General features: G+C 43.1%; 2 protein-coding genes across 3 annotated transcripts in view; both read left to right on the top strand.

Annotated features, from left to right (window-relative positions):
- The first annotated feature begins 41419 nt into the window (after positions 1-41419).
- On the top strand, positions 41420-48544 carry atp5mc1 (ATP synthase membrane subunit c locus 1). Of its 2 annotated transcripts, none has more exons than XM_034218262.1 (5): positions 41420-41624; positions 43185-43232; positions 44063-44143; positions 46418-46596; positions 48133-48544. In XM_034218262.1, exons 2-5 carry the CDS (start codon positions 43194-43196, stop codon positions 48245-48247), a joined length of 414 nt encoding a protein of 137 aa, XP_034074153.1. In that variant the 5' UTR covers positions 41420-41624; positions 43185-43193; the 3' UTR covers positions 48248-48544. The 2 variants fall into 2 exon arrangements, with proteins under 2 accessions (XP_034074153.1, XP_034074154.1); XM_034218263.1 differs by having other exon boundaries at positions 41431-41624; positions 43192-43232.
- Positions 48545-66210: 17666 nt separating this feature from the next.
- ube2z (ubiquitin-conjugating enzyme E2Z) overlaps positions 66211-72089 on the top strand; it is a 7656-nt gene continuing 1777 nt past the window's right edge. Inside the window, exons 1-7 of the mRNA XM_034218257.1 lie at positions 66211-67084; positions 67956-68028; positions 68161-68348; positions 68978-69089; positions 69726-69838; positions 69952-70042; positions 71528-72089. The exon at positions 71528-72089 is cut by the window's right edge and continues 1777 nt beyond it. Coding sequence (XP_034074148.1) covers positions 66654-67084; positions 67956-68028; positions 68161-68348; positions 68978-69089; positions 69726-69838; positions 69952-70042; positions 71528-71710 — 1191 coding nt within the window. The 5' untranslated portion in view covers positions 66211-66653 and the 3' untranslated portion in view covers positions 71711-72089. The remainder of the gene's footprint in view (positions 67085-67955; positions 68029-68160; positions 68349-68977; positions 69090-69725; positions 69839-69951; positions 70043-71527) is intronic.

Genomic DNA, 72089 nt, shown 5'->3' with positions numbered 1-72089 from the left:
TTATGAATATTTGACAAATCACTCCCCTTTCAAACTGTATTCTTCTTTATTAATAACAACTTTTTTTTACTGTCATATAGTATTTAATACCTGTTTACTTTATTCTCTTATTTTTGTATAACAATAATGATCATATAAAGATGTGCCTTTACCTCACTGGTTGTAGAAAAAGCTTCTTATATTCATTAGCATAGCTAGCTAACCAGATGCTAATAACAACAAAGTTATTGACTGTATGATCAGTATGACAGATGAACAGATCGCCACTGGGCTTTCAACCAAGCGGCAAACTGTGGGGTAGAGCCGGGAAGCCAATACGGAAGTGCCACACACTGCAGTTCATATATTGGCCGATAGACGATTGCTGCAGAAAGGAGCAATTTCCATAGACCCCCATGTTAAAATGCCCAACTTTACAGCAGAAAAAAACATGTTTCTACCCCTGGCTCCATACATTTTATTATCGATATAGTTATATTCCACCTTCATGATTATGGATCTGTGAGTGAATTGTTTTCTAACGCGACCCTTTTATTTATATTAGGTCTTAAAGTTTGTGCATAAATTAGGGCGTGGTCACATTGAGTGACGGCTCTGTCAAGTGCCTGCCGCTGTTAGCTTCTTGTCTCTCTGCTACCTGCTCCGTGAAGCTAGCTACAGGGACTCTGCCTGCTCAGCTCATCCAGGAAACACAACTTGTAGCCTGCCGTGGTTGTTTGTTCTTCATGCTTATATATCGGACTATTGTGACTCGCTCTGCGGTTAAAACAGACGGGGCATGAATGCGGTTTTGCGGTAAGTGAAATTCTAGTGCTTTATTTATGTGTTAATGATTTTAATCAGCTACGTAATGAATGGTAAGGCTTGGGTTAGCATGTAAGCTAGTGGTAGCTACATCGGTGCTAACGATTGTAATCGTAGCCTCCAAGTTAAAATCATAGAGACATAGACTGTATATATAAAGGTTAAAACGAAATAGACAAGTGTTAAGTGGGATAATACTGTTGAACAAACGGCTTCTGTTTGAGGTTGATAAAATAAGGTTACATCCTTGTAACTTAGAGATATTTTATTATGTAGGTAGAACTGTATGCATCTAAGTTTAATTTAAATTGGCTATGCTCAAGTATGTAGACAAGCTAATGTCGAAGTAGTGTATGTGAAATCAACCTCACAATAAAATGTGTGTATATTACAATTATTAATGTCATATTTCAAGAGGATTACTTAGATATTACAATATGGTTGGTTGAGCTGGAGTTCATTATTGAGCTTACACGTTAACGTCACAGTCATCTGAAGAACGAACCCAAACCTTGTTGTTTTTATTAATTGCATTACCAAATGGGTATCAAATAAACAGTAAGCATTGGTAACACAACTTCCAAAGTTACAGTAAAATAAAAAGGACCCTGACTCGGACAATACACAATCCAACATGTTCAACAGAAGAGAATCAGTTATATTGTTTGTACACATGGTACTTTACATATATATCTGTTTGTTTAAGGTGTCCAGGTGATGCAGACAGGCTGGACCAGAGAGTGAGAGACAGAACTGGACTCCTCACAGCAGTGAACTTCAGCACAGGTACAAAGACTATTTTTTCATACTGTACAAAGAATCAAGAAAGATATTGGTTTAAATGAATGAAGTATTGACTTGAATACACTGATATACATTCCATTAAACAATACTAAATACTAGATCACCTACACATCAGTTAAGTTGAGGGTTTTTTCCATGCAAAAAGTTACATTTAGATGATAACAAGCAATATGACTTTGTCAGCTTTCTAATTTAATGTATTGAAGGCAAAGATATTTAACACATAGTGAGAACTGCTACTATTTATCTCTCAATATTGTCTGTAAAAAACGTGGTAAAAGTTATTCTTTCAGTGAGACAACAGAGCAAGCTTCTACAGTTGCACTACGTTTTGTAACAGTTAAATATTATTTTGATAATAACATATATTTCAATGTTGATGAACTTCATACTGTTCATTCATAATCTGATTGTCTTTGTAGCTCACTGTTGAAATAAAAAAAAACATTACAATTACAAACCTTGTTTTGCAACGTCACAAATAAATGGGTCCAATCTTCAGTCAGATGTGAATGTGTAATCTAACATTTTCAGTAAGAATAATGGATAAAAGGAGTGCAAATACAAATACAATTTATTGAAATGTGAACCAAAAGTTAATCAAATGTTTTAAATAAAAAGCACATATGGACAGAAGGTGTAAACCTATTAAATGTATTAAACACATTTAGTCAAATAAAGTGACCGACTAGGCCTGTGCAGTTGGTATCAGCTTTGCCCAGCATGGGCTCCTCCATCAGGCCTGGTCCTCCCCGCTGAGGAAAGACCCTCAGTCCTCTCCAAACCAACAGACAGGACGTCCATCACACGGAGGTTTCTCCCTGAAGTCTCAGCAGCCCTCTGGACACCACGCTGTCTCAATCCGTCCACACTGAATATGAGATTGGGAAAATGAAAATAATAAATGCTTTAGACAATAAGAAACATAAAGTTGACTGTTGAGTTGCTCAGTTTTTTTAGATTGTCAATACTATTACTGTATAACTAATATATCAGGTTAAGAGGCACATTCAAATAAAGATTGGTCTTTAAATACATTTTGTCTTTTGAATTGTTTGTCTAAAGTCAAGGATCTAGAACTGGTACTTAGTTTTAATGATAGTCTGGTTATTATGCTGTTTGGAGGAGGCCTCACAGGTAAGAGCACTAACTAGCTACCATCACATGTACCTTAGCTTGACTTAAATGTATTAAACGTATAGTTAAGTGATATCAAAATATAAATAACTAATGTCATGCAAACATATTAATATCTGCTTGATTCCAGTGTTGAATTTAGCACAATTGCATACAAACGTTAAGGGGTTTTAAGATTCTGAAGTATTATGCTAAAAGCTCAATAACTTAGATTATTATTTATAGTTTTGCTGAATAGTTTCATGTCCGCTTACCTTAGAAACGTAAAATGCGACGGCAGCGTGCAGATGGGGAGCATGTTAGCTTAGCTTGGAAGCTTCAGCTAGCTCTGGAACTTCCAGCTCGGTGGCAGCAGGTCCCGCCTCGGCTCCGCCTCTTTGCCCTTATTTGGAGAAGGCGGGAGTTGAACTCTGGCGTCACTGTCGAGCCGTTAGTGGCCGACTCCGCCTACTAAGGGCTTCACGGCAACTCTGCAGAATCCTATGGGTGACGTCACGGACCCTACGTCCATTTATATATACAGTCTATGCTTTCAACTAAACACAGACACGCAGAAACTGCGGCATGTGTACTGCTCCTTATCGGTACTGCAATTTCTGAAGTGCTGTAGTGCGTTCTGATGCTCTCCGTCAGAACTGCACCCCTGTCAGTCGAGACCATAGGTCAAGACATATACCACGTGATGACACGTTAGGCTTGTGTTGTGTTCAAGGACCCTGACCTTGGCCAGGAAAAACAGGCACTCGCTTGTTTAATTTTTTTGCGGTCTAGATTTCTTTAAAAAAATTCTTTTTTGCGTGTTTTTATAAATTACCTCGACTAACCAAACCTCGTACCAAATTGTCTCGCGGGCCGTATACGGCCCGGAGGCCGGAGGTTCCCCACCCCTGGTTTAGATAGTTAACTTTAGTCTAAGTTATCTCAGTGGGTCTCAAACGGTTTGGTCACAAATTATTCAAAAGATTATTTCCGCGGCACACTTTCATATGATCATTATCGTTATAAAAAAAATAAGAGAATAAGGGAAAAACAGTTATGAAATACTATATGGCAGTAAAACAAGAATACAGTTTGAAAGGGGAGTGATTTGTAAAATATCCATAAAGAAAAAGAACATCTGTTTACAGTTGTGTTTCATCTGGGTGTTGAGAGATGTATCCATAGATCTCTTAATGTTGCTCTCAAAGTGCACCAGATTGATGCTTTCAACTTCAATATTTAAAAAAAATCTTCCCCCCGGACCCCCCTAGAGGAGGTGAGGTCCGCTCCCCACTCGTAAAAAAAAATAGCACTTTACCCCTGCCTATATGCCGTGAGCTGATTATCGAGCCTTCATTGTAACAGTCGCGGGTGTACTTTGTGTTTGCGTGTGGGGAGTGCTTTTTTGCGTGCTCTATAGTGCCCGTAATAGTGTTCACTGGAGTCCAGTACCTCAGCACCCCCACTCAAAATACCTTCCCGCGCCTCTGCAGTAGTCCCTCGTTCTTATTAAACATCCATGTTGTAGTCCGCTGTATAGCAAACTGTAGTTTCCATAGTTTCCCCACAGCAGCAGACGCACAAAATGACGTCCGCTGGTGCATCATAAACACGTTGAATAGTGAAAGTGCAGTCGGATTCTCTAAAGCACCGCCGTCTCTTCTCCTAAATCCTTTTGAATTCTCCTATCCACTATCCCTTAACCCCGTGACGTTTCACTCAGAGGTCAAGGAATAGGAGATAGGGTTAGAACTTAGGAGCTGATTTTTAAACTATCCGAACGCAACCCTGGTGTGTGACAGGGAGTTGGATGGCTCCTCCCAGTAGCAGACGAGGCACACCTGTTTCCACTCACCTCTTCACCTGTAGATATAAAAGCCTGGTCCTCATGCCACTTCCCTGCCAGTTCATTCCTTTGTGGTTCGACTCTCCGGTGTGTCTCGCTGCTCTCCTCGTCTTTTGGATTTATTGTTTGGATTTTTGCCTCCTGTCCCTGACGTCTCAGTGCCAGCCAACTTCCTGACTCCACTGCCGTATTTTTCTGTTCTTCTGCTTGAATAAAGCTTTTTGTTTTTTACCATCTCTCTCCAATCTTTTGCTTTGGGGTCCAATATTCTATAGGTCTTAACAGAATTATCTGGCCAAAGCATGAGACTGAGAGATTGAAGCAAGCTATTTCGACACAGGGAGCTCGTGTGGGGCAGCACGAACAAGCTCTGCAAGGTATCATGGAATCCCTCTACAACCTTACTGCCGGTTTCACTCAACTCAGCGGCCGCTTGGACCAGTCTTTCACCCAGCTCAACACTCTGACGGCTCCAGCTCCTGCGCCACCGCCTCCAGCTCCTGATATTCCAGTCATTCATCCCGGCCAACCCCGTGAACCATTCATCCCCACCCCTGTTAGGTATTCAGGTAATTCAAGGACATGCAGTCAGTTTCTTCACCAGTGCTCCCTAGTTTTTGATCAGCAGCCTTTAACTTACTCCTCTGACAGAACTAGGATAGCTTTCGTTATGAGTTTGTTATCGGGTAAAGCAGCTGCATGGGCGGTGGCCATAGCCAAGAGTAACCCAGCTATCTATAACTCTTTTCCTGTGTTTGAGACCGAGATGCTCAGAGTTTTTGACCACCCGCTTCAGGGTAAGGAGGCCGGTAATCGGCTCCTTTCTTTACGCCAGGGTTCTGAGTCAGTCTCCACTTACTCAATTGATTTCCGCATTCTCGCAGCAGAGAGCGGGTGGGATGAGACAGCTCTACAGATAGTTTTTTCCCGTGGATTAAACGAGGAGTTAAAGGACGAGCTAGCTGCTCGAGATGAGACACCTGCCGAACGTGAACGCCGCTTCCTCCAGAGGCTCTGCATATACTGTGGCCAGGCTGGCCACATTCGAGCCAACTGTTCCGCTCGGCCAAAAGAGCAGGCTCAGCAGCCAGGGGAGGGGCGCTGATGAGCCATACTTCTGTCTCCCCTTCCCACGCTAATCGCCTCCAGTTAAAGGGTACGGTTTCTAATTCTCAAGTTTCCCTTCCTCTCCAAGTCTTAGTTGATTCAGGGGCTGATGAAAATGTTATTGACTCTGACGTTGTTTTCCAGTCTAATCTCCCCTCAGAACCCCTTCCCGAGCCCAAGAAAAAATGTTCTCTTGATGGTAGGCTTCTTGCCCGTGTAACTCACCGTACTGCCCCAGTGTCATTGTTACTCTCAGGTAATCATCACAAGACCATTTCCCTTTATCTCATTCCCTCACCCCTCTCTCCGCTGGTGTTAGGTCTCCCCTGGCTTAAACTCCACAACCCACACATAGACTGGACCACCTTATCCATCGTCAATTGGAGTTTGTTCTGCCACTCTCACTGTTTACACTCTGCCATACCCACCACTGTTACTTCCAAACCTGTTCCCCCCATACATGTTGACCTCACGTCAGTTCCCTCTGAGTATCATGACCTCCAGGAGGTTTTCAGCAAGGATCGTGCCCTGTCTCTACCACCTCACCGACCTTATGACTGTGGCATTGACTTGCTCCCCGGTGCTCCCTTGCCTTCGAGCAGACTTTATAATATCTCCAAGCCTGAGAGGGAGGCCATGGAGACTTATATCACTGACTCTGTTTCTACTGGTCTCATTCGCCCTTCTCGCTCTCCATTGGGGGCGGGGTTTTTTTTTGTTGACAAGAAGGATAAGACTCTACGCCCCTGTATTGATTTCAGGGGCTTGAATGACATCACTGTGAAGAATAAATATCCTCTCCCGCTCATAGACTCAGCTTTTGGTTTCCTCCATCAACCCACCATCTTCTCTAAGTTGGACCTCCGAAATGCCTACCACCTAGTTAGGATAAAGGAGGGAGACGAGTGGAAGACTGCGTTTAAGACGGCCCTGGGACATTTTGAATATTTAGTTATGCCTTTTGGGTTAACTAACGCCCCTGCTGTGTTTCAGGCACTCATTAACGATGTCCTTCGTGATATGCTTAACAGATTTGTCTTTGTGTATCTTGATGATATCCTCATCTTCTCTCGTGACCCCCAAGAACATGTCCAACACATGAGGTTGGTGCTGCAGAGACTTCTGGAGAACAGACTTTATGTTAAGGCTGAGAAGTGTGCATTTCATGTTTCCTCTGTTTCATTCCTGGGTTTTGTGGTGGAGAACGGACAGATCAGAGCCGACCCTGCCAAAGTCATGGCAGTGGCCGAATGGCCCACTCCTACAATGAGAAAGCAACTCCAAAGGTTCCTTGGTTTTGCCAACTTTTACCGCAGGTTTATTCGTGACTATAGTCGAGCAGCCGCCCCACTCACCAAGCTCACCTCAGTTAAAGTTCCCTTTGTGTGGTCATCTGAAGCTGAGGCTGCTTTTGCTATGTTGAAGTGTTTGTTTTCCTCTGCTCCTGTGTTATCTCACCCTGATTGTTCAGCCCCTTTCGTGGTCGAAGTGGATGCCTCCGACACTGGTGTAGGGGCAGTCCTCTCCCAGTGCTCAGCCTCCGACCAGAAGTTGCATCCCTGCGCCTTCATTTCCCGCCGGCTCTCCCCGGCAGAAAGAAACTATGATGTGGGAAATCGGGAGCTTCTGGCAGTAGTCTTAGCCCTGCAGGAATGGAGGCACTGGCTTGAAGGCACGGCTCACCCGTTTGTGGTATGGACGGACTGACCACAGAAACCTATCTTATCTCCGTTCTGCTCGCAGGCTCAACTCTCGCCAGGCTCGGTGGGCACTTTTTCTGGGCCGGTTCAGCTTCACCCTCACCTATCGGCCAGGCTCACGGAACATCAAGGCGGACGCCCTGTCACGTCAGTTCGCTCCTCCGGTTGAGGAGCCATCCGTGGGGACCATTCTTCCATCCTCCTGTGTGGTGGGAGCAGCCAGGTGGGAGGTTGAGAGGGTTGTCCAGGAGGCACAAGAGGACCATCCAGCTCCTGAGGATTGTCCACCGGGTCGGCTGTTCGTTCCACCGCATGCCAGATCTTCAGTGCTCCAGTGGGGACATGATTCTAAGATAGCTTGCCATCCAGGAGTACTTCGGACTCTAGGCCTCCTCCAACAACGCTTCTGGTGGCCCTCCATGTCCTCTGACGCCAAGAAGTATGCCGCCTGCTCCATCTGCGCCCGCAATAAGGCATCCCACCGCGCCCCTGCTGGTCTTCTCCGCCCTCTTCCCATTCCTCATCGGCCTTTGTCTCACATCGCCATGGACTTCGTGACGGGTCTTCCCCCATCGGAAGGAAATACAGTTATCCTGACTATTGTTGACCGCTTTTCCAAGGCCGTACACTTCGTTCCCCTACCTAAATTACCTTCTGCTCTGGAGACTGCTACACTAATCACCCAGCATGTTTTTAGATTGCATGGCATTCCTCTGGACATTGTTTCTGACAGGGGCCCGCAATTTGCCTCTCGAGTCTGGAAAGCCTTTTGCCGGGCGTTGGGGGCGTCGGCCAGTCTGTCATCAGGTTACCACCCGCAGACCAATGGCCAGACTGAGCGTGCTAATCAGGACCTGGAGGCAGCCCTTAGCTGTGTCTCTTCTCACCATCCAGTCTCCTGGGCCTCCCACCTGCCTTGGGTTGAATATGCCCACAACTCCCTGGTTTGCTCCGCCACAGGGATGTCTCCATTCATGGCTTCTGTTGGGTTCCAACCCCCTCTCTTCCCCACCCAGGAGAGGGATGTGGCAGTTCCCTCAGTACAGGGGCATCTTCGGCGGGCCCGCATAGTCTGGCATGAAGCTCGGGCAGCTCTCGCTCACACTCCTGCTCTCAACCAGAGACTTGCAGACTGCGATCGCACTCCAGCCCCGGACTACCAGCCCGGCCAGATGGTCTGGCTGTCCTCCCGTGATCTGCCACTCCAGACTGACTCCCGCAAACTGGCACCCAGGTACATTGGCCCGTTTGTCATTGAACGGATTATTAACCCCGCTGTGGTTAGGCTCAAGCTGCCTGCTGCCTTGAATGTCCACCCAGCATTTCATGTCTCCCTTCTCAAACCAGTTTCCTCCAGTCCTCTGAGCCCTCCGGCCGAGCCCCCTCCTCCCCCCCGGATTATTGACAATCATCCTGCTTTCACCGTCCAGCGGTTGTTGGATGTACGAAGGCGAGGCCGGGGGTTCCAGTACTTGGTGGATTGGGAGGGGTACGGGCTAGAGCAGTGGTTCTCAAACCTTTTTCAATAATGTACCCCCTTTGAAACAAATATTCAGCCAAGTACCCCCTGATCAGCGCAAAAACTATTTGTTAGGGGGAAAATGCCTATATAAAGAGGTACAGCACAGCGCTGCACCACCAGAGTCTGATTTATTAAAACAACAACAGTAACTGAGAAACACTTAAATGCTACATTTCAAATGTTTACAATCCGTCACTAAATTCATGGCAAACCAATTTTAACATCATGCAATAACACTAAGACGACATTAGTTGCATTGAACTAGTGTTAATTTCGTCAGCTATTTTTTTATTTAGTTTTAGTCTTAGTCCTGTGTTAAATTTCCTTTTTAGTTTTAGTCATATTTAGTCACCTTCATCCTGTTTTTATTTAGTCAAGTTTTAGTCGACTAAAAGTCTGAGCATTTTAGTCATATTTTAGTCAAAGAAAACTAATTATTTTAGTCTACTTTTTGTCAATGAAAACTGTTGAGTCTTTTTTTAGTCATCAGATTATATAGAACATTTCAGTCAAACTAGTCTAGCCAAAACCAATAATTTGTCATTTTAGTATATATAAATAAATAAGATGATGTCTTGTCCTTATTTGATGAAAAACACAGGTTGAATGATTAAGAATGCAACTTTGCAGAGAGTATCTGGCATCCCAAGCCCTGTTGTTGCCATTTTATTTTCTGTTAAATAAGGTTAGGTAGACCATGAGTTAGACCCGAGTCTTCTTGACAGTTCATATTGTGCCGCTGCTCGGTGTAATGCAAATGTACCGCCGCGCGCAGCACAGACACACAGCTGCTGCCCTGCCGCAGCACCGGAAATGGAACTGCTGGGAGAAAAACTGACTATCAGAGATGTAACGTTATCTTTGATAATATTTCGTCTCCTCATTTTTCGTCAACGAAAGTAAAGAGAGATTTTGGCATAGTTTTTATTTAGTAAACTACATTTTCGTCTCGTCACTTTTCGTCAACGATATTGCATGATGATTTCGTTACATTCCGAGACCTGCGCAGACCTGCGCAATTTCGATCAACGTCTTGCTCGTGCGTTGCATGATGGTTAGTCATTTTGTCCGACTTGCTCTGGAGGCTCGCCTACATGAGACGTTGAAATCTCGCGGGACAAAGACGCCCGCAGCCTGAGAGCGAGGTGCGGCGAGGCGGCGCAGTTCCTCTCCACGGGCTGCGGAAGCGAAATGCTTGATGGGAAACGACTCGCTGGTATCTCGAGCTGAGCGCTCATTGGTGGGTTTTACCACGTGCTGCTGATGAAGCTCTCCAATTGGCTGGGCAAAAGTTTGTTGTTGTTTTGTGTCAGTTTTACGTCGCCACTTCCATTCACATTTTTCATCATTGTTCCACAATATTTATCATCATTAAATTAATATCCATATATTTTATACTATACTTGCACTGCTTACCGTTTCATACTTTATATATCTTAGCATATTCATACACACTGTTCATACTGCTCTCAGGCTGCTGTGTATATCTAGTGTATTCATACCCCTCACTTTTTATTCATCATTCAATTCATTCTATATTTTATTCTGTAGATTGTGTACATTACTTTTCACTTTACTGCTTGTTGCACCTGGTTAGAAGCTAAACTGCATTTCGTTGTCTCAGTACCTGTAATATGTGCAATAACAATAAAGTTGAATCTAATCTTGAGCAGGAACAAATGTATTTACTTAGTACATATCTGACATTAACGATTAAACACATGTGTGCATTCTTTATAAATGCAAACCGAGTCAAGCCGACTCCGGAGGCAGCAGTATGCACCTTCAAGCTGTTTGCAATCCGCCAAAAAACCGAGAGAAGAAGAAGACGAAGCCGACTCTGAGTTGTCCGACTTCAGGCAAGCTTTTTGAGACCTCCCCCGGCTGCGATCGGCTATTCTCGTCTACTTTCGAGGCGAGCCGCAACGCGTCTCAAACAAGCCTATTGTTTACTGCCGTCGGTGCCGTCTTGTAATCGTCTCGTTTTCGTCATGGAAAAAAAGGTCGTTGACGAACATATTTCGTCATAGTTTTAGTCAACGAAATTGACACTACATTGAACTGATCTTTTTAATAGGCTAAGTTGTTCTTACAACGTAGTGAGAAACATGGGCTTGAGCTTCACTGAGGATCTTTGTCATTCTGACAGGGAGGCAACTGCAGTTATTACACTTTGCGTTTTGAAATATGTGTAGGCTGTTAATATAAAATCCACACTGCTCAAACTTCCTTACTTTTCCTAAAATGTATTTATTTATTTTGGGGCGTGGGGAATGAAGAGAAAAAGATATGAGCATTTTATGAGCATGGGATTTTGACCCCTCATATAAACATATGCATAATGCTGCGCTATACTTTGCAGCCACACGCCGTTGCCAAGCAACGCTTATTGTTTAGGTCCTTTGATAAGCAGGCAGTCATATAATTAACTAGAACTAGCTAGATCTGATAGATTTGGACAAAAACGCGAGTGAAGTCTAACCGGACGAGAGAGAGAGATCAGATCAGCTGCTGCTGACGGAGAACACGCAGCTCTGCATGATCACAGCTCCCCGCTGTGACGGACCGTTGAGTGGAGCAAAATTAAATACACTAAGAGTTAGACCTAACACACTTAGCTATTTCATCTACTCTGGAACAAGCTAAACTAGTTATCAATATATGTATTCTTTACTGTCGGGTCACTTATTACAGGTTCAGCGAGCTGCACGAGCCTGACGGGCTGTCAGGAGAGGGAGAGGAAAAGAGAGCACCCCGTTTATTGTTCCCATTTTATTATTCAGAATTACTGTAAACCTTTAAATAAAGTAGTTCATCTACTATTAGCAGTTTGTTTAAATGCATTAATTATGTTTTTATTTACATAAAATAAATCTCACGTACCCCCTGCAGTACCCCAACGTACCCCCAGGGGTCCGCGTACCCCCATTTGAGAACCACTGGGCTAGAGGAGCGTTCATGGATCTCCCGCTCCCTGATTTTGGACCCTGCTCTCCTTAGGGACTTTTATGAGAGGTGCCCGGACAGGCCTGGTAGGACGCCAGGAGGCGTCCGTTGAGGGGGGGGGGTACTGTTATGATTCTGTTTAGTTTTGTTTTTGTTGTGTGCTTTTTTGTGTTTTTTCCTGTCTCCCCCCTCCCTTCTCTGTTTTCCTCTGCAGGGCTGGTGTGTGACAGGGAGTTGGCTGGCTCCTCCCAGTAGCAGACGAGGCACACCTGTTTCCACTCACCTCTTCACCTGTAGATATAAAAGCCCGGTCCTTATGCCACTTCTCTGCCAGTTCATTCCTTTGTGTTTCGACTCTCCGGTGTGTCTCGCTGCTCTCCTCGTCTTTTGGATTTATTGTTTGGATTTTTGCCTCCTGTCCCTGACGTCTCAATGCCAGCCAACTTCCTGACTCCACTGCCGTATTTTTCTGTTCTTCTGCTTGAATAAAGCTTTTTGTTTTGTACCATCTCTCTCCAGTCTTTTGCTTTGGGGTCCAATATTCTATAGGTCTTAACAATTCCAGATATATGTACTAAGTGTGAACAGTCTAAAGGGACACTTTTTCACTGCATGTGGGAGTGCAAAGAGATTGCAACTTTCTGGTGCGAGATCTCACAAATAATTCACAAAATGCTAGATGTTAAGATACCACTTGATCCTAAATTGTTTATTTTTGGACTTTACCCCTCCACCCCAGTCATAACAAAGAATAAAAAGAATCTCATAAACATGTGTTTACTCCAAGCAAAACGCTCGATTGCCTTGTCATGGAAGAACACTCAGAGGTAATTGCTAGAGAGTAATTGCTGTTCTATGGAAAAGATAACGTATATTCTGAAAAGGAAAAATGAAACCTATGATAGGGTTTGTGGCCCGTTTACTCAACTGTTAGGTGATATTAATGTGTCAAACATGCTAAGAAATAACAATGGGAATCCATGAGAGCGATCTGGTTGAATGGAAAAGTAAAGTACTTCTTAAACTACTGTGACTATGTACACTTTTTAGGATAATGTTGCTACTGCCCAATTTTATTTTTATTTTTTAATTTCATTTCATTAATGTCTCTTATTTTTATTATATATTTTATATTTCAATTTTATTTTGGTAATGTCTTTTCTTTGTCTCTGTTTTTCACATAATTTGTTTTATTTTAATGTTTCGTTGTCGTACGTTTTGTAAGGGATGGTGTGTCTTGTTGTTTAAAAGAATGAAAAATGAATAAACATATTGTTTAAAAAAAAGAAGAGCAAACAGGAAGTGTCCAGGGTGTGAAGAGTCTGCAATTATTTTTTGCCTGCTCTGTTGAGGCAACGTTGGCTGAAGAGTTCGTCCAGAGAAGGCAGTGAGCAGCCGATGACCTTCTGGGCTGTGTTGATGACCCTCCGAAGGGCTTTCCTGTCCTTTTCTGAGCAGCTGGCACACCACGTGGTTAGGCAATATGCCAGCACACTCTCTATGGAGCAGCGGTAGAAAGACACCAGAAGCTCCAGGTTGTTTTGCCTGAGGATCCTCAGGATGTGGAGTCGCTGGGCCTTTTTCACAGATGTTGTGGTGTTGATAGACCAGGATAGATCTTCAGCAATGTGTGTGCCGAGGAACCTGAAGGCGGGAACCCTTTCCGTTGCCGTTGATGTACAGTGGATCTGGTGTTGTGCTGTTTTTCCTGAAGTCTGAGTTATTTTGTTTTTATGGAGTTCAGAACAAGGTTATTATCTGTGTTAGAGAATATTTCTTCTTTCTTCCTAAGTGTCAACGAATAATTCTTCCTTACTCCTAAGATATTTAACATTTACTGTGTGTTTACATTTACGATCAGCCCTGCTTCTTATCTTCCGTAAGGAATGTGATAATGCAGTCGTATGTTGATACTATAAGTTTTATGGCTTGACCTAGCGGACATAGGGGGTTTTACGCTAAGCTCCACAGATGAGAGAGACATCTCCTGTGTCTCCAGATGTTAACGCCCCATCTCCCCAAATACTCTCTCTGAACTAGTTAAAAGGTCTATCGAGAGTTATGCTGGTCAGAATTGACATGACAACCCACCCGTGCAGTCAGAACCTTGTGCTGCTGTGACTTGTGATATGAATTCTCCGGCCGTTGACTTGTAATAAACTACCAGTGTTTGACATCAAAGCTCCAACTCTCCTTGTGTCTCTCTGAGTCCTGACTCTCCATTGCTGCAGAAGTTTCCCTTACAATCTGAACACCACACTGCCAGTCTCTGGATTTCATCCCTGTAGGGCTGACTCATCTCCTCTTGTGATCAGTCCAACCACAGTTGTGTCGTCCGCTAACTTGACGATGGTGTTGGTGGGGTGAGTGGGGGCACAGTCATAGGTGTAGAGCATGGGGCTCAGCACACAGCCTTGTGGTGAACCGGTGCCGAGTGTGAGGGTGGAGGAGAGGTGAGGGCCTATTCTCACTGTCTGGGGGCGGTTAGTTAGGAAGTCCTTAATCCATTGGCAGATGTTTGGGGAAAATCCTAGGTCAGATATCTTGGAAACCAATCTGCCCGGGATGACTGTATTAAAGGCAGAACTGTAATCAACAAAGAGCATCCTCACATAGCTCCCCTAGTGTTCAAGGTGGGACAGTGTACTGTGAAGAACAGTGGCGATGGCATCCTCTGTAGACCTATTTGCTCTATACGCAAACTGATATGGGTCAAAGATGGGTGGGAGAATGGTTTTGATGTGCTGCAGGACCAGCCTCTCGAAACACTTCATGATGAGCAGTGTGAGTGCTACCGGACGGTAGTCGTTGAGGCTGGAGATGATGTTTTTTTTTCGGCAGAGGGATGATTGTGGCAGATTTCAGGCACGAAGGGATGAAGGATTTGGAGAGTGACGGGTTGAAGACCTTTGTGAAGACCTCCGTAAGTTGGTCTGCACACTTCTTCAACACCCTTCCCGTCATGCCATCAGGGCCTGCAGCTTTCCTCGGGTTCACCGCTCTGAGCAGACGCCTCACATCATGCTCCTGCACAGCGAGGGTGTGACTGTTGGATGCTTATGAGGTTGTTGTGTCCGTCTCTACTGCATTGACCTCAAAACGAGCAAAGAAACAATTAAGTTCCTCTGCCAGTGAGGCGTCCCCGTCAACCGTTGTGCTGTTATTGTTCTTGTCAGAGAATAATTATTCCTAGATATTTAACCTTATTGCCTGTTGATGTTTATAACCAACCCTGACTCTGTTATCTCCTTTAAAGAATGTGCTGCTGCACTTATTCTCAGTTTATGACCGGTCAACTCTCGGTCACAGAGCCTAAGAGTCAGGCCAGTGATTCAGTGTCTCCAGATGTTGGGGATATCTCCAGTGTTCCCAGCTGTTGATTAACTCTCGTAAACTAGTTAAAAGGTCTATCGAGAGAGAGGCTGGGCAGAATTGATGTGGCAACTCTCCGGGCAGTCAGAACCTCTGGCTGCTGTGACTTGTGATGTGAAATTCTCCGACCAGTGTTTGACATCAAAGCTCCAACTCTCCTCGTGTCTCTCTGAGTCCTGACTCTCCATTGCTGCAGAAGTTTCCCTTACAAATTGGCGTTGTCGGCAGGATACCAACAAATCTTCAGAACTGGTAAGTGTCATTTCAAATCCACATTTGGACATTGCCTTACCAGAATCTGTGATTGACGGTATCCTAAAATTACCTGTGAAACTGAGCGGTTGTATGGAAGCAAACAAGAGACAGAAGTATTCGAATTGTATTAGACACCGAATTTATAGCATTGAAAATAATTACTTTGAAAATCATGTATCTGAATGTTTTTGCTCCGAATTTACCTATGTGAAATAAAAATGTAAAAATTCAAGTGAAAAAAATTCGAATGTTCAAATTCAGATCCCAAAAATTCGACGTCAAAAAATTCGATGTCAAAAAATTCGATGTCAAAAATTGCGATGCAGCATCATCCGGGCTACTCAGACAGGATAAGCAATCGAGCCCTAATGCAATCAAACTGACTTGGCCTATCAGAGCACGGCTTTGTCAGTCATGTGATCACAACAACCCGGGAGAAAAATGACGGAGAACAGCGGGGTTCGGCGCTCGGGTAAGTAGTCAGTTTGTGCTCTTTATCTTACAAGCAGTGAGGGCTCGACAGCATTTGTATCTTACATTAGCTAAATGAGTGAAGTAGCCTTGCTGTTAGCAAGCTCCGTAGTTATCATTAATTGAAGTGAATCACAACGTTACCGTGTCCTTTTGTGTGTGTGTGTGTGGGGGGGGGGGACGGTTTGCAAAGTAACGTAACGATCACTTCGGTTAGATAAGTCAAGTAGACCATGCTACACTATACGAAATACTCTCTTACAAAAGCCCTGCATTTAAACATGTTAATGTTACTTTAGTAAAAGTATGCTAGTATAATTAGCAACAAGTGTTGTTAGAGTATTTAAAGTAGACACAAGTTATTCTATTATATTATATCATTTGATTTATTGTTATTACCGATGCACGAGTTGACTTAACTGTTGTAGTTGGAGCTCATTTGAACAATGAGCTAACTAATTATTACTTTCATAATGGTGTAATGTGCTGACTATTTTCTACATTAATAGATGAAGGTCTGGTTTGTTCAAACTCTCAAAATAGTAGGACCAGAGCCCTAGAGACTCTGAGTAGGACATGCTGTCATAATTACCCAGAGTCCGAAGTGACACCTTTACAATGTTAAAGCTGTTGGATAAATGTAGTGACGTAAAAACTAAAGTATTCAAGATAGTGTAGTGGAAAAGAGATAATGTTTTTTTTTTTTAAATGTTACCAAAACAAAATCTCTTGTTTTGGACTGACAGTAATGATTCAAGAAATAGTAGATAAATAAATACACACACATCAATGTGTTGTGGATGGAACACAACAAATGGTGCTCTTACCTGTGATGCCTCCTCCACACATTATAACCAGACTGTATCATTCAAACTATAAGTAACAGTTCTAGCTACTTGACTTCAGACAAACAATTCAAAAGACAAAATCAACACAATGTATTGAAAGACCAATCTTTATTTCTCTCCTTTTGTTTGTGTTATTAAACCCTGTCAATCTAAAAAACTGAGCAACTCAACAGTTAACTTTATATTTCTTATTGTCCAAAGCATCTATTACACTATTTGTTCCCCTCTCATATTCACAGGATGGATGATTAGAGACTTTGGGGGAAACCTCAGCTTTATGAACGTCCTGTCTGTTGCTTTGGCCAGAGAGGGCTGAGGGTCTTTCCCTGCGAGGAGTCCTCCTCGCAGGGAAAGACCCTGCAGACCTGATGGAGGAGGACCAGACCTGATGGAGGAGGACTTACACCAGCTGCACCTACAGAACTTAGCCCATGCTGGGCATAGCTGTTACCACCTGCACAGGCCTAGCCTGTCAATTAACAGATTAACATTTAGTGTAACTTATGTATATTATTTCGTTTTTATTTTTTTTTTAAATGGTGATGGTTCATGCTTGATAACTTTTAGTTCACATTTCAATAAATTGTATTTGCATTCCTTTTGTCCGTTATCCTTACTGAAAATGTTAAATTACACATTCACATCTGACTGAAGATTGGTACCATTTATTTATGACGTTCCAAACTCGGCGGCACAAGGCACAAGTGATGTGAAGCTCAAAGTGCAAATGCATTTGATCAGCTGACTTTTTTTTTGCCAAACTTTATAGGCCTGACAATCACACTGTCTCTGAGGTGCAACGTAAAACACAAAACAACACAAATGAAGTTCCTGTTAGACTACAAAACTATTCAGTGTGCAGGTCTTTGTGTTACAATACAAGTGTCTCTTAGTGAATGTCCTGTACTGCTCTTAAATCTCATCAGCTTTTCCTTTCCCTCTTGGATGTTCTTCTGGACCCTCAGAGAAAGAGAACATGGTGAAGCAGTCCTGTCTCTCAGGCATGTCCTTTCCTAACAGAAATATCAAAACACATATTATTGCTGAGCAAGTGTGTTATTTAAGAAAGAGGTGTGTTTGTTTGTTCATAAATATAATGATTTTTTATTTGAATGTGTTTTTTAAATCCAACAGTGTACTGCAAAGATAATCAGATTATGAATAAACCGTTCTAAATTCATCAACATTGAAATAAATGTATTATTAAAATAATATTTAACTGTTATCAAAACTTAGTGCAACTGTAGAAGCTTGCTCTGTCCGGTTGTCTCACTGAAAGACAAAGGGTCGCAGCTCTCACTATGTGATGTTGCTTGGTAAAATGTAAATGTAACCTTTTGCTAAGAAAATACACTCAACATCACTGATGTGTGGGTGATCTAGTATTCACTCAGTCATGTTTAATGGCATGTCTATCAGTGTATTGGAGTCATTACTTTATGCATTCTTTGTAAAGCATGAAAAAGGTGTACCTTGGAATCCGTGCTGAAGTTCTCTGCTGCTAGGACTCCAGATCTGTCTCTCCTCCTCTGGTCCAGGTCTGTCTCTCCTCCTCTGGTCCAGATCTGTCTCTCCTCCTCTGGTCCAGGTCTGTCTCTCCTCCTCTGGTCCAGATCTGTCTCTCCTCCTCTGGTCCAGGTCTGTCTCTCCTCCTCTGGTCCAGGTCTGTCTCTCCTCCTCTGGTCCAGGTCTGTCTCTCCTCCTCTGGTCCAGGTCTGTCTCTCCTCCTCTGGTCCATATCTGTCTCTCCTCCTCTGGTCCAGGTCTGTCTCTCCTCCTCTGGTCCAGGTCTGTCTCTCCTCCTCTGGTCCAGGTCTGTCTCTCCTCCTCTGGTCCAGATCTGTCTCTCCTCCTCTGGTCCAGGTCTGTCTCTCCTCCTCTGGTCCATATCTGTCTCTCCTCCTCTGGTTCAGGTCTGTCTCTCCTCCTCTGGTCCAGGTCTGTCTCTCCTACTCTGGTCCAGCCTGTCTGGATCACCTTAAGGACACTTTGAACAAACAGATGTAAAGTTACATGCGTGGCTTACAGACTTCTTTCCATGCAAACAACTTTTTATCTTCTTTTAAAAACAGGTCATAATCTTATTGTTATACTTCAGAAATTGCTGGATATCACAGTCCTTATACTGTATCAGTTTGAGTATTATTGTGTAGGTCCTTTTTATTTGACTGTTACTTTGGATGAGGTTTTCATGAGTCAGTCAAATTAATTTGTTTTCATATGCCATATTCATATGTATCACACGCGTAAGGGTAAGACACAAACCTATTGAACAAATGCAATGCAATGGATAAGCTTAATTTCCACTGAAGTCACAGATAACGTCATATATAATATTTAAACAAATCATTTCCTTGTCACTAAAGCATTGACTACGCTATTCATCGTCCTTAAATGCAGGCATTAAGTTACATGTTCTGTTCTACAGCCACGATGAGGCTGTTTCTCAAGTGTGAGGATAATACAATTAAAAGAGGCATTGGTAATAATATTAAAAACAACAATGTTTGGGTTCTTTCGTCGGATAGGCGGTTAGCTGCAATAAATAACTCCAGTTCAACAAACCATATTACAATATCTAAGGGAGCGTTATTATCTTGAAATGTGACGTTCATATTTTAAAGATACACATATTTCATTGTGAGGTTGATTTAATATACACTAAGCCTCTCTTCAACAATACGTTGACGTTAGCTAGTCTATTGTATGCTATAGTAGAGCATAGCGAATTTAAATGAACCTTAACAATGCATACAGTAACCTAAATAGCAAACTAACTATCTAACGTACAAAGATGACCTTATTTTAGCAACCTCGCACAGAAGCCTTTTGGTAGACAGTAGCATCCCACTTAATGTTTTACACTCTTGGATGCTACGCATAGCATCGTTAGCACAGATGGAGCTACGATTGCTCAAATGCTACCCCAACTCTAAACATTCATTAACGTTAGCTTAATAAAAACACCAGTAACATAACATAAAGTACGCAGGGTTGACTTACCGAAGAAACTGCATTCATGGACGGTCTGTTTCAACGGCAGATAAATCCTATATTTGCAGGACGAATAGTCCACCAGGAACCAACACAACAAACATGGCCGAGTTCAAGTAGTGTTCTCCTCATGAGCTGAGCCGCTGTAGCATCACGGAGCTAACGGAGCTAGCAGAGAGGAGCTAGGAGCAGCAGCCCCGTTGTCATGAAGGGGGAATCTAACTATATACAGAATATGTTTTTGTAGATCCAGGCTAGAAACATGTTCATTTTCTGATGTTAAGTTGGACATTTTAACAAAGGGTATACGGGAATTGCTCCCATCTGCATCCATCGCCTATAGTTTGCAGCATTGGGCTTCACCGCACTGTCCCGAGGTTTGCCGCTTGGCTCTGATAGGCCAGAAGTCGGTTTGATTGCATTAGGGCTCGATTGCTTATCCTGTCTGAGTAGCCCGGATGAGGCTGCATCGCAATTTTTGACGTCGAATTTTACACACCGAATTTTTTTACATCGAATTTTAAACACCGAAATATTTGACGTCGAATTTTTTTCACTTGAATTTTTTGGGATCTGAATTTGAACATTCGAATTTTTTTAACTTGAATTTATACATTTTTATTTCACATAGATAAATTCGGAGCAAAAAAAATTCAGATTCATGATTTTCAAAGTAATTATTTTCAATGCTATAAATTCGGTGTCTAATAAAATTCAAATACTTCTGTCTCTTGTTTGCTTCCATACGGTTGTGTTTCGTGTTTGGTTAATGAACATTTGGGGATAAAAACCCAGGGGATCAGTGTCTGGGGACTCTGTCCTGGCTGATTTTCTCTGTGTAGCTGCTCGGGACTAAAGTGCCATACAAGCATGCACAGCTCATGTTTAGAGAAACCTTAAAGAAAGGCATCAGTAAAGTGGAACTTCTGTATGAAAGCAATGTAAAGATTTGTATTGGACAAATCACCGAATTCTGGGGGTTTCAGCGGCCAACACTAGCAGTTAAAAATAAGCAGCCAGAGATATTCCCCCTATCGCCTCTGTGAACACGGCTCCAGCAGCAGCCGCGGGTGTGTGTGTAAATACCCCCTGTGTTTGAGTGGCTGGAGGGGTGCAGCTGGGAGGGAGAAACACAATAAATCATGAGACTTCCAAATCTTAACAGACAGAGATCAGTATCACTTTGTGTTGCAAGCCAAAGCCATGTAGGGGTTCTACTTGAGCCCAATTGAAATACCATAAAAACAGTATTGAACCCAGCTCGAGCTGAATGTCAAATGTATTTAATTAATGTACAAGTGTTTTGATTTATTAAAAATAAATTCCAGTCTAGCTTCCTTCGAGTTTAGTCTAAGCAACAAATTGTTTCTCATAACATTCTCACTGCTGTCCCAAATGTTTTAACCTTGGGCAGAGAAGCTGTTCACGTACATACGCACACACACACACACACACACACACACACACACACACACACACACACACACACACACACACACACACACACACACACACACACACACACACACACACACACACACACTTTGGATGAGTGTTCACCTTATCCACATTGTAAATGATTGCCTTCTTTAAAGTTATTAGTAATTCAAGATTAATTATTAAATTAAATATGGTACACAAGATAAAATAACTAAAACTTTGACTTGATAATTTTGTTCACAACATTAGACCTGTCCTCTAATCTCTACTAGAATAAGATACGTGTGCATGTTTGGGTGTTTTTACACTCCTGTAATGTACCTAGTCTTGTTATCCTTTTCGTTACAGAGCTGGGAAAATTGTGTATTGATTAGATTCTGATCCGTGCAAGTCCAATTTTGACTGACTTTAGTTCTAATGTTAATGTTAATTTGACTTCAACCCATAAATAATTATTTAAATTAACTCAACATTTCACATGATGATGGATTAGTGTTCCACATTTTTCCCACTAATTTGTTTTACAATTAGGCCAATGGTAAAGAGAGACATTGATGACCTTGTGTCCCTTTTGTTGGTACATGGTTCCATTTTGTCTATGGCCTTGGAAGGCTTCACTAAAAGTCACCCTGTTCTGCCCTGCTACAGTCCGACTGAGTGCAGTCACATACCTCATTCACACCAATGGTGTTTCAGGGCCGGTTCGGAGCAGGAGCTTGAAAAGCACCGGGTTTTCCTGTTCACACCGTAGCGGAGCTATCCGGTTCGCTACAACATCCGCCTTGCTTTACAAACCCCGTGATTAGCCCTCAAGCTCTGTGATTGGATGTTGGAGTGGCAGTGCGACAAGGTTACGCCGAATGTCAAACAGCTCTTTGAAATGGAATGGAACCATGCCAGATTATCCAAAACTGGACTTGGACGGGTCCAGCCCTCCCCCACAGAATTATACATGCTGGCTATTGTGTGTTTCGCAATATGTTCTATGGCACGTCTCTACTGGGAATTGTAGTTTTATAAGACGTTTTCGTAATTCCCACAATTAGAAGTTGCCAGTATTAAACTGTATACATCCCTGGAGGTTTAGGGGATACGAAACACATTGGTGTTATCAAATTTAAAACATATAATTAATACATGGGTGAAAATTGCTTGTGCCCATAATGGGCAGCATTAATATACCCACATGACAGCTAAGGTCAGAAGAGCTTTATTTAACAGCTGGTCTTATGTCTGTGACCCCTCCTGTTGTTAATTGATAAGCCTGAAACATGCACTTGTCAAGGTTCAGATGCACATTTAGCAAATATGGCAGTAGCCATCGATCATCTTAAGATAAGATACTGTATTGATCCCAATTTGGGAAATGTTTTTGTTACAGCAGCATGTACTACTTTGTTCTACTCCACTACAATTCAGAGGTCAACCTGGTATTTTTACTCTACTACATTTATTTTTGTTACTTTGCAGATTCTGATTAATGATGTGAAATATAAACAACCCTTAAATCAGACTTTAGTTACACCTGAGTAAAATTCAGCCTTATCAGTTTGTCTGTTTTGCACATCCACCTGTTAATATCTTTGGACGTCCTGCACTAAACTGTTTTATTGTAGAGATCACTACAGTATCTTCTTGATATTTTCTATTCTATATTTCTATCATTGACCCCTATTTTGTATGTAGGCTACTCTTAATATTTAAATGTTTTCATAAAAATTAAACTTATTCAACAACTAAATTCAATAACGTGCTTTAACCACTAGGAGGTACGGTTTAGACCAGTGGTCTAGTTAATAAAACATAATGATATCAAACATAATATGACTATTCACTTTATTGTGAAATTAAAACAGAACGGTAAAGGAAAATACAGTTTCAGTCTCTCAATGTGAAGCTTATGCATTGTACCATAAACTTGTATAGACCTGTAACAGTCAACTGCATGAGGAGTTGGAAAGGTAGTTCACAAAATCAGTAATATCTTTAAAAACTACAAAAAAATCCCTTTCTATCAGCTGTGCACCGTTATGGTGTAAATACAGACTATCTACTTATTGGATCAAATATAAAAGTCAGCCGAATTAGTGTTGATACTGCAAGGAGACGTATTGTGTGAAAAGAAATGGAAGATGTTGTTTAATTGTTGATATTTTATGGTCCACGTCACGTATTCAGTTTTGGCGGCATCTCTTCCAGTTTGTCAAAAGGTCTTCTGATCAGGGCTCTATAAATACATATCTACGGCAGATATGTAATATTTAATGCAGCCGAACCGTGTATTACAATGACGTTATGTGATGACTTTCAAAGAGAAAAGCAAGAACACTCGGAATAAAGTATTTATTTATTTTTTAAATGTTTTCCGATTTCATATCACATAAACACCATATCCCGACGTGCATTGCGGCGTGATTTTAGCCTATCAAAACCTCTGAAAAAAGAAATGTGTCTCTCAGAATCGAAAGAGAAAACCCTATGGGAAAAACACAAAAGCATTGTACACAATTTAAACCAATTAATGTCGTATAATTAACTAGGATAAACTGATGTTTTTTAGTGGATGAGTACTGCAGATATCACTGTTAAATCATTTGATCATTGGTTTTATTATGAAAACGTCGAGACCAGAAATACTGTTTTCAATCCGTAACATTACATGGAAGCTTGCCGCATATACACGTTCTCCTGACGAAACCTCAAATCATCTTCGTAATATCTATCAAACTATAGATCCTACATAACGACTGGACGTGGATTCTAAAAGTACAATATATACTTCTCGCTAGAAATCTAATCATAAAGCGTTTTAATGGCCAAACTATCCTACAATTTAGGATTTTACAGAGAGGGTTATTTGTGAATAAACGACCATCTGTAACGTTTGCATTCAACGGGAGCACTAGAGGCCGACAACTTTAAAACGTAATTATAGGTCGTATTAAGCGCTTGAACAAACGACATATTTGGTCGTAATAAGGGCTTAAACAATCGACCCATTTGGTCGTATGAGTTGGAGGACTTGTTGGTTAAATGACTAACACGGAGGCCTACTCCCACCTGTCGAGTACGGCTGTGCTGAGGTGGTTTTCCCCCGGAGACGGAGCGAAGAGACGGAGCGGCTCCACCTGTTGCTGCCTGCTTTCCACCTGTCTGGTGTCTGAGATCTGCGATCTGCGATCTGCGGAGGCCTGCTCCCACCTGTAGAGTACGGCTGTGCTGAGGAAATGTTTACCCCGGAGTCGTCGCGGAGAGACGGAGTGGCTCCACGCTTCGGGCTTGGCCGGCATGTGCTGCTGTGCAGAGGAGGATTTTACCACGGCTGGGGCCTGCTTTCCACCTGTCCTGGTTCTGCTGTTGCGGAGGCCTGCTCCCACCTGTCGTGTGCTGCGGTGTTGTGTGCTGCTTGCTGAGGAGACCTTTCACCCCGGGGATACCACAGAGGGCCCGGAGCACTTCCACGCTGCTGCTTTCGCCTGTCCTTTGCTGCTGTGCTGATTTGCTCCAGGAACATCGTGGATACTGTGTGCTGGTCTGGGAAAATGGCCCATATCGGGATTCTGCTGTGCCTGTTAACTGTTTTGGACTATGAGAAGATCTCTAGTCATTCTGAGAAGTCATTCTGGATTCAGGTCTGTTCTGCCACCCGCAGTGGGCATCCCCTGCAAAGGTTCGGATGTGTTACACAAACAAATACCGGTAGCCTTGTCACAGACAATCTGCTCGACAAAATATGTTTGTCTTTTTTGTTTTCCTGCGATGATGGTTCTTCAGGACTGCTTCTTAAGCTCAAATCACACTCTCGCAGACTTTTCCGGTGATTCTAAAGTAGATGACAATGTATGTGTGTCGTTTAAGAGGAAAAGATGCCTGGTTTTTTGTTGTTATTACTGTCAGAAAATGTACAACCTAATCCCTGGTCCGCCCAGTAGTAGTAGTCAGATCGCTACTCCTGCTGATTTTAAAGCTAGATCTGGGTTGGGTTTCATCCACTTGAATGTGCGCAGTCTGTTAGGTAAACTAGATTTTGTCCGTATCTGGGCGAGCTCGACTGACGCTGACGTCATTGTTTTATCAGAAACATGGCTAAATAAATCTATTTTGGCCTCTGACATTGCCTTAAATGGTTATAATGTGTATCGTTCCGACCGGCCTAATAAAGGTGGCGGCGTTGCCATTTATGTTAAGAATAAGTTCAGTGTAACCACATTAGTTTCCAAATCTATCAGTAAGCAATTCCAATTTTTAGCCTTAAATATAGAAGTGGCAAAGGGGCAACAGGTCATGGTGGTGGGCTGTTACAGACCCCCCTCAGCTGTCAAAGACTCCTTGTCTTCACTAGCAAATCTTTTATCGCAAATTGACTACAAGGAAATAGTGCTACTTGGAGATTTTAACTGGGACTGGTTAACTGCAGTGTCAGAGGCTTTTAAAAACCTTTGTATCTCTTTAAATGTTACTCAGATTGTTGACAGTCCTACTCGCCCTAATATTAAGTCCCCTAATAAATCCTCCCTAATTGATCTCATTCTAACTAATGTTCCCTATAAATATTCATCTGTGGGAGTATTTGCGAATGATCTGAGTGATCACTGTGTTGTAGCCACAATTAGGGACACTAAGGTCCAAAAGGTTAAACCTCGCATTATCATTAAGAGAGACAAAAAACATTTTGTGGAGAAGGGTTTTGTGCATGATCTGTTTGGGTTTGATTGGGAAAAAATCGATCTGTATGCTGATGTAGAAACTGCATGGTCTTATTTTTATCTTGGTTTTATGGAGATCATTGATAGACATGCACCCCTGCGTAAATTTAGAGTAAAGGGAACGAGACAATCCTTGGTTTTCTGCTAATCTGTCCAGTCTCCTTCATGAGAGAAACAAGGCCTGGGCAAAGGCTAGGAAATCAGGCTCAGAGGTAGAATGGCTGCGTTTTAGGCAGCTAAGGAATAGCTTCACTTCAAATGTCAAAAGTGCTAAGTCGAAGTACTATTTGTCAGTAACCACAAAGAATCTGAATAATCCTTGGAAATGTTGGAAAGCCATAAAATCGATATCCACCGGTGATATCCGTAATGAGCTACCTCCGTGCATTACCACAGCATCTGGCACTATATCGGACAAGACCACCATGTTTAATTGCTTTAATAAGCATTTTGTGTCAGCTTATGTCTTGCCTTTACTAAAAGGAGGGGAGGCCACTATTTTAAATAACTATAGGCCAATCTCTAAATTGTCAGTTCTGGCGAAGATGCTCGAACGCCTAGTGAGTGAACAGGTAAAGGAGTTTTTATGTAAAAATGATATCCTGTCTAAACATCAGTCAGGCTTCAGAAAACAACATAGCACCATCACTGCCACAATGAAAGTGGTGAATGACATTACAAGTATTTTAGATAATAAGCAAAGTTGTGCAGCTCCATTTATTGACCTTTCCGAAGCGTTTGATACCGTCGATCATCGCGTCTTGAAGCAGAGGCTACTCAGTATTGGCATATCCAGCCATGCAGTAGGGTGTTTTGTGAACTACCTCTCTGAAAGGTCCCAATGTGTTCACTTTGATGGGCTGTCTTCTGAGTGGTTAAACATTGCTAATGGTGTTCCTCAAGGTTCTGTTTTAGGTCCACTTTTATTCTCCATATATACTTTACATTTTTATGTGGACGATACCGTTATGTACTGTGCAGGTCCCTCCATTAAGGAGGCTGGTGTTAAATTACAGGCTGTTTTTAACATTATTCAGACTCGGCTCGCTGAGCTTAAGCTTCTTTAAAATGTTGATAAAACCAAGGTAATGCTATTTTCTAAAGCTAAAAAGACACCAGAGCCTGTTTTAGATATTGTTACTATGCAAGGACAAGTACTAGAAGTGGTTGCCTGTTATAAATACCTAGGTATCTGGCTTGATGATTGTCTCACTTTTAAACTTCATGTCAATAACCTGCTTAAAAAGCTGAGGGTTACTGTTACGTTCCCTTGTAGATCTAGGGGTACCAAGGGAAGTAGCGACACACAAGATAGCCGGACGAGAGGAAAAGGAGAGGAAACTGAATGCTGAAGGAGTTTAAGTGAGGTTTTAATTAGTGAATAAGTAAGGCGGCTCACCAGCCAATTTACCAAAACAAACTTGCAATAAACCACACACAACTATGCTGGGTCTCATACAGAGACATGCCGCACACATGCAGCCAGATGAGAAGGAGAGAAAAAGCCTCTCACTGCCGTCCTCCTCCGGTCCTATATTGAAGCCCTGATTGTCAATTAGGAGCACCTGGGGAGAGGCTGCACCTGGGGACAATCAGAGGGAGACAGAGGAAAACACACACAACCACACAAACACTACGGCACGTAACACTTCCCCCCCCATAAAACCAAACAAGTGTTTGGTCACAGTTACCAACAACACCCACCACCCAGTTCACCAGCATTCCATTGGATGCTTGGAAGCTGCCACCTGCTGCTTCCAAGCATCACACTCCGCCGCTAAATGACCAGGGTCAAGACAAAAGAAACACAATCTCTTAGTGTCGGGACCTGGGAGAGAAACAGACTGAGCACGTGTGACACGTCTGTTACGAGCCCTACAGTGAGGATAACTGCCCTGAGGATATACTTTACCCCCGGCTATATCATTACCCATTATGACATCCACCCCGTCGACAGGAAATTTGGGGAGCACAGCAACTGAAAAGAAACCAGTAGCCAGTTCAGACTGGACATGGACATTGTGAAGATGTGCGGGCACAGAACCCATTTCAATACCTCTCACCACCATATTCGCATCACAGGCAGACTCAGCACTCAGGGGCAGGGGCACCGGCAAGGATGAATGACTGTGAGCAACCACTGTCTCGCAACACCGTCACCTGCCGCTGGTCCTCCACCCTTCCTGACAGCGAGACAAAGGCAGTAGAGATGAACGGTTTCAAGCACTCATCAGGCCCTTTGTTAACAGTGGCCCGTCCACTAGGACACACTGTTGTAACCAACCCCACCCCTTCTGGGCGCCTGCCATCCACTGTCTGCTTTCTCTTCCAAGCTGCACAGTCTGCTATCATATGACCTGGGTCCAGACAAAAACGACAAGCTCTGTTTATCCTGGGACCTAACAATGGAACACTGGCACCGGGAACGTAATTGTCAGGAGCTCTACGATAAGTGTCCCGCTGAGGAGGATCACGCTGAAAAAAAATGCTCTTGTGTATCAGCGCAAACTCGTCTGCCTGAGTGGCAGCCTGCTGAAGGGTAGTCACTTTCTGCTCATTCAGGTAGACTACCGTACGGTACACAGTGTTTAAACTCCTCTAACATCATCAGCTCACACACTGAAGCAATGTCATCAGCTTTACACGCTCTACACCACCTGTCAAAGAGGGCTTTCTTCTCCCTCGCGAAGTCCACGTACGTTTGGCCAGAAGTTTTCTTCAGGCCGCGAAAACGCTGCCTGTAGGCCTCAGGCACAAGCTCATATGCCCTGAGAATAGCACCTTTCACCTTGTCATACACCAAACTATCCTCGAGAGAAAGAGAAGAGCAAGCCGCTTGAGCCTTGCCGAATAGCTTACACTGTAAAAGAATAGCCCACACGTCTTCTGGCCAGTGCAGGGCAGCAGCAATGCGCTCAAATGCACCAAAATAGACATCGACCTCTGATTCACGAAACACAGGGACCAAAGAAATATGCCTGCTCACGTCAAAGGAGGCAGCAGGACCAGAAGGTGTAACTGCAGAATCACCCACCACAGCTGCTTGGAGCTCTAGCTGACGCATCCGGACAGCAGTGTCCGCCTCCAACTCCAACTTCCTGATCTCCAGCTCCCTCCTGAGCTGAAACTCTCGCTCCTCCCTCTCACACTGGAGACGAGCCATACGCACTTTTACCCTGGCATCTAATTTAGACCCCGTAGGTGAGGATCCTGCCGAAAACGAGTCAAACTGAGGTGTGGTGAAAATGTTTGCCTGTTCCGTAGCACTCTGAACCACCGTGCCAGGAGATTCCACTAAAGCAGGCCGCCTCAAAACCCCCTGTTCAACTAGTCCAGTTATCAAAGTAGCCTTGAGTTCACTTTTTACCAGAGCCGAGGAGACAGAAACGTGATAATGGTCAGCAACTAACCACAAATCAACCTTCCTGCACCAGTCTAGCTGACCCACAGTAGGACTGCCCACAAACTGCTCCAACACAAAAACCATCCTTAGCAACGGCTACTTGCAAATATTATTATTTATTTATTTACAAACTTCCCCAGATCCTGCCTATCAAACTTTACCTAACTATCTTCTGGAGCGTGCCGGGCTCGAGGCGACTTTAAAAGGCAAACATCAGCGGCCGAAACCCTGAATTGCCTGCCACCAACAGGGAATAAATCCCCACCCAGGATTACCCCGAAAATAAAAAAGGCAAAATAAAAAATGAGTGCCTGAAGGAAGGACTGATTCAGTCCAGCTAGACACTCCCCTGTCTAAACTGAGGAAGATGTTCAACAGTAAATAATTTCACAGCCAATTCTACACTTATATACACTACTGCTCACCAGCAAACACAATATCAACACTAACCAACAACCAAATACTCACTCTTTGTCTCAAAGATTGGACGAGCCCCCATGTTACGTTCCCTTGTAGATCTAGGGGTACCAAGGGAAGTAGCGACACACAAGATAGCCGGACGAGAGAAAAAGGAGAGGAAACTGAATGCTGAAGGAGTTTAAGTGAGGTTTTAATTAGTGAATAAGTAAGGCGGCTCACCAGCCAATTTACCAAAACAAACTTGCAATAAACCACACACAACTATGCTGGGTCTCATACAGAGACATGCTGCACACATGCAGCCAGATGAGAAGGAGAGAAAAAGCCTCTCACTGCTGTCCTCCTCCAGTCCTATATTGAAGCCCTGATTGTCAATTAGGAGCACCTGGGGAGAGGCTGCACCTGGGGACAATCAGAGGGAGAGAGAGGAAAACACACACACACGACCACACAAACACTACGGCACGTAACAGTTACACTAGGTTTCTTTTTCAGAAACAAGTCCTGTTTCTCGCTTGAGGCCAGGAAAAGGCTCTGTGACCTTTTGACCTGTGCTGGACTATGGTGATGTGTTGTACATGAATGCACCTGCCCATTGCCTGAACAAGTTAGATGCTGCGTATCACAGTGCACTGAGATTTGTCACAAATTGTAAAGCACTTACTCATCACTGTACCCTGTATGCCAAGGCAGATTTTCCATCACTTACTGTAAAGAGGCTCAGTCATTGGTACACGTTTATTTATAAAGCTTTGTTGGGTAAACTCCCGTATTACATCTGCTCTCTGATAACACAGAGAGTTGCAAGCAGCTATTGTCTGAGATCGCATGATGTAGTATTGTTAGATGTGCCAAGAGCAAGGACTGTCTTAGGTAAGACAGCTTTTATGTGCGCAGCTCCACTTGCTTGGAACAGTCTTCAGCAAGAATTGAAACTGAGCAATCTCATTCCTCTGCATGTTTTTAAAGCTAGGCTAAATGAAATGCTCGTTGATACTATGGGCACTCGTAAATGTCTTAACTATGTAAATGTATCCTGTAAATATAATGTATAATGTCCTTTATTGTTTTATGTTTCATGTGGAACCTATATGCTGCAGGTCTCCCTTGAAAAAGAGATCTATGATCTCGTTAAATAAAGGTTTGAAATTAAATGAACACAAACCTTACATGTATGCATGTGCATGTGTCAGGAAGGCTCCCAAATAATTCTGAGGGGCCTATCCTATTTTTGTAATTAAATGATAATGTGCTAATCCATTACTTTGAGTTGTCTTCACTCAGGAAAACATCCCTATCAAGTGTTGTGCCGATAACTAGGACAGCTCTCAAGGCCAAGGGTCAGAGAGAGAGGGTCACACTCTCCGGCTGCAGAGAGCACCCCCAGCCACGGGCAAGGAGGCACGAGGTCGTTCGAGATGAGAGGATTCTACTCTTCAACTTTCTGATGAGATGGGATGCTTCACTTCAACTTTCTGCTGAGAGGATGCTAGTCTACTATGCTACAAGGTTCCTTGTTTCTTGGAGGAGTAGATGTCTTCCTGACCTCTCCCATCACGGGGGGGGGGCACCTGGAGGCGCCACTTGGAATACGCAGTTGCACTGCTCTCAAGCAGATAGCAGAAGGAATGCAGGCCGATGAGCCTCCATTTCACTGGGGGGATCAGCTACAGTGCTCACTGAATGAGCCACACAAAAGCAGAGCAATTGGGGGGGGGGGGGGGGGGGGGGGGGGGGTTGAAATATGGCGCTCTGATGAAGAAGAGTTTTGAGCCAATCAGCACCTCAGTGCTAATCTACAGTATCAGGATGCCTTTACACACCAGACACTGTGTGTCATAAAGAGAGGAGGAGAACGAGTCAGGAGGACAGGTTCTTCCAGCTCTCGTACAAAGATAACATTTGAATTGAATGACCAGATGTTTACAGATGTACAATTAATGATTGTTTTTATATTTCCAATGACCAGATGTGTTAAATAGTGGTGATAAATATATTTTGTCAGATCAGATTACACTTTCACACTAAACAAAATAAATAATTGATATTTTCAGATTATAAGGTATTGAATAATAAGATATTTCTAATATTATAACAGATAATGTTAATATCCTTAATTGTCCAGCAATCAGGCTTAACAACACTACTCTTCAATGTATTACCCATGCACAGACAGACCTAAAATGATGTTTCAAGTTTTAAGAATGTTTAATCCTTCCTTTACAGGTTTTTACAAAAGTCTTTTTGCCTAACGTTTCCTTTTCAGATTGTTAAACATTTTGAGAATTGTTTGATTTTCCCTTCAGATTTTGAAATGACATAATGATTGATAGTTGGAATAATGTAATTATGTTATCATGCCATAGTCTTTTGATTGAATATGTAATGAAGTAAACGTAAAGTAATCCTAAAATTGAAGACACTGCAATTTTGCAGATTACAGATTGATCAAATCACAACTGTGAGTTGTATACCTTAGCTGGATCTCTTATGATCCTGAGTTTAAAATGCTTTTGTCTAGTGATTGCCTTAAAGTAAATCTTTAAACTGCAAGCTGGTTTTGATTTTATAGTTTGATAAGTGAGATTGTTGTGCTCCCTATCTCTGTTTCTTATCCTATATCTAATAGAACTGCTCGGGTCTTGATAGATTGAGTGGGGAAGTTCATGAGATCTTTTTAGAGGGTTATCAAGAATAACTTTTATCCAATGACCTTTTCCCTCTCTGTCTGTGTCTGTGTATTCTGTTGTTCCGATTAACCCAGCCAAATCTTTGTTCTTGTTTTGTATCTATATCTACGCCGGGATCCGGAGTCGAGGCTGATCCTCTTGCTGTAGTCCTGTGTCTTGGATCCTCTATCCTGAGTTCTGGATTAAGTCGTGGACTTCGGGTCGTGGCTGAACCTGTCTCTGCGGTCCTGCCTTGGGTCTCGTCATGCTGCTTCCCTGATGGCTTCCACAGGATTGTAGCTGACATCCTCGTGGATTCATCTTCTTATTACAGACACATGCATTTCCTAACATTCGGTCTATATGCTGTAAAATGTATTTTCTCTTCGATTTACACACGGCATCTATTGCACGTCTGTCCGTCCTGGGAGAGGGATCCCTCCTCTGTTGCTCTCCCTGAGGTTTCTCCCATGTTCCCCTTTAAACTGTGGGTTTTCTCTGGAAGTTTTTCCTTGTACGATGTGAGGGTCTAAGGACAGAGGGTCTAAGGATAGAGGGTCTAAGGATAGAGGGTGTCGTTTTTCTCATACTGATATTCTGAACAATCTGTGCTGTTGTATTTGCTGTAAAGTGTCTCTACTGTAGGCTATTTTTATTATATGTACAGCACTTTGGCTCGACCAAAAATCGTTTATAAATGTGCTATATAAATAAAACTTGATTTGATTTGATTAACTAATGGTTACATGTTAAAACATATTATTTTAAAATAGATGTTTTTGCTATTATGCATCTGTGTTTTATGTGTTCATTATTGTGCTTTTGACAAAAGATTATCCAAACACTGATGAGAGATGATTTTTCTATTATGGTTGTCTGTATCAATCATTGTGATTGAATGTTTCAATCTTATTCTACATTGTGATTGTTATTGATGTAATTGATGTTGTGTAAGACCACACTCAAATCTGAAGACGCCTATTGATTTAAGTATTGACCAAATTATTATTAGACTAATGTTTTAAGGTTATCATAAATGATAAAAAGAGTGAATCTGTCAGAGAATAATTCTTCCTTACTCCTAAGATATTTAACCTTATTGCCTGTTGACGTTTATAACCAACCCTGACTCTGTTATCTCCTTTAAAGAATGTGCTGCTGCATTTATTCTGTTTTATGACCGGTCAACTCTCGGTCACAGAGCCTAACGGAGCCTACACACGGCGGCGTGCGTTGCCGCTTGGCGTGTCTTGAGCTTGGGGAGTCAACGCGAGCAACGCGACCAACAACCAATCACATGAATGTCCCGCCCCGGACATACAAAGCAAAGCATTCATGCCACATCCATGCTGGCTAAATATACTGTCTATGCTTGCTAGCTGTCCATTCAAACGAAGTACACTGGATATAAACTCCCCAAAAAGGCGAAAACCTACCAGTTTCTCCCACTGTCTCTGCCACCTCCCCCCATGCCTGGCTCCTCCGGTTTGTATCCCTGTATGTAAAGAGGGACTGGTCATATAGTACCGCCACGATAATTTTCTCCTCCATTTTTTGTCATATGGGAAATAACTGCGGTCTGGCTCTCCCAACATATACACGGTTTGATTGGCTAGCGCTTGTACTGTCAGATTTGCTTACGCGGGATTTGATTGGCTGACGCCTCCGTCGAGGCGGCAAAAGTAGAACATTGCTCTACTTTTGCAGCGAGCACCGCGAGAGAAGCTACGCTTTGCTCCCACAATGCAGTTGGGCGAATCGTGACGTCACCCCATTCAAAGTGAATGGGCAGAATTGTTGAAGCGGCAACACACGCCGCCGTGTGTAGGGGCCGTAAGAGTCAGGCCAGTGATTCAGTGGGTGTTCATCCTCAATCACGAGGATGTTGGCTTGGTAGTCGCGTACTTCCAAGTCACTTCCTTCAGAAACGAAGCAAGTATGCTTCCAAGCCACAGCTTCGGAAAACGAAGAAGAATGGAACAGGCTAACAAGTGTGCCATTCTCTCTAACGGTTTCAACATAAACTGTACCGAAAATAAATACCTCACGATGTTTATCTACTTATGAACTTGCTTTACTTTCACGGAACACATTCTTGGTGATAACAAACAAATGTAACAAAGTAACATATTTACCAACACATGTTCTACGCCACTACATACTTACATTTAAATGTGTGCTGCGTCGGTCCAGCCATTCTCCGCAAGGGTTTTTGAAATTGGTCCGTGCGCAAAGCATTGTGGGGATTTTAAGGACGCGAAGTCTACCCATGTGCAGCCTCGAAATTTCCCTCAAACCAAGGACGCGGCCTCTGTGGAATTCCATGTATGCTGGAGATTGGAACAGTCCTTCGGCGGCACTCGATGACGTAGCATCGTTGAAATATTGGCTTGGAAGCCAGTATCCTCGAGATTGAGAAAAGGCCCGGGTCTCCAGATGTTGGGGATATCTCCAGTGTTCCCAGCTGTTGATTAACTCTCTGTAAACTAGTTAAAAGGTCTATCGAGAGAGAGGCTGGGCAGAATTGATGTGGCAACTCTCCGGGCAGTCAGAACCTCTGGCTGCTGTGACTTGTGATGTGAATTTCTCCGGCCGATACTTGTAATAAACACCAGTGTTTGACATCAAAGCTCCAACTCTCCTTGTGTCTCTCTGAGTCCTGACTCTCCATTGCTGCAGAAGTTTCCCTTACAGTTATTGTAGTTGGTGATGTGCTGTATACCTTGCCACACCCGCCGTGGATCGTTGTTGGTGAAGTGGTCCTCAATCTTCCTCTTGTAGGCTGCTTTGGCATCCCTGATGCCTCTCTTCAGGTTGGCTCTAGCTGCACTGTATTGAGCACTATCACCAGACCTGAAGGCAATGTTTCGGCCCTTGAGTAGAGCTCTGACCTCCTTCGTCATCCAGGGCTTCTGGTTGGGGTATATCTGAATACGTTTTTCAACAGTCACATTATTCACACAGTTCTGTATATAGCAGAGTTAGGGATGGGTATCGTTTGAAATGTATCGATTCCGATTCCTGTTCTGCTTATTGATTCCGGTTCTTATCGATTCCCCGTTTCGATTCCAAAATTGTAAAAGAAAGAAGTCAAACGTTTAGATAACAAACATATCTTTATTCTTTTAAGCTTTAACTGACATTTTTACAAATAAAAAATATACATGCAATACAAATGTATTACACAATAGCTGTGCTTTATTTTAACTGAGCTATGCCTGTAGCAAGCTATTAACAGGCATTACACTGTGCCTTGTCTTTTTCTTTTTTAGTGTAGTGGAGACTCACTTTAGAGTGTTTACCGCGATCCATCCATCCATCCATCTTTGGTGTTATGAAGTGACTGAGCTCGTGAACTGTCTACGGGAGGGCGGGGGGAGCCTCGCTGCGGGGCAACTGTGGACCTCTGTCGCCTGTCAGCGCAACTTACATGATGCCGTTTAAAAAAATTAAGGGCGGTGCCGGCCGTCAACGGCCCGCTGACGACCGGCCATTCTGTGATTCTCCAGAACACACAGATGGCCAGTCCGCCCTTACCCTGTATTCCACCGGGTCGCCGCAGCGCAGACGGACCCGGTGGAATACATTGGGCCCTTCTCACTTCTCTTATTTTTCATTTCCTCGCTCCTCGGTCTCGGTCTCACCGGAAGTTGATTTGTCTGCGCCATCTTGAGCAGCGTCCCAATGGCCTTATTTTTGCCGGAGGACCGAGAAGCGAGGAGCGATAATGGAGGAGCTATAACCGAGGAACCACCAGACCATCCTTCGATGAAATCCTCAGACACTCGCCCCGCCCCCTTACTGTGTATCGCTCACTGATTGGACGATGCAGTGCATGCACTGATCTGATGCTTCTTGACATGAGAGCAGTTTCCCAGCGGAGTGAAGAAAATACATGAACCTCACGGGAGTCACTCCTCAGTTTATACTGTGTTTTGTTTCAATTAATGTATCATTTAGTTACAAATATGTGATATATCTGAACAACAAAGTGGTCAAAAATCATTTTCTTCATTTATTGGAAACATTTTCATGATCGCTTTTTTCAATACATTTTAAGAATGGCGTTTATCTTTTTTGAGAATGAGTTCTTATTTTATTTAATGTATTTGGGTCTACAACAGATGATACACATGTTTGTGTCAGTAAATGTGTACTAACAGACGTGGGGGTGTGTGTGGAAATAACGGGGACAGAGCTGCTGTCAGACGATCAGCTGTGCAGCGTCATCACAAACGGTCGTCGCTTCACGTGACGCTACGGAGGAAAGGACGTCCCATTGCTCTTAAAACTCATTTCCCTGCTTCTCGTGGTTTCCTTGCGTCTCTCCATGCTTCCCTGGTGGGAGGGACTAGTCACAGGGAAACGACGCAAGTGAGGGACGCAAGGAATCCATTTAACCGAAGTGAGAAGGGCCCATGGTCTACCGCGTTTAGGAACCGCTAAGCAGAACCAAAATTGTGTATTTTGTTTGGGTACCCGGTACCCGGCATTTTCTTATTGATTCTCATCTGGAACCGAATTTCGGTTCCCAACCCTAAGCAGAGTACAGTTGATGCGTACTCCTCCAAGTCCTGAACCTCAAAAATATCCCAGTTAGTCCTTTCGAAGCAATCCTGTAGCTGCGAGGAAGCTCCTTCAGGCCATGTTTTAACAGTCTTTGTGGTGGGTTGAGTTTTCCTCCTGACAGGGGTGTATGCTGGGGTTAAAAGGATGGACAGGTGATCTGACTGCCCTAGATGTGGTAGTGGTACAGACTTAAATCCCTTCTTAATGTTTGAATAGCCCTTATCCAGTGTGTTTTTACCCCTGGTAGCACATTTTGGGAGAACTGTCTTTAAATCTGCATGGTTGAAATCTCCAGCTATGATATGGGCGGCTTCGGGATATGTGCTTTGTTGTGAATTGATAGCACTGTGCATGTAGCCTATAGCGCTATGTTAGTATAGCATCTGGTGGTATGTAGACAGCTGTTACTTTGACAATGGTAAACTCACGAGGGAGGTAAAAAGGCCTGCATTTCACTGTCAAGTACTCCAGGTCTGAAGAGCAATGACGGTCCATGATTATGGTGTCCTTGCACCAGTTGTTATGTACGTAAATACATAACCCCCCTCCCCTGCTCTTACCGGAGTCAATGGCCGTTTCTCAATCGCAAGTAAAACTGCTGCAGAGCAACTATTTCAAGTATACTACGTCATCGAGTGGCACCGAAGGACTGTTTAAATGCATGTTAAATGCATGGATGTATAATAACAACTGGATACAGCGTGGGAGGCGGGGCCTCATTCATTCCTATGAGAGTTGCTCATTGGCGCATGATGATAAAATGGCCCAACTTTTGAGAGAGCGAAACGTCACAGATTACCCAGCATGCCTGAGAAGTACCCGTATGTGCGCTCATAGCGCATGCGCAACTTCAACCAAAATGCTCGTTCACATCAAGCACGTCAATTTGCGTACACGTAACAGCACCGCGCATTCATGGTTAATGACAGCATGGTAATGGATTGTTATTATGATGGATTTTATATTATCGAGGCGGCAGTTAGCAGCTAGCGGCTAGCTAGTAATAAGGCTAATATATATACATTGCAATAAGCTTCTTAGTGCAATACGAAGCTACAGGGAGGTTAATCTAACGTCGGTAATATTAACTTTAATTAATGCAACATTTACGGTACAAGATTTACATCATACAGCCCATGTAGTATAATATTTTACAAATGATGAAATACAGTAAACATGTGCAATATATCCATTATTACAGCTCCGTGGGCTGGCAGTTAGGCGATAAGGGTCCGTTCTTATTGTTCTTATTATTGCGGCGCGGTCCCGTGGGTTAGATGCGCGTTCATAATGTTCAACGAATGTTTTTAATAAAGGCTATACAAGTGTTCATACTGGGTAGTTTATTTAGTTTAAAAATTATCCAACGATTTACAGACCACTCTTTCCCCATGTAAGTCAATGGGAAAAAGTGTTTCCGGGCCTGGCAACCAAACGGATGTGTAGTACCGCCGTTTGGCCACCACGAATATTTTCATCTGAGTCCGGCGCACTTCCTGGGGGCTTGGTTAAATGCCCAGCATTCTGCGCCACTCTATGACGTAGTATACTTGAAATAGTTGCTCTGCAGCATGTGTACTCGCGATTGAGAAACGGCCAATGTTTCTGTCCCAGCGGTATGATGTTCACCCCGCCAGCTCAATGGCTCCGTCTGGGATAAGTGGGTGTAGCCCAGTCTATGGTGTAGCCATGTCTCCGTTATGATCAGGATGCAACAGTCTTGTACGTATTTATTTTCAGACATCTGTAGGTTTAGTTCATCCATTTTGTTGAGGATGTATCTGGCGATGGATCTGGCTGTCACTGTCACTACCCGATCTGCAGCTCTGCCCGATCTGCAGTGCGCATGTGCGAGATGGTCCACCATATTGGACAACTCTGTACGGCAACCCAAGAAGGACACTTGACACAGTGGCTTTTGGCAAAGCTCAAAAATAAAATGAGAGAGAGATGAGTTATTGTTATTACAACGTGACTTCACTATTATTTAACAACTCTTTTTATTGGGTTCTTTTATTTGGGGTTAAGTACATTGTCAGAATAAGTGAGAAATGAATTTAACTTCTGTTAGACAGCTATCATACTGAATAAATATTTACTGTGAATGTATGCAAAAATGTATGGCTGTCTAACAGAAGTTAAATTCATTTCTCACTTATTCTGACAATGTACTTAACCCCAAATAAAAGAACCCAATAAAAAAAGTTGTTAAATAATAGTGAAGTCACAATAATAATAACAATAACTCATCTCTCTCGAGTTTTATTTTTCAGCTTTGCCAAAAGCCAAAAAAGGTTTTGGTTACCAAAAGTGTCCTTCTTGGGTTGCCGTCCGGAGTTCTCCAATATGGCGGACCATCTCGCACATGCGCAGTACAGATCGGGCAGGGGGACGGATCGGGTAGTAGCCTCATCCCAATACCCCTCCTCGACTCCTCCTTTCCCTCACTCGCTTCCCTTCCTTGCGTCTTAGCTCCGCCTCCGTAAGATGCGAGCAAGAGACACGAGGAGGTGACGAGAGGACAGAGGAGTCCTCAGGTATTAATTGGGATGGCCTCGTTCACTCAAACGTCACTCTTAAACGACGTCTGTTAAAGATGACATGTGCACAGCTGTATCCCCTCTCATCGGGGAATAACCCTTTAGAACCGGCTCATTTCTGGTTAAATATGTATTTAAATGAATGAATCTTTCTCTTGTTAGTCAAGGAATTCAATGTATGATGGTTGGTCCTGCTTTTGTGTTCCGTTTTAGTGTAAAATGTAGCCTACATTTAAATAAATATATAATTATAGTAATGTGAAAGGCTTTTAGAAATGAATTGCACATAATAATTCCCACGGAGCTGTGAGCACTTATAGCACTTGTGACACTTTTCCACTCATCTTCCAGTTGTCGGTTTTCCTCTGTTGAAATCGACCAGCTGTGAAGGTGGGGGCGGGGCTTTTATACGCGAGTAGTGAAAACACTTCCGCGTAGTCTGCTCGCGTGTAGGGCTGCTTCTCAGGTCGACTATATTCATTTCCTCGCTCCTTGGTCCTCGGTCTCACCGGAAGTTGATTTGCCTGCGCCATCTTGAGTACCGTCCCATGGCTCTTATTTCTGCAGGAGGACCGAGGATCGAGGAGCGAGGAGCGATCATGGAGGAGCGATAACCGAGGAACCACCAGACCATCCTCCGATGAAATCCTCAGATACTCACCCCGCCCCCTTACTGTGTATCGCTCACTGATTGGACGAGGCAGTGCATGCACTGATCTGATGCTTCTTGACATGAGAGCAGTTTCCCAGCGGAGTGAAGAAAATACATGAACCTCACGGGAGTCACTCCTCAGTTTATACCGTGTTTTGTTTCAATTCATGTATCATTTAGTTACAAATATGTGATATATCTGAACAACAAAGTGGTCAAAAATCATTTTATTCATTTATTGGAAACATTTTCATGATCGCTTTTTTCGTTTTACATTTTCATTTATTGTCATTTCCATTCAGTCAGTCATTAAGTGCTATTAAAATGTTAATGTGCTACTTATCCACACAAACAAACAAAGTGTGCAATCCAATGAATGTTAATCTAACTGGGTTTTGATAGATAACATATCTCTTTTTCTTCTCTCAATTATTTTATTTCGATTGTGCACTCTAATCAATATTAATCAAACTATTGTTCGTTTAAATACATTTTAAGAATGGCGTTTATCTTTTTTGAGAATGACTTCTTATTTTATTTCATGTATTTGGATCTACAACAGATGATACTAATGTGTGTGTCAGTAAATGTGCACTAACAGAGGCGGGGGTGTTTGTGGAAATAACGGGTACAGAGCTGCTGTCAGACGATCAGCTGTGCAGCGTCATCACAAACGGACGTCGCTTCACGTGACGCTCCGGAGGAAAGGACGTCCCATTGCTCTTAAAACTCATTTCCCTGCTTCTCGTGGTTTCCTTGCGTCCCTCCATGCTTCCCTGGTGGGAGGGACTAAACGCAGGGAAACGACGCAAGTGAGGGAAGCAAGGATTTCATTTAATCGACCTGAGAAGCAGCCAAAGTATCCTCCCTTTCGTCTCCTTCCGCACCCCTCCTCGACTCCTCCGTGTGCATTTCAGCTATTGGGACGTCCTTCAACATGGCGTGTCTTGATCGATTTCCGGGTCAAGTCCCGGAGGAGAGGAAGAGAGGAGTCGAGGAGGGGTATTGGGATGAGGCTAGTGTCCATGGATGTATAGGTAGTGTACTAGTGACAGTTGGAACTATTATTAGAGAGTTCCTTTTTGTTAAGGCGGGACTTCCCATAGACTAACCAATAGGTACATAGGACACTGGTTGTGCTTTGAAAAGTTGCTTCCTAAATTCGTCATTCCCGGCAATCCTGTCCAATTAAATTAATGAAAGATCTTTAGTCCCGCCCTAGGAAACCTCCCTGCCAGTCATAAACACGGTAGTTCAATAAAGCTCTACCCCATAGGCTAGACACAACGAAGGAGGGTTCTCTCTGACCAATGAGCGTTTAGGACGTAGACAGTGAGCTTATAAATAACAAGGTGACACTCTTCCCTCTCCTACATTCATTGACTGCCGCTGTGTGCTCGAGCAGATTATCCCGGACCCTCCGAAAGCCGTAACAAACCGGTAAGATATGCCTTTCATATCTCATACACTTCATATGTTCTAACTTTAGTCTGTGTTGCTGCATCTGCTTCTGGCATTACAAATAGACCGTGCGAGTCGTAAGGAATTGTTTGGAAAGCTAGCTGTCATTGCTAACATTTGGTAGCTAGCAAGCTACGTCGGCCATTCAATGACTTGGTTGTGGGAATGAGCTCTGAAGCTATAGTCATGTGTGCTCTTCATTCACCTATGTGACATGTAATGGAGCCATAACACACAAGAATTGGGTTTTGCCCAGTCCATGTGTCAGATGCGACGTTACTGCTGGTGCAAGTCGCGGGTCACACAGAACAGCGCGAGCAGGCTTCGTTGACAGGGGCTTGAATATAAAATGTCTGACACTTTGGGCCTACCGAGCTCCGAATCACTCCGCTGCTACAAGGACATCCCTGTCTGAGACTTGTGGAGTCACATCTCCCGTTGCCAATGGACTACAGCACGGTTACGTTTCATTACAGCAGGGGTTGAACCTCGGTTGTCAGGCCCAATGTGACCGTATGTGGCTCATTTTTGACCTTCAAGTCTGCAGAACTGGTTAGCTTAGCAACTTAGCTTAGCTCCTCCACTTCCACTGCTCTACAACCAAACCAAGGGCTAAGCAGGGGTCATAACAATGTGAGTTAACCTGCCTTATTGCACTGCAGCAATTGTAACATATATTAGTGTTTCCACAAATCCTCTTTCACTTTGCCTCACAACTTCCTCGAGCTTTCATCTAATGGCGTCTGAAAGTGGGAGTGTTAAAGCCATTCATTGTGCAGCATGTGTGCACATTTAGCGGTTCATTTATAGTTGATCCTTGCAGTAGTCTGTGCAATTGGATTAACCCTCTGTCTGAGCTGGACAGGAGCAACATACCTGTTTGTTCTGGATCAACTTGTTGCTTGACTTGTCCTTTTGCATACTCGATATCCCTTCTGTGGATTGTGTCTGAGTTAGCCAGGAACTGCTTTGTTTCACATGGGAGAACTACTTGGATGAGTGTTTGTCCTTTGACCCTGAGCTGTGAACACAAGGTAGCTTCTTTGTTTAGCTGCAGGTCAGAAGAAACATCAATGGCACAGAGCAGCAGCCTCCTTCTGAACCCTGTTCATTTAGCATGGCTGCACAATTTCAAGAATGAAGTGTCCTCTGATGAACAAGACTCAATGTGTCCTTGGGACTCATTGCTTAAGCACCTACAATGTGTATATCATGGTGACACCTGTCTGGCAGCGGTTGGTGGTGTGAACAGTCTATATGATATTGAAAGTGCAATATATGATTGCTAAACAGCTTTAACAAGTATCTACTACTTGATTAATTAGAAGTGACTACATCAATAAAATAGCAACACATTCAGTGAAGAATAAAAAGGTCAAAGTTCAAATGAAAGGAATTGTCATCTAAAAAACACTTAATATGAAGGGAGAGCAGAAAATGCTTGTATTTTGATTCAAAGAAATGTCATTAAAATGACTGATTGAATGGTTTCATTCTTCAAACTGTCTTAATTTTCGTGACTGTTACTTTTCTCTCCAGCTTCCAGCCATGTACGCCTGCGCCAAGTTCGTCACTTCTCCAGCTGTGGTAAGTCGTCTTTGATACCTTTCCAGAATCATGTTCTCAATACATGTTGTGTTGGGAAATGAGTTGTAAAGCTTTAAACTGTACTGTAGTTTATATTGAGGATGTATTTAAGCCTACCCACGGAACCCTCAATGTCATGTCTGTATTAACTTTTGGCATCCTTTGTTGTGTTCAAGGACACTAGTTATGAATCACAGCCATGTTTTGTCAGTTCTCTGTATGTCAGTTGCCCAGCTGGTGGCTGTCAGCCGACCCTGCAGCATGTAGGGCATCTCAGTCATGGAGGTGCTGTGGAGGTCAAAGGACCCTCTGGAAATCACTGCGGTGCAGTTGGGCACCTTAATGTAGTTCTATGGGTGATCATTATGAACATTCATTCTGACATTTTATTAGTGGGAAATGAACACTACATCTGTTTTGCTTAATGCTTTGCTTTGCCTGCAGTGATGAATTTATAACCAGAAAGATGATGGGATAGATGCCATGGTAGAACAGTAGAACCAGATCTCTTCAGATTGAGCAACCACTATGGAATCACTGTGTAGCTGGGTTCATCCGCTTTGCTTTGACCTGTTAGTCACTTGAACACGTGTTAGACGTATCATTTTATACATTTGCTTTTTTAAATGATCATTATTTTTGACAGGATCCAGTGTTATGGATGTTGAAAGTCTTTACTTCATGCAAGAAGGATTGCAGTGTTTATGCCCATTTTATACCTTACATGATCCTATTCTAAAAATAATAATTGAATGCAAGTCTTTTAGTTTATTAACTTCAATGTGTAAAGTTTTAATATTTTGTAATTGAAAATGTTTGTCTGTCTCTAGCTGCGTGGGGGGTCCAGAATCCTCGCCCGGCCGGCTTCAGTCTCCCTCTTCAACCGGCCTGAAGCCTCAGTGGAGCAGCAGGTCAGTTCCCCCCCCCCCCCACTCGGATGTCTTTGAATGGCTAGGTCTTGTCAACACTGAGCCAAGTACTGGGATGGACAATAATAACAAATATAGCACTGTATCCCACTTATTGTAATGCGGATATACACTTGGATAGATTATCATTTTACAAATAACTTTATAACCTGTAGTTTGTCGTTTCACCCACATCAGTCTGAGATAACTGAGAAAAGACTGAATATTACAGATTTTGGATAAAGATCTCTAAATAACATTTATGAACAAAAATGTAGTGTTTTAAAAGTCCATGTCACGGCCATTTCTACTGATCATAGTTCCATCGTGAGGTCTACTAGAATAGATTTACATTGTTCACTGTTCCAAACTCACATTGGTTTCTCAAACAGCATCTCTGTAAAGTATGTGTATTCACTCTGTCCTACACGGCTTGTTGGAGCTCCTGCCCCCCCTCCCCAACTCCTCGCTGTGCTCTGATTGGTCAGCTCGCCCACTCTGTTCTGATGAGTCAACCACCGTTACAGCGGAACATCAGTGTTTATGTTTTTACAATGGCGTTTGTTAGCAACCAGAAAATGACACCAGTAATGACAAACAGAGGAGAATGCTGCGTGGGGTCTGGGGGCCGTGTTGGCGGGACGTTGCGGGGCTCGCTGCTCCGCCCTTTGAGGCTCGAGGAGCGGACAGTGTGAGCTGGGTTACTGGGGTCGTTTCCTGGTTGCTGCCTGGGGTCTGCGAGACACCGCGGAACTCAGCCTGAGCACACACACAGCCTGAGAAAATATAAGGCTGAGTGTGAGGAACTCCACGGATTGGACCATTTGGTCGTCGGTGTGTTAGAGTTCTACTCGCTACAGGGTGTACTTTGAGGGTTTGTGACTTTGCAGACCGTTTACATGCAGAAAAAGCTACATAACACAAGGGGACGGGTACTAACTGGAAAAGCATGACATGGACCCTTTAATGGTTTCAGTTTATTAACATTTTAACATTAACTTACAATTAATTAGCATTTCATGTTAAGTAATATTACTTAATTCACCATCAGCCAATTATTTATAGTTTTAAATGGAGCATATATCATGAAACCTATTGGCCTGGCTGATTATCGGAGCCGATATTCCGCATCTGACCGATTATCGGTATCGGCCTTTTTTTAAATCAAATTGCCGATAAAACTTTGGCTCTGATGCGGGCGGCCATTTCTCTGGCTGCACTCACCACTCTGTGTACACGAGCAATGGCCCGCCCACAGCGCTATCTGATAGGCTATTACTGAAGTGTCAATCAACACTGAAGATTTTCCGGGCGGGAGCCAGAGAGGCGGGACCTTCTCAGATTACAGGCAAGCAGCAGCGCTGAGCGGCAGAGCCATACATGTGTTAAACCGAAGTTCAATAAACATCCCTATCCCCTATGCTGAGGTTGCAAAAACACCACGATCTTATGATCCAATTCTATCAGTTTCCCGGTTACACAGGGACGCGGGAAGTCAGTCAGAGTTGGGGGCGTGCAGCGTCTCGCAGCAGAGTAACTGTGGAGGGGGGGGGGGGCTGCGAGTGGAGCCTCGCAGTTTTTCAGGTTGATATGTGAAGCTCATTAGCTAGCCAACATGTATCAGCAAATGTTTAGCAACATATTAGAAGTGAGGCTACTAGACTAACGTTAGGTCGACTGTAATAGCCTCACTTTTAATAGTTATCAAAACATTAGCTAGCACTAGTGTTTTGCAGTTGCTAGCAGCTTACTGAGATGTTATGCTAGATAGATAGACAGGCATTGGTTTGATCTAATAAATTAAGCATTATTGTTAGTTAAGCATGTTAGCCTGCAGCCCCACTTCTTGTCTCTCTCTAACTCATTGCAGATGGCTGCACTAAAGAAAAGGGCACAGAGAGGAAACCAGTTGTAAGATGTTTAAAAGTTCATTAAACATAATATATGCTTAAATGCATTTCAAAGAAGTTGTGTTGAGTTTGTGTTCTACTTTTTGACACCAAGATTTTCTGATTTTACTGCAAATGTATTTCGGTTATCGGTCTCCTTGATTACTAATAATCGGTATCGGCCTTGAAAAAGCCATATCGGTCGATCCCTAAAACCTATTGACCCAGGGATAAATAAACTATTCTGATTGTAATTTTAAAATGTGGGGATGTACTGGCACCATTATCATATATTACAGGGTAATGTACAGCTAGTGGATACATTGGAATGAATTGATTGCATCAGCTCAGCAGCCTGTACATTAGTGTGTGTCCTCTCTGTCCTCAGACCCTGCTGCCCATCAGCCAGTCTGCAGTCCTGAGCCGCTCCTTCCAGACCAGCGCCGTCTCCCGGGACATCGACACCGCCGCCAAGTTCATCGGTGCCGGTGCCGCCACAGTGGGTGTGGCCGGCTCAGGAGCTGGAATCGGAACAGTGTTCGGCAGCCTCATCATTGGCTACGCAAGGTAACATTTCAATACTTTTATTCACCGCACCTTGATGTGTTGATGGGGCAGTCTCAGTCAACATCTGACCATCAGTAGTCCTGTGCAACCACTGAAATTGTATTTAGGTTTTTTTAATCCACCCAATAATGCTGGCTGTCAAAAGTGTGTCCAAATATTAAAAACTAAAGGCGACATTCAAAGACCAAAAGTTCCTTCTTGATCTTGGAAATATGCATTTTAGGTATTAGATCTGTGGTTCTCAACTGGTGGGTCGCGGACCCGTTTCGAGTGGGTCGCAGATGTGAGTGAAGAAACACTGGGAGAATCCCCCCAGACCCCCCTTCTGGGGTTGGGTTTTCAGCATGAGTGCCTTTTTACGTTATACAGTTCAGCTTTGATTCCATCATCTCATTAACCCTTATTTAAAAGCATTCTTTAGTTCTGTGGAGGGATATAAGCGCTGTACATCACTCATTCATATTGTGTGCTGTAATATATATATATATACGCTTTGCAGCAATTTTTTGTTGAATAGATTTGAGTGGTTTGCGATTCGGGTTGCGATCTATTGACAAAGGAAAAAGTGCAGGGTCCCGTGGCCTGACCAGTTGAGAACCACTGTATTAGATCATGGCAATACATTTGACGGCCTGGAACTTACTTTTCCAATAAACCTTATTGGTTTGCGCAAGATTTTGTATCAACCTTTTTTTGTGTTACAGCATGGTAACACAATAATAACAGAATAGTCTGTGGTGGACAGAAACAAGTTAATTTACTGTCCGATCATACAAAATCTTTGGAACAAATGATAGGTAATGAACCATAATTGATTCCTTGGTCAAATGCACATGCTACCCAGAGCTAGAACAAGTGACGAAGGGAAGTCATAGAGGCAAAAAGCATAAATGGATAAGTACATTTCTGCTCCGTTTTGCACTGGATTTAATCGATTGCATGAAAATGTATCTTGCACACTGACAATTATGAAAGATGACATGCAATATTTTATCCAAAGGGAGAAAAAAAATTAAGTTCAAATGTTTAGTGAAAGGCGATTAATGGTTGAATTAAGAATATCTTGTACATGGCAATTATCCTATACCCAGCTTCTGGATCGTCTTGGGTCAATCTCTTATAAATATGGATATATAGAAATTGTGGTTATCGGTCCACTTTATCCACAGGCTTATTTGTATTTATAGGCCCTTTTTGGTCCTCAAAAAAGAAGTCTCATTAAGCTGCATGAATACAAAAAATCTAAAGATATGACCTGAAAGGACCTACAGTACAAACTGCAGTAGTGCCGATCAAACCCAAATGTGGGAAGAAAAAACCCACAATTGATTTGCTGAGCTGCCACAGATGCAATACCTAACATTCTCTGTAATTGAGGAAAGGTAAAGGGGATACGCTAATATGTCTTTGCATGTAAATGGCTTTGTTTAAGCACAAGAGACTGATTAGCAAATATCTGTCCCATGTTTTGTTTTTTGAAATTGATGTTTGATTAGCTGTATATTAAGCTGTGCACCTTTGTGTCCCCGCCCACAGGAACCCCTCCCTGAAGCAGCAGCTCTTCTCCTATGCCATCCTGGGCTTCGCCCTGTCTGAGGCTATGGGTCTCTTCTGTTTGATGGTGGCGTTCCTCATCCTCTTCGCCATGTAAACATGGATCCACACCCTCGGAGCTGCCCCTTCACCTACCCCTCCTTCCCGGTCTCCTTTCCTCCCTTCCTTCCAATCCGGATGGGGGGGGGGTTCCAGAACGGGAAATCTGAATGAGCTGATGGGCCATTCCAATCTGAAAAATATAAAAGAAAACACACACGCATCTGAAGTCAACAACACCTGCTATCCTACATTGTTATGTTCCTACGCTTATTTTTGTTTTTCAAAAGTTTTATGTAAAACCTCACTTCAGTTGAAATAATCTGTCCAAATTAAATGGTTGGGATAACTAAAACATTGTTGTATTGTTTTGAGTGCTAAGAAAAAATTAAAAGTTTCACATGAACGGAGAAAAATACAACAGGCAGTTATTTTAAATGTAATTTATTTGGTTCTGATAATAGAAAAATCATAGCTTTTCAGTCCGAACTGTTAATGGCCTCATGTAGAATCAATGTTTCCCTTTTTACCTTTCTGTAAAATTGTCACAAATGGTGGATTCATAATGATCAGCCAATTGAGGCAGTTTAAAAAACATGGTTCTTGAAAAGCAAACCAAATTATCATGAACAACATGCCCTGTTAAATCTAGTAACGGGTTAAGTGATTGAGCAACAGCTCTACTTTCAAAAGTACTTCCATGGTGTCATTAACATGGTTAGAATGACAGCTGCTTATGATTTGGATTGTTCAGCCAGTTCACTGTCAGTTGGGATAAGCTTGACCCTCACTGCCTGCAAGGCAGCACAGAATAAGGCGCCGTTTACACGAGAACGAAACGGTTGTATCCGCTACTTTTCTCTTTCGTATAGCCCGTTCGTTCACAGGGTCCCTAACGGAGCCGCAGAAACGGACCCCACAAATGATAACGGCTCCCAAGGTGGGTAGATCTGCGGACGGAACGCTCTGGGGGGCCAAACGGCTCTGTGTGTACGCCCTGGACTATACGATCATTTCCTGATAACGATGACGCAATAGCCCCGCCTCTCCGCACCTCTGCTGCTCACTGTGCTACTGACCATGCTATGTTAGTGCAAAATCTACAGCTCCTCTACCACAACCATCAGCAACAAGTGGACATGGAGAATTACATGAACTACATGTTGCTAAATTAGTAGAGGAACAAACTCCCAAAAAATGCTTTAGTTATCGAGTTACCCCTACCTGAGGCAGAGTCCTGCATCGGGTCGGGTACCCGACGAGTGACCCGCAAAAAAGGTGATTCGCGGGTGGTATTTTTTCAAACGCTTTTTTCCGGGTTCGGTTCTGGGTAAAACAAAGATGATGCGGGTCGGGTCGCGGGTGTTGCATAATAAATATATTAAAATAATAATAATTTAGTTTAATGTTTAAATCCTCCGACCTCTCCCCCGCGGGACCGCGCATAATCATAACCTCTGCAGCGCATCAATCTGCTGCTGAGCGTGCCCCATTCTAAATGGCTGAGGTGAAGCTCTCTAGCGGAGAATACAGCATTTTCAATAACACTTCCTCAAGAGCGAAATCCAACGTCTGGGAGGCTTTTGGTGTCATCCTAGATGGAGGAAATAACCAACATCCCACGCTTTTTGAGACAAATATGCAACTGCGTGTGTTAATAATTGCACGTTTTCAGTGCTCATATATATGCGGGTTCGGGTCGGGTTGCGGAACTAATTGGCAATATGTGCGGGTAGCGGGGCGGGTTCGGTATTGCACGTCGCGGGTGCGGGGCGGGAGCGGGTCTTGAAAATCAGACCCGTGCAGGACTCTGACCTGAGGTAGACCAAAGCACAACCATGTTTTTTCATTAGTTTATGAAACGGATTGATGTATACAAATATTTTACTGCAAAATTATTATTTTTGGTTAATGTTTGGAACTTTCCCATAACCGAAAATAGTGAAAATGTGGGCTCCTCTGAAGGGGGCCGTGTTGGCCTTATCCCATGTATCTCTGGAAATAATGATCAGAATGTCACCAAATGTGGCCTAAAGGTTCACAGAGAGGTAATGCATACAGTAAAGCAAAGATTATAGCCACTGTTCGAAATGGGGGGGGAGCCACGGGGAGCTTGGCTCCCCCGAAGAGGGAGGGAGCTCCCCTGAAGGCCGACTTCGAGATAAATAGAGTGGCGAAGTCACGCCCATCTACTTCCAGTCCATGGGACCTTATTTCGGAAAAATAATGTCCATCCATCCATCTTCTCCCGCTTATCCGTGGTCGGTCGCGGGGGTAGCAGTTCCAGCAGAGAGCCCCAAACTTTCCTTTCCCTGGCCACATCAACCAGCTCTGACTGGGGGATCCCAAGGCGCTCCCAGGCCAGCGAAGAGATATAATCCCTCCACCTGGTCCTAGGTCTACCCCTTGGTCTCTTCCCAGCTGGACGTGCCCAGGTGGCATCCTAACTATGTCCCCGAACCACCTCAACTGGCTCCTTTCGCCGCGAAGGAAGAGCGGTTCAACTCCGAGTCCCTCCCGGATGACCGAACTTCTCACCTTATCCCTAAGGGAAACACCAGCCACCCTGCGGAGAAAACCCATCTCGACCGCTTGTATCCGCAATCTCGTTCTTTCTGTCATGACCCATCCTTCATGACCATAGGTGAGGGTAGGAACAAAAATGGCCCGGTAGACAGAGAGCTTTGCCTTCTGGCTCAGCTCCCTTTTCGTCACAACGGTGCGGTAAAGTGACTGCAGTACCGCTCCCGCTGCTCCGATTCTCCGGCCCATCTCACGCTCCATTGTTCCCTCACTCGAGAACAAGACCCCGAGATACTTGAACTCCTTCACTTGGGGACAGTCCATCGGTTTCCTGCTGAGAACCATGGCCTCAGATTTGGAGGTGCTGATCCTCATCCCAGCCGCTTCACACTCGGTTGCGAACCGATTCAGTGAGTGCTGAAGGTCGCAGACCGATGAAGCCATTAGAACCACATCATCTGCAAAAAGCAGTGGTGCAATCCTTAGTCCGCCGAACTGCAGACCCCCTCCCCCATAACTACGCCTCGAAATCCGATCCATGTATATTACAAACAGGATTGGTGAAAAAGCGCAGCCCTGGCGGAGGCCAACCCTCACCGGAAATGGGTCCGACTTACTGCCGAGGACCCGGACACAGCTCTCGCTTTGGGAGTACAGAGATTGGATGGCCCTGAGTAGAGACCCCCTCACCCCATACTCCCACAGCACCTCCCACAGTAACTCCCTGGGAACTCGGTCATACGCCTTCTCCAAGTCTACAAAACACATGTAGACCGGATAAGCGTACTCCCAGGCCCCCTCCAGGATCCTTGCGAGAGTAAAAAGCTGATCCGTCTTTCCACGACCAGGACGGAATCCGCATTGTTCCTCCTCAATCTGAGGTTCGACAATCGGCCTGACCCTCCTTTCGAGTACCTTAGAGCAGTGTTTTTCAAAGTGGGGGCCCCGACCCCCCGGGGGGGCGCCATGGGGGTCACGCAAAGTTTGAGGGAAAAGGGAATTTTTTTTAGATGTTATTAATAACTGCATATCTATCAATCTGTGTCCTTTGATGCCAATCTTTTAATATTTTTTAAATCACACGACCGCCCTTCAAGCCAATCAAAATCGATCTGCCGCTACTGAGAGTGAAAATCTGCTCAGCTTTTGGAGCAAGTGAGAGCTAGTGAATATTTCGCTCTGCAGCTGGATGAAAGCACGGATGTATCAAATGTCGCAGTATTGTTTGCATACATCAGATTTATTTAAAAAGACAACTTTGTTGAGGAAATATTATTTTGCAAAGCACTGGAAGGTAGGACCACATGAAGAGACATTTTCCAAGTTTTAGATGAGTACATCATCTCAAATGGACTTGACTGGTCTCGTTGTGTGGGTGTGTGTTCAGATGGGGCAGTGGGGCTATGACAGGCAAAAAAAGCAGACTGACAGCTTTGATCAGGCAGAAGGCCCCAAATGTAGTGGCAACGCATGCATGCTCCATTGCAAGGCACTTGTACACATCATTAAAAAAGGTTTTTGAAAAGGTGGAACCACCTTTCACTCCTTCGGTACTGTTTCCGACTTCCACGCAACGTTGATGAGACGTGTCAACCATGACAGTCCCTCAACACCTAGAGCCTTCAGCATTTCTGGGCGGATCTCATCCACCCCCGGGGCTTTGCCACTGTGGAGTTGTTTGACGACCTCAGTGACCTCCCCCCGGGAGATTGGTGTTGATCCCCCGTCATACTCCAGCTCTGCCTCTAACATAGAGGGCGGAGTTGTCGGGTTCAGGAGTTCCTCAAAGTGTTCCTTCCAACGCCCTAACACTCCATCAGTTGAGGTCAACAACGTCCCATCCTTACTGTACACAGCTTGGATGGTTCCCTGCTTCCCCCTCCTGAGGTGTCGAACAGTTTTCCAGAACAACTTTGGTGCCGCCCGAAAGTCCTTTTCAATGTCTTCTCCGAACTTCTCCCACACCCGCTGCTTTGCCTCGGCCACGGCTGCTTCCCTTCGGGCCTGTCGGTACCTTGCAACTGCCTCGGGAGTCTCCCGGGATAACAAATCCCTGAAGGCCTCCTTCTTCAGTCGGACGGCTTCCCTGACCACCGGTGTCCACCAGGAGGTTCGAGGGTTACCGCCCCTTGAGGCACCTAAGACCTTGAGACCACAGCTCCCCGCCGCGGCTTCGGCAATAGAGGCTTTGAACACCGACCACTCTGGTTCAATGTCCCCAACCTCCACAGGAATGCCCGAAAAGCTCCGCCGGAGGTGTGAGTTGAAGGCCTCCTGAACTTGGGCCTCCTCCAGACGTTCCCATTTCACCCGAACTACACGTTTGGGCTTACCAGGTCTATCCAGAGGCTGCCCCCGCCACTCGACCCAACTCACCACCAGATGGTGATCAGTTGACAACTCCGCCCCTCTCTTTACCCGAGTGTCCAAAACATACGGCCTCAGGTCCGATGATACGATAACGAAATCAATCATGGACCTTCTGCCTAGGGTGCTCTAGCAAGGTGCCGGTACTCAGTAAGATACCGATACTCGGCCGCCAGCGGCACGTCATGACGCATGACAACAAATATGCCCAGCGTACCAAGATGCGTCATGAGATGCCGCCGGCGGCCGGCTCCAAGTTCTGCATCCCATAAACCACCGTCTGGATTCCCCTATGTCCTCCCTGACAGCTCCATTGATTCCCTCTCTCCTTTCCTGCTGAAAGATCGTGAGTGTACTCAGGGACGAGGAGTCATTTAACCAGCCATATCCATAAAGAAAAAGTAAATCTGTTTATAGTTCCGTTTCATACGGATGTTGAGAGGTATCCATATATCTTCATTTTGCTCTCAAAATGCACCAGATTGATGCATTTAACTTCAATATTTAAAAAAAAAAATCTTCTCTAATATTTTCACATGATTTAAATAAACATTTTAAATTATTAGATTGGATAAATCAAAGATTCATCTTAAATGTATTATATATGTTATATATAATATAGAGCAGTGGTTCCCAAACTTTTTGTGCCCAAGGCACACCAAAGGACAAGTAACAATCTCAAGGCACACCTATTGTGCAAATTAGCCCTTATAACACGTGTTATCACTCATATCATGTAAAATATCTGTAAATGTGCATAATTATTTACTAATGCCAAATAAAATGTGACAAAGACAACTATATTACTATTTATTAACGAAATATTTCAGAAATTAATTAAAAACGTTATCAAATTAGGCTTCATCAAAGCAGCAACACACTCATTTAAACCAGACATTTCAGCAATCAGCATTGAAACATGTGCTATTGTAAATATGTTTGCCGACTTACAAATTAGTCAGATGCATGTGCCTGTCGGGGCGCGCAGAATTTTTTAATCCTTGGTGGCACTGAGGAGAGGGCCACTCGCAAGTCCTGTTCAACAGAGAGCCGTGACCTCCTGTTGTTCTTCATGTAAACCAGAGTAGAGAACGCCAACTCCAGAGATTGGGTCGTTTCAAAAATTTTTAAATATATTACATATTACTTTTAAAAAAATATATATATATTACACTACTTCGTTACTATCTACATAAAGTAACTCGTTACTTTACTCGCCGAGCACGTACGAACTGCGCATGCGTGAGTGGCAATAACTCTCCTTACCAGCAGGCGGCGGTAGTGTGTATTTGTCATTCAAAACAGGCAACAACCGGAAGACAGAGAAGAAGCACATACTACGTGATATAAACAAACAACAAATAGCGTGTGCGGTAGCTTCACCCAGAGCCATATAATAGAAGAGTTACGACAACGGAAGTCCAAAAACGGTTATCGTCACGTGGTTCATGTAGAAGAGGATCGTTCCCCGGAAGTTCATGGCGGGCAATGTGAATGCACTGATAACGGGAGATAGAACTACGATTTTTGGTAATTATTAGTGAATAAAGGTTTTGATTTGCAATATTTATACAACAAATCGATATGTGTATGTATTTACATCAATATGTTTTAAAAAATAAAATAGAATTTGCTAATATTAAGTGATAATATTAGGATTAGTGTGAACAACTAGTTTACATGTTAGGCTAACAGTGCCTTGGTTAAAGAGCCTGTTGCTGTTTATTTATAGCTTTGAATTCTTTAAAACCAATATTATCTTCTTAAACCTGTATGGTAGTCAGGAGCATCACTTTCTAATGTTTATTGATATATTTAGAGGGAGGGGATCTAAAGTAATGCTTTAAAATTCAGATTAGATTAATGTCTAGCATTTTCTTAAATTCATGGTAGTTTCAGTAATCCCATGGTAATTGAGGACACAAGTTATCTAAATGACTAATGTCATCTTTATGGCTTTCAGAAAGGACAGGAGACCGACAGGTGACTATCAAAGGACTAGCAGCAGCAGCATGATGATGATGATGTTAAATGTGTTGTTTTAGGAACATCCATTGCAAATACATGGAATTCAATAAACATTGAATAGCATATCATGCAGTTTGTCTGTGCCTTTTCCTCCGTGTTGTCCTGGTTTGCTGTGCTGCCTCCTAGTCGACACCATGGTTTGCTGTGCTGCCTGGGGATGCTCCAATCGCTCAGAGAAAGGAGTACGTATGTACAGCTTCCCCACTGACACAGAGCGGAGGAAGCAGGAGCAATTTCACGACCAACAGCAACAAAATATGTGATTTATATACAAACACTGCATTTGCACTTTTTCACAAAACGAAAACCACACCATTGGGAAAGCTTAATGTTTTGTTTAATACAAAAAACAGGGAAAGGCTTGAAAAACACAGAGTTGAGACTCATGGTGCAGGGTGAGGGTCTCAGTTCAGGTATTCAGGCTCCATTGAATCCCCCTCTGGTTCTTGTGCTGAAAGAGGGATAAACAGACAGGAGAAAGGGTTATACACACCTATATAGCACACCTATTGGATGGGAGATTGCCTTGGGGAGATAAGGTGTGGTCTTTGTTCCCAACTGAAGTTATGGAACTTTATTATTTGTGAGTTTAACAAAGTATGACAAATGGCATCAGTAACATATGTGATATAAATTTCTATAAAGTTGTCTCACATTCTTGGTCATATTGTATATACAGTATGTAATGAGTATAACATGTCCAGTAAGTATAAAGTGTTTCCTAATACTGTGTATTCAACCACTATGGAATGTGGGCAGACAAAACTGAGTTGTTCTGTGTGTGAAGTAACCTCAAGTCACTCCGCAGGCACATTTTGATGCAGACCAGTTTGTCAAGACAAAAAAGGGCAAGACTAGGCTGAGAGCAGAGGCTATACCCACCATCTTCGTGCATCGCCCTGTGGTCAAAAAGAGAAGGGCCCCTGCACCACGATTCACCCCGGGACCTGTATCTACAAAGCCCATAGCTCATGATCACAGCTATAGTGTGAAAGGTGACACAGGTATAATAAGTATGAACTCTTAGTAACAAAAGTAATATTTCTTATTTTTAAGTGGTATAATATTTTAAATGTTCGAACATTTACAGTGCCATGTCTTCTACTTACATTAGTCTCAAAGATTGAGGGAAGAAGGGAAGGGATCACTGCCCTCCACCTGCCAGAGGAGCGCAAACAACAAAAACAAGCAAGGTGTCCCGTCATGTACCTGGAAGTTTGGGTTGGCAAAATGGAGTAAGAGAGGGACTTGAAAAACCTTGGTGGCTCTCTACTCATGTTGTTACAGTTGTCTTGGTTACAGCTCTCTAGTTTTTTTTGGTGCCATTTCCACATCTTTAGAAAATATGAAAAAATTGAAGTGAAATCAACCTCTTCTCTGGAGAACAAACTTAGATTTCTCTGTCTTGTGAGTTTGCAGTCTTGCTCCTCCACCTGTAACATCACTGCCCCTCCACCTGCCATACAGTAGGTTACTAACAAGATTACTTATATAATACAGTGATATAATACATGTTTAGTATGCTTACTTATATAAAACAGTAGTATTAAACTTACCTTGTGTTTTCACTCTCACTTAAGTCCCTCTCCCTTTGCCATCAATCCAAAATCAGCTGAGCTGCAACATTATACAGGCAGGTAATAATCAACATAATCACAAGGACACAATATGGCTCTGCTAAAAACACTCACTCTTACACGCACCAAAGTTATATTTATCTAATATTTAACTCCCTCCACCCCCGCATACAATCCCGTTTAGAAGCCCCTCTTCTCTAATTCAACAACGTTGGACCAAATAGACATTAAGAGAACGGAATTTACAATTAAAAGGTTGTTCAACGTGTGTTGCTAACTTGCTTCGGTATCCTAGCTTGATCTGTTATCTGTAAACGTTCCCTAAATCTACTAATTTAGGGATAATCCACTGACATCCTTTAATACACATGTTCAATTGAATCAGATTTACTGATAATATCCGCAATATAAATCTTTAAACTTCTTCTTACCTTTAAAAGTCCGTCACGAACGGTCTATTATGCTGCAACTCCACAGCTCTGCTAGCCTTGGCGCTAACTTCCGGGGAACGATTGAGAGGCTCCACGATCCGCCATTGCTGTAAAAAAGTGGTCCATTGGAGTGAACGGAGATGTCATAACTCTTCTATTATATGGCTCTGGCTTCACCTTAGCATGTGTTCTTTGCAGGTGTTTGTTGAGGTTTGACGTGGTGTTTACAGCAGTGGATAACAGCTTCTGGCCTGGACACAGTTTGCACCTCACCGTCACATTCCTGTCTATTCTTCGGACGAACTCAAAATAATGGGCATACCTCCACCCCTCGAGAGTTATCGCTGACTCAGCCATGTTTATGCAGCACTGCACGTGGAGATGTGGACGCGCAGATTACGTACATATAAACCTACAAAGTACTGATATAGTAAATTAAAAAATAATTATTTTTGTGTAGTTGTATATTGCAATAATAACGTATGGTTGTCACAAAATCCCACGGCACACCCGGACTTGTCTCACGGCACACCAGTGTGCCGCGGCACACCGTTTGGGAACCACTGATATAGAGTATGTATATATACACTGGGGTCCTTTGTATTTGTATGTGTGTTATATAGCCTAAATGTTATAGCCTAAATGTATGGAATAAAAATACTGCATTCAAAATAAGAACACAAAATAATGCAGACAAATAAACATGAATTATCCTCAATGTGAAACCAAAAGTTAACATGTTGTCTTGTTAGTACATTACTACATCATGTTATCCTCCCATATACACTATATCAAACACATTTTTGAACCTGAAACGCAATCTTTCCATAAACATAACCAGTTTATGTTATTGGATAAACCCAGTAACATCTTGTTTCCATAAATATTAGCAGGAGCATAGCACAACATTTGGACCCTGTGCAGAAGCATCCTCTATGGTCCCCTCAAGGCATCCACAGCTCTTCATTTTAGTATCTTTGAGTCTTTCCTCACTTGTCCAAGGTTAAAGACAAGCACAGCCAACTTACACATTATTTTAACTAGAACAATCAAAGATTAATAATGAATAGAATCATCAATGAATAAGTTTATACACTGAGGCCCTCTGTATTTGCATATACTGATATAACCAATTGTTCTTAATCCATTCAAATCAGTCATATAAGGATGACATTTAGCCTAATTCCTACTTATAAGATTAACCTAGACGCTCCATAGAATACAAGGAATAGTGATATTCTTCATGCTATCGCCGTCCTTAATAATCAATCAATCAATCAATCAATGTTTATTTATATAGCCCAATATCACAAATGTTACATTTGTCTCAGTGGTCTTCACAGTGTGTACAGAATATCAGTATGACAATACGACACCCTCTGTCCTTAGACCCTCACATCGTACAAGGAAAAACTTCCAGAGAAACCCACAGTTTAAAGGGAAAAATGGGAGAAACCTCAGGGAGAGCAACAGAGGAGGGATCCCTCTCCCAGGACGGACAGACGTGCAATAGATGCCGTGTGTACATTGAAAAGATAATACATTTGCAACATATAGGTGTCCAAATGTTTGGAAATGCATGTGTGTATAATACGAAGATGAATCCACGAGGATATCCATCCAGGACCTATGATCCAGGACCACAGCCACGACTCAAGATCCAGGGCTCGCGATGCAGGACACAGGACCGCAGGATCATCCATGACTCCGGATCCCTGCGTATATAGACACCAAAAAGAAAGACATTTGGGGAAGCTGGGTTAATCGGAACATGAGAGTACACAGGTATAGACAGAGAGAAGGAAGAAGTAAGATGTCCCCCGACAAACTAAGCCTATATCAGCAAAACTAGGGGCTGAATCTAATCAGCCCTAACTATAAGCTTTATCAAAAAGGAAGGTCTTAAGCGCACTCTTAAAAACGGATAGGGTGTCTGCCGCCCGAACACAAACTGGAAGCTGATTCCACAAATGTGGAGCTTGATAAGAAAAGGCTCTGGCTCCCATTGTACTTTTAAAGACTCTAGGAACAACCAACAACCCTGCATTCTTGGAACGCAATGCCCTAATAGGACAGTAGGATATAATGAGTTATTTAAGGTAAGATGGCGCCTGCCCATTAAGGGCTTTGTAGGTGAGAAGAAGAATTTTAAATTATATCCTGTGTTCTATTGGGAGCCAGTGTAAGGCAGCCAGAACAGGAGTAATGTGGTCCCTTTTCCTAACTCTGGTTAGTACACGAGCTGCAGCATTTTGACTCAGCTGAAGCGACTTGACTGACTTCTTGGTAGACCCTGATAATAAGGAGTTACAATAATCCAGCCTTGAAGTAACAAATGCATGGACTAGCTTCTCTGCATCGTTTTGAGGCAAGATATGCCTGATTTTTGCAATGTTACGTAGATGGAAGTAGGCGGTCTTTGAAATTGATTTGATGTGGGCGTTAAAGGATAAATCCTGATCAAATATAACACCAAGATTCCTTACAGTCTCACTGGAGGCCAAATTAATGCCATCCATAGTTAGTATATCTTTAGATAATTTGTTTCGTAGATTCTTCGGGCCAAGTACAATAACTTCAGTTTTGGTCGTGTTTAACATAAAAAAATGTAAGGTCATCCACGTTTTTAAGTCGCATTTTATTTAGATGATTAATTTCATCAGGCTTGATTGATAAATATAGTTGAGTATCATCGGCATAACAATGAAAGTTTACAGAATGATTCCTTATAATATTGCCTAACGGAAGCATATATAATGTGAACAAAATAGGTCCGAGCACTGAGCCCTGTGGCACTCCATGGCTAACTTTGGTTTGTATGGAAGATTCATCGTTAACACGTACAAACTGAGAGCGTTCAGATAGATAGGACCTAAACCAGCCTAAAGCAGTTCCCTGTATGCCAACTAAGTGCTCTAGTCTTTGCAATAAGATATCATGATCGATAGTATCAAATGCAGCACTGAGATCGAGCAAAACAAGAATAGAGACAAGTCCCTTGTCAGAGGCTATTAGAATGTCATTTGTGACTTTAACCAGAGCTGTCTCTGTGCTATGATGTGTTCTAAAGCCAGACTGAAAATCTTCAAATAAATCATTGTTTTTTAAATAATCACACAGCTGTTTTGCGACCGCTTTCTCAATAATTTTTGAGAGGAACGGAAGATTAGAAATAGGTCTATAGTTGGCTAAAACCTCTGGATCGAGGTTGTGCTTTTTAAGAAGCGGTTTTATCACTGCTACTTTGAATGATTGTGGAACATAGCCTGATAATAAAGACATATTCATAATATTTAATAAAGAAGTGCTAATTAATGGAAAAACTTCCTTCAACAGCTTAGTTGGAATTGGGTCTAACATGCACGTTGATGGTTTAGAACAGAGAATCATTGAATTTAATTGTTCAAGGTTAATGGCTGAAAAGCATTCTTGTTTACTATCTAGTGTAATATTAGAACTTACGTTTCCGGGAGCTGTTGATAATACTATACTGGTCAAAGGCAAGAGGTCATTAATTTTGTTTCTAAGAGTAACCATTTTATCGTTAAAAAAGCACATAAAATCATTACTACTGAGTGCTATGGGAATAGAAAGCTCAATCGAGCTATGGCTCTCTGTCAGCCTGGCTACAGTGCTGAAAAGAAATCTTGCATTATTCTTATTCTCATCTATTAATGAAGAGTAGTAAGCTGCTCTCGCTTTATGCAGTGCTTTCTTATATTCATTGAGAGTAATATGCCAAATTAAACGAGATTCTTCAAGTTTAGTGGAACGCCATATCCTTTCAAGTTGTCTCGACTTTTGCTTTATTTTGCGGGTTTCGGCATTATGCCATGGAGCTAATCTATGTTGTTTTTATTTTCTTCTTTTTCAAAGGAGCAACAGAGTCTAATTTTATTCGCAGCGCATCTGTAGCACTATCAACAACATGATCAATTTGGGGTGGTGTACATTTTGTATAAGTTTCCTCCCTTACATGCAGACATGCTATCGAGTTAAGTATTGGTGGAATCTCTTCCGTTAAATTTGGCTATAGCACTAACAGATAGGTTTCTGCTGCAGGAGCTTCTGACTAATGCTTTGTAGTCTCATAATAGTACTTCAAAAGTAACTAAGAAATGGTCGGATAAAGCAGGATTATGCGGTTCGACTAATAGTTGCTCAATTTCAATACCATAAGTCAGAACAAGGTCGAGAGTGTGATTATAGCAGTGGGTTGGTTTATTTACACTCTGACAGAAACCAACAGAATCTAATATAGAGTTAAATGCAACAGTAAGGCTATTTTTATCATCGTCAACATGAATATTAAAGTCACCTACGATAATTACTTTATCTGTTTTAAGTACCAAAGTTGATAAAAACTCAGAGAATTCTGATAATAATTCTGAATAAGGACCTGGTGGACGGTACACTGTAACAAATAAGATTGGTTGCAAAGTTTTCCAGGTCGGATGCCTAAGACTAAAAACGAGGCTTTCAAAGGAGGTATAATTTAATTTTGGTTTAGTATTGATAAGTAAACTTGAGTCAAAGATTGCTGCAACTCCACCTCCTCGGCCCGTGCCTCGGGCAATATGAGTTTTGATATGGCTGGGTGGAGTGGCCTCATTTATGCTGAGATATTCTTCATGTCTCAACCAAGTTTCAGTGAGACAGCATATATCAATATTATAATCTGATATTAAATCATTTACCAATATTGCTTTAGATGCTAGAGATCTTATGTTTAAGAGACCACATTTAATATTCCTGTTTTGTTGCACTGTAGTAGTTGTTACATTTACTTTTATTAGGTTATTATGTATGACACCTATTAGGTTTTACCTTAAATTGTCCTTGGGCAGACACACACCGTTAATATTGGGTATTTTATTGGGTTCGGTATTCCTATGGATGACTGCTAGGAGAGAGCGCAGAGAAGCGTGTAAGACTGTGACTCCGCATCCTGGTCTCAACTCCAGTTTGTCATGGATTAAGTCCACAAAGCCCTGAAATGTTTGCCGAAATGAGATCTGCACCATCCAAAGTAGGATGAATGCCGTCTCTCTTAATCAGACCAGGTTTTCCCCAGAAGGCTGTCCAATTATTTACGAAGCCCACATTGTTTGCTGGGCACCACCAAGACAACCAGCGCTGAAATGATGACATGCGGCTCGGCTATACATGTCATCATTGATCAGATTGGGGAGGGGACCAGAGAAGATTACGGTGTCCGACATCGTTTTAGCATAACTACACACCGACTCCACATTAAGTTCGGTGCATTCTGATTGGCGTAAACGAACATCATTACCACCAACGTGAATAACAATCCTACTGTATTTACGTTTATTTTTAGCCAGCAGTTTAAGATGCGCCTCAACGTCGCCCGCTCTGGCCCCCGGAATGCATGTGACTGTGGAGGCTTCGGTCTCTAAATTCACGTGTCTCATAATAGAGCTACCAATAACCAGAGTTGGCTTCTCAGCGGGTGTCTCGCTGAGTGGGGAATATCTGTTAGATACGTGAACGGGTTGGTGGGGACCTGCGGGTTTCGCGTTATGCCCCTTCTGAACAGTCACCCAGTCTCCCTGCTGCTCGGGAGTTGCCGGGGGACGGCTAAGAGGAGCTACCTTTTGCCGGTCCGCACCGGCTAACATGGGCTTTACTGTAGCTGAGTTACTTTCTAAGATGCAGAGCCGGGCTTCTATGGCTATGATTCCCACCTCCAACCTAACAACTATACTACATTTAACACATGTATCAGTACCAGTAAAGGAGGTAGGGAAGTAACCAAACATGAGACAGTTAGAGCAGGAAATAGCACCCGAGGGTGGGGAAAGAGCCATGGCTAGCTATCAAGCTAAAGTAGCTACCGTTAGCAAACCCGAAAAGAGTGTAGGCAACTGTGGAGTTACAGTCGCTAAGAGAAGGAGAGTTGTTGTGAGTGCTTAAGCTGTAGTAACGTGTGATTACAACGTCAGGCAGTTGCCGTGATCAAGAGTTTTAAAACGATCGATTAAGTTAAGATAATAAGCTATCAGCAACAGAACAGGCACACGGGATACCCGGAAATGACAACAACAACAACCGGAAGTTACAACATGCTTACCGCAATAGTGGTCCGTGTAGAAACAGTGCAGTAGTAATAATGACAACTCACACATTTAACATTATGCTATCTGTACAATTCAGCAAGTTTAGCCAATTATGTTTCTATCTAAGGGTCGTAGCACTACAACATATTTTTACCATGTACATATGCAAGCTCTATGGGCCCCTACCAACATCCACAGCTATTCTGCTACCTTTGCGGCACATCATGCAATTCAAATTAAAAGCTGCAAGATTGCGTGATTGTGTGTCCGGTGTTGTAGGTTTGTCTTATCTTGATCACCTTTTTATCAGTATTTTGGATTGTTTGGATTGTAGTATGTACAACAACTGTTGAACATTCTCACCCTGCAGAGGAACAGGAGCCTTGGTCTTGCTGACTTAATCGTGTCTGTGTTGGGAGACCAGGTCAGGTCCTGACTAAAGTGAACCAAGAGGGACCTGAAGCTGTTGTATCTCTCCCTTGTAGTCCCATCGAGGTTGATGGTGGAGCATCCTTTTCCTTGTAGCTCACTGTCCTCAATCAAGCTCCTTGGTTTTGCTGACGTTGAGATGAAGGTTGTTGTCATGGCACCAAGATGTCAAGCCTCTGATCTCCTCTCTGTAGGCCATCTCATTGCCATTGGTGCCCTGGTGGATGACATCTTGTCGTCAGCAAACTTGTCAATAATGTTGGAGCTGTGTGTGGCCATGCAGTCGTGTGTCAACATAGAGTAAGGGAGAGGGCTGAGCAGGCAGCACTGAGAGGCTCCGGTGTTGAGGGTTAAGGTGGAGGATGTGGCCTGTCAGGGTCCAATCACAGAGGCAGGTGTGTGCAAGGTCTCTGAGCCTGATGGCAAGCTTGGAGGGCTTTGGTCAATGTGGTAGCAGGCAGGGCGACTTAACACACCGAAGTGGATAGGTCAGTGAGGGTAATAGAAGTTTGATCAACCAACTAAAGTACTCCATAATGGTGGAGGTGAGTGCTTCTGAGCAGTGGTCATTCAGGCAGAGAGTGCTGGACTTCTTGAAACATGTGGGGACTACATGTGGACTACAGACTGAAGCTGCCAGATGTTCTGCACACACTTCGGTCAGTGATGCCATCAGGTCCAGGTGCCTTGTGTAGAAATCCTTTTGAAACATCTGAACACATCTGCTCTGGATAGTATAAGTAGGCCGGTTTCCCTTGGCCTTCGGTGCATCCTAAGCCATTGTTGATTTCAAACCGTGCATAGAAGGTTAATTTGGAAGAGATGGTTCTTAGTCCAGACCACATGTTTCTGTTGACAGAGCTGTGCTGTCAGACTCCTTGTCCCTGTATTGTCCCTTAGAACATCTACGAGCTCTCTGGATTATGCACATGGATTTCCAAATGACTCTGTTTGTAGGAATCAGTTTGTGCTTTAACTTTAGCAAAGACTTTCTCTGGTCATGTGAGGAGTGCCCGCAAAGGTAGCAGAATAGCAGTGGATGTGGGAAGGGGTCAATAGAGAATGCATAAGTATGTATGTATGCATAAGGACAAACATTTTGTGCTATGACCTTTCTAACAATAAGAGTTAAAAAGATACAACTGGCTGAAATTATCAGATAAAATACTGTTTTGATGTGTCATGATGAAGGGCAAGGGAAAGTCTGAAGACTATCACTATTCATTGTGCACTTCAATGCAAGGCCTCATTTTGCGAGAGTATGCAGGCAGTTTCAGGAGGATGAAGGAATTGATACCATTGACTGTGCTCCACGCTCGCCTGACCTAATTCCAATAGAGCACCTCTGGGACATTATGTTTCGGTCCATCTGATGCCTGCCAGGTTGCACCTCAGACTGTCCAGGAGCTCAGTGATCTGGTCCAGATCAGGGAGGCGATACCCAGGTTTCCGTTATAAAAAGCACATCCACAGCATGTGACGTGAAGAAGTCCTGGATGATGAAAGTTTTGTTTGCGATCGACCTCGCATTTATCAGCGAGCCTTTGGTTGGAACCCGGGCAACAGTCGTGTGAGTTTCACGGCCCAGCAACCGAACCATGGCGAGGGGGCGTCGGGAGGCCAGGCGGCGAAAACAAGGTCCATATTCCGGGGGAAAAGGGCGGGGGTGCTGAGCCAGCTCAGGAGACCACGCTAGCCACTCTTTCACCCTGACTAGCCGGCCACTGCGTGTGCCTCGGCGTCTGCGTCTCCGGGGTAACGAGGGCCCGCCCAGCAGTAGGTGTGCAGGTACATCCGATAGAAGGGGGGAGGGGAGTTTGTGTGTCCACCCTGGCCAAACTTTGCAAAAAAGCCCACATTTTCCTTGATCTTAAGCAGCTTGTGTCGGTTGTAGACTAACAGAGAGTCTATGGTCCTTGTCACTGAGCAAAACAGACACAGAACAAACACTAGTACTAAAACAGAGAGGCTTGGACGGCCTGCCAGACAACCCGGCACCATCTTTAATAAACTAGACATATTAAAGTAATGAAAAAACATGGTTGTGCTTTGTTCTACCTCGGGTAGGGGTACCTCAACTTTTAGGGGCCTTAGTTCCTCTACTAAATCTACCACGGGGCATAAACAGAAGGGCAATGAGCCGAATGCGTGTGAACGGAATACATTTTTGATAACGAATTCGGTCCGTTTGCGCTCCTGTGTAAATGGGGTCTAAGTTTGTTGGGATACCTGATTTCAAATGTACCACACAATGTAGTTACCAGGTAATAAGAAAGAAAACGTTCAACAATGGTGCTATTTGGGCTCTTTACTTAAGACATTTCGACTTCCGGTATGCTGTTTTGTTATATTTAGCCAAATATATTTTAACATCTGTGATGCTTTATGGCTGCAGGAGGTCTGATGCTTGGACCTTATGATATGGAAATGATTCACATTAATCAAAGTATATATATTGGTTTAATAATTAAAGACTTTAGTTTTTCACTTGCTACTTTTGGTAGTACATTAACGTTTTAACCTGGTTTTAACCCGATGTGATTGACTTTCTGACCTCAATTCATAGTGACATTTTAGTTTGAAGGTCCTACCGGATGTCAAGTGGTGTATCACTTCCGCTCAGCTTGACAGGTGAGGAAGCAGTTCCTGAAGTTGCGTTATGTTAATGGGGTAGTGGGATGTGGTTTTAAACCAAATATTCTGACCTCATATTCCTTTACACTCATAACAACCGGACAGAACGCGCCTTCATAAGACAGAGCAAGGTGGAATAAGTAATTTTTCGGACAACTTTATACTTTTTGGAGGCCTGGGGGAAATATAAAACGTTGAGCTAACGATAAGTAGCCACCATGTCGTGGGAAGAAAAGCCTTGTTTTCTGGCCTCGCCTGTGTGCGCTTCTCTGCCCCGTTACACTGCACTCTGAACCCAACAACAAGCAGCGGTAACTTCACCTCATCTGTCAATGCAGCTAACAGTTAGCATTATAAATTAACAACGACGGTTTAGCTTGCTAGCTTTGTGAGCCATGGCGGACAGCTTTGGAGAGCAGTCCAGTGGTGGTGCCCTTGGCTTAGGCGTTACAGGACAGAGCAGTGGAGCTTCGCTGCTGCCGACTTTGGCTAACTCTCTGCCGGGGGGACACCCGAGCTGTGCTCCCTCCAGCTCTAACCCGGCCTCCCCTCCTCCCCCCGCGGCCTCGCAGAGTGGCCTATCCGCTCTCGTAGCACCTATGTCGACTGTTACTGCGACACCAGCCACTTACTCCTCGCCACCGGTCGTGTCCGTGTATCCCAGCCTACACGTCTCCTCCTCTCTCCCCGGTGTTGGGCTAGGGGTCGGCGGGGTGGCAGGAGCGGGCCTTCTGTCCCAAATCCACGCAACTTCATGGGACCCGAGCCTCAGCACGGACTGGGACAACGAGAAGGCTTCACAGCAGTGCATCCTGAGGATAAAGAGGTAATAAAACCGCTGTTGTATGTTATCAGGTAAGTTGAGGCCTACATTGTCAGTGAGTTGAGGTAACATCGAAAGTGAACGTTTTCTATAAAGTTTCTGTCATCAGTGGAAACCTGTTGTGACTTGAGATGAAACCTAAACATTTATAGTGTGTTATACAATCATTCACAATTAAATGAAAACAAAAAAACTATTTATTTATTGATGTATGTCACAGTGACGTTTTATTTTCAGACTCATTTGTCATATTCTTATTGTTCTTAATATTTTGTATATTTATATTTCTTGCAAACTTATAATTGTTGTGATATTTTCTTACAATAGTTCTTATACACTTTTGTATTTACTTTGTTTATAACTGAATTAATCTAATTTTGAATGCACCATTATACAATAAACAACTTCCTTGTATATGTAAACCTGCTTGTGAATCCATCGCTTCCAAATCACGAGTTCAACATCCTGTGTGGCAAACAGGTTGGTTCACCCACATTATAAAAGCTAGCCAAGAAGATGCATTTGGATTTACCTTCTGCTGTGGTTCTGCGATGTATATACAGTATATGTAAGATGTTTGTTGCCTACTCATACAATGGGTATGTGTGACATTTTATCTATGCCTCGGGCATTGAAAAAGTACAACTGACAGTGTATTGTGTTTCCAGAGGCTGTGTCACAGATGCTACAGATAATCCTCTGTGGACAGTGTTTGTTATACCTACTTCCTACCCGATAAATAGTCCCCATGATCTTAGCAAAGTTGTGGGCCGGCCAGGGGTAGATATCGCTGTTAGATTCTCTCCATTTCTCCTGTAACATTTAGCTTTCAGTAACATCATCCGTCTCCCCCTCTCTCTGTGTGTCTCTGCAGAGACATCATGTCCATCTACAAGGAACCTCCACCAGGGATGTTTGTCGTCCCTGATCCTCAAGATATGACAAAGGTAAAAGGCCAGCGCCCTTGATGTACATCAGAGACAACTGGATGTAGTCAGTTGTTGTCTTGTTGTTTGCAGCATCTCTCTCTCCCTTTATACACCTCTCTAAAAATCCCTTATTTATTTCACTTCCTTTAGATCCATGCTCTGATCACAGGCCCGTTCGACACACCGTACGAGGGAGGCTTCTTCCTCTTCCTGTTCCGCTGCCCCCCCGACTACCCCATCCACCCACCGCGGGTAAAACTCATCACCACCGGACACAACACTGTCCGCTTCAACCCCAACTTCTACCGCAATGGCAAGGTCTGCCTCAGCATCCTGGGGTGAGTCAGGATTCAGTCCTGAAACACTTATCCAAGGCATTATGATATCATCCACAGCAGGCATTTGAATATATACAATTGCTAATCACCACTTTCATTGGATTCTGAGTGGTTTAGTCAACTTTGTTACACCTACAATGTTCCCGGTCAAAAATGGCCTCCATAGGAAATGAACGGGTAATCCTAGATTCTGTTCATCCATCAGATAGTAGGCCCACAGTCTCAGACAACCACGTTCATTTTGGAATTGACAGCGTCTATTCTTTGTATATTCAGTGCAGTTGTTCGTGTAAACCAGCATTCTGAGACATTGTTTACAGCTTAAAAGGGTGTTATATAATAATAATAATATATTAATTTTATATAGCGCTTTTCTGGACCCAAAGACGCTTTACATTTGGGAGGGGGGGTATACAAACAAAACAAAAAAACAAACAAAAAAAAAATATATATCATATTATATATATATATCATTTGGTGATGATTAACATTATTTGTGTTAATGTCAGAGCAGTTTAAACAGTCCGGTCAAATTTGATCAGGATCACCAAAGTAAAGGGGGAGAAAGGAACACGACAGGAGAATTAAGGACGCTTCGTCAAAGTGACAAACTGTTATTGTGTGTGTAGGACATGGACAGGCCCAGCATGGAGCCCAGCCCAGAGCATCTCCTCTGTCCTCATCTCCATCCAGTCTCTGATGACGGAGAACCCCTATCACAATGAGCCTGGATTTGAACAGGTACTGCAAATGATGCTGCATTTGTTAGCAATCAAGTGGTGGAGTGATGACATATTTTGTAGGTCGTCCCTGAAGTTAGGAAGGGCTCGCTCGACCAAAAGCAATGGTTGATTTTTCTATTGGATTTTGGAATATTGCAGAAAATAAGATCTGTGGTAAACACAAGTTTATGATAGTTACACATTTTGTTCAGCAGGATAATCTCCTCATATTAACACCAATTCAATGAATAAATGCAATCGCCAGAAGTACAAATCTAACATTGGGCTGTAAACCAACTTCATCACAGTCTCACTGCACGTCACCAGGGTTATGGTTTGGGGGGCTCATTTAGTCAATTGTTAGCAAACACCTTTGTTAAGACTCATACAAGCTGCATTCATTCACCAGTGGGGTTTATACTGCTGTATTTCATGGGGTAGAATGAAACCTAAAACTCTGTAAGCTTGCATTTAGACTAGTAATAGAAGACCAAGGGGTTATTGAGTTAAAAGCGAATCTGAACACACCGAAGTCGGAATAACGACTTTCCAATTGTGGAGACGGGACCATCCGAGGAGCACATTTACTATTGGCATTGTGTGCCACTCTATATAGTGTTTTATTCGTTGGTCTGTTTGTGTGTGTGTCTTTCAGGAGCGTCACCCAGGGGACAGTAAGAACTACAACGAGTGCATCCGCCATGAGACCATGAGGGTGGCCGTGTGTGACATGCTGGAGGGGAAGGTCCCCTGCCCTGATGCTCTTTGGTAAGAACTGCACTATTGTTTCATTTGACTCTCCTTCTTCTTTTCCTCTCCTCCCCTCTGCTGACATTCTCCCCTCCCCTCTATCAGCTGATTGGTGTTCATGTGTTTTTTAGGAGCGTGATGGAGAAGTCCTTCCTGGAATACTATGATTTCTACGAGGGAGTTTGCAAAGAGAGACTGCATCTACAGGGACAGAACATGCAGGTGACTATATTTCTTTTTATCCATTTACAAGTACATATTTCATGTTCTATTTCTCGATAACATGAGAGGAATGCTCATGGGGCAAAGACCTAGCCGTTTCCATCCTCTTTAGCATAAAACGATGTTGAATATCTAGAACAAACAAATGGTTACGTTAGACTGAAAGTTATTTATGTTGTTATTGCTTTCTTTCTGCCACAGTGTCTTTCTTTTATAATAATAGTAGCAGTTGCCAAAATCAAATCACAAATGTTTGAAGACACCCTTTGAACAACGTGATCTATTCTGAGTTGAGGAGTTGTGGAACTTAGTTTTGAAAAGTTGTCAAATTGCCCCATCCTAATCATAAGATTTATAGAAAATGCCCAAAACTCAAAAAGTGTTGCATCAGTGCTCAAGACCTCGAAAACATAATAAATTGCGACTATGTGCACTGCTATTGCAATTGAGATATGATTTGCAATATGAGAGAGAATGTCCATTTTCAAAACATTATTCACATTACCATTAAGAAAATATATTGAAATGATCATGCTGTGATTTGGATATTGCTCTACATTGTGTGACTTTGACTTATTGTTCAGCCAAATTATTTTATTTCATACAAATATTTGTGACCTTTTTATTTTACTCTAGCTTTTATTAGACCCTTAACGTTAACTTATATTTTTGTAAATACCTTCATTTTATTTGATATTTTGTGCATATTCGTAAAAAAAAATGTATTTGAATTATTTATTTCATTTTGTTTATTTAGAAATGTAGCAGCTAAACCCAATTTCCCCTGGGATAAATATTCTGATTTTTTTTAAAAATATCTTTGCATGATGTAAACAGAGGGTAGTGAACTCATCAGGACACAGACCTGTGTCAGAGAAGTACTCGGTTCTTTACTTAAGTAAAAGTACAACTATTTGGTGTAGGAATACTCTGTTACAGTAAAAGTCCTGCATTCAAAATGTTCCTCAAGTAAAAGTAGAAAAGTATTAGCATCTAAATATAGTGAAAGTAGCGACAGTAAAAGTAGTCATTGTGCAGATTGGTCCATTTCAGAATAATATATATGATATGTTTTATAATGATTGATCATGAAAGTGTTCTCAAAGCTGGTAAAGGTGCAGCTAGTTTGAATGACTTTGTATTCTGCAGGGTAGCTGGTGGATTTACTCCAGGTGGAACTAAAGTCTGATTCAACACTTGATTATATTTCACATCATTCATCCACATCTGTGAAGTAACTAAAGGTATTAAATACATGTAGTGGAGGAAAAGTACCTCTGAATTGTAGTGAAGGAGAAGTATGAAGTAGCAAACAATTAAAATACTTGTGTAAAGTAAAAGTCTCTCAAAATGTTACTTAAGGACAGTACCCAAGTAAGTCTACTTAGGTCTACTTAGGTACATCACAACACGGATAAAAAGTAATTTTCCTGAGTGAAAAATCCACCCACCTGTGTCTCACCTCTGTGTTTCCTGCCCCCCCAGGACCCGTTCGGGGAGAAGCGCGGTCGCTTCGACTACCAGGGCCTGCTGGCCCGCCTCAGCGCCACCCACAGGCGGATACGGGAGAAAACCTTGGCGGAGGAGGAACACAACGATGAGCCCTCGGACTCTGACACCAGCTCCTCAGGGACGGACCCCGACAGCCAGGGCTCCTCCCAGCCCTGACCCCCCCCCCCACCCGGACAGTGCTGGACTCAATGCCAGGTCAAGAACTACAGACAAGAGGACGGGAGGAACAAAATCACAGAAGAGAATGCTACGTCTAAGTTGACTGAGTCCAGGGTTCACCATTGGAATTTAGAAAGAGGAGAATTGGTTATTATATATTAAAAAAAAAAAAGAATACCATTCACGTAAAGTGCTGGTAAATGTGGCCCGGTGTGTTTGTGACACTTTCATTTTGATATCCTGACTTGATGGCTGCCCAAATGCCTGATAGGTGTTGAGATGAACCAGCCATTGTTGCTTGTGGAGAAAAAAAAAAGTGTAGTTTCATGACTCAAACCTCTCCATTTTCCCACTTTAAACCACAATCCCTGTGGGT

The sequence above is a fragment of the Gymnodraco acuticeps genome, unplaced genomic scaffold (genome assembly GCF_902827175.1).
Source record: "Gymnodraco acuticeps unplaced genomic scaffold, fGymAcu1.1, whole genome shotgun sequence".
Classification (NCBI taxonomy): Eukaryota; Metazoa; Chordata; class Actinopteri; order Perciformes; family Bathydraconidae; genus Gymnodraco; species Gymnodraco acuticeps.
This window is presented reverse-complemented; position numbering and strand designations above follow the sequence as displayed.

Coding starts and splice junctions, on each gene's coding strand:
- atp5mc1 (XM_034218262.1), top strand. CDS start 43,194: ATGTACGCCTGCGCCAAGTTCGTCACTTCTCCAGCTGTG. Junction 43,233..44,062: donor TCGTCACTTCTCCAGCTGTG/GTAAGTCGTCTT, acceptor GTCTGTCTCTAG/CTGCGTGGGGGGTCCAGAAT. Junction 46,597..48,132: donor CTCATCATTGGCTACGCAAG/GTAACATTTCAA, acceptor CCCCGCCCACAG/GAACCCCTCCCTGAAGCAGC.